Genomic DNA, 72,089 nt, shown 5'->3' on the forward strand with positions numbered 1-72,089 from the left:
GTACTCACTGTCAGAGTCATACAGGTAAACTTCAATAAGTGTATGGTTAGGACTATGCAAATACATATATTTTGGCTTGTCTGCATTATTAATATCTCTACAGTGAATCCGAATCAATTCTATAATTTAAAAAATAAAAATTTCCTCTTAGTCATCAAAAATAAGAAGAGGAATAAATGAAACTAAATGACACTAAGATTCTCCTTAAGGTTGTTGTGTGAATAATACAAGCCCCAAATCACAGTGAAGTGGGTATACAGAGATTACCAGTTAGAATTTCATTCAAGAAATTTCATGCATTTATAAGAAAACTGAATCACTAAGTGCAATGAGTCATTAATATTCATTAAGCTGCAGCACAGAACCAGTTTACTGACATTTAGGAAGCCTGATATTAAAACTATGCAATCATTGTTATTCTTTCTTGGTACTCAGTTGATATGAGGAGAATCTCACACGATTTTATGCCCATAGCAGCAGCAAAAGAGTTTTGCCCTGATAATAAATTGTATATTTAGTTTGCCATGGAGAAGAAACAAAACTACCCTGAATTATTAGATGACCTGTATTCATCTTTGTGTTTTGGGCAGTTTGGCCCTGTTTGTTTTGTTTTAATTAAAATGTAAGGATGATTCTGTTTAAGATGATAGACCTAAAACATGATACATTTAACTTTTAAAAGGGCCTCCACAAGGGCCAGGCTAGCTGTTAGGATTTTAACGTTTGCTTAGAATGCTGAAACTACAGGTTTCTGTAGCTGCCTCAGGCGTGAAGCACAGGTGAGTAAACCTGGAAGTAGAAACAGAAGGATAAACTGTATGTTCAGCAAACACTACAGCATCATTTCCAGCAATTCCTCCCCTCAACAATACTGTAAGCAGAGAATGGAATTGCTCTTTTAGCAATAAGTTTTATTTTGTCAGTGTTAGGCAGAGGTAGACAGAAGAGAATTACAGGATGTTGGACCTGGAGAAACCACACAGGATCTGTGAAACAAAGAAAAGCTGACCACTATACTAGTGTTGGAATAGGTATTTAGCCTGACATGAGCAGGAAGCAGGAGGGGGACTCAGAAGACCGGCTGTTTGCATTCTAAACATTCCTCATCGGCTGCTCTCCTTGGATGTGGGGAGTGAGGGTATAGATAACAAATCGGCCACAACTGGCTGGTTCCAGCATGGAGGAGAAGTTGATCCGAACTTCACCCCCAAATACATTATACACTCTTTAACATAGTAAAAATCATGCCCTTCCACCAGTAACAGTAAAAATCACACCTCTGCGCCATGACTGTTCTGATGAGAACCAAATATAGCCAGAACTCCCCTGCCTGACAAGAGAGTAGAGTGAGCCCAAACTTTGAGGAGAAGACCCTGCCTTGTTCCCTTTGAAACCTATCCCCACCTAGTTCATACTCATCTCCCTTTACATAAAAAAGGCTCCCTATTGTTTCCTCAGTGCAACTCCCTCTGGGTCTGCCCTAGCCCAACTCTCAGGCATGTACTTTCCTTTTTCTCTACTCTCTACTCTTTTATTTTTCAAATAAACTGCTAAAGCTCAACCACTTTTGCATTCACTCTTGAATTCTTTCTGGAGCTGAGACCAAGGACCTGTCTCCAGAAACACTAGGGGCCACCAAAAGATTTCTAAGCCTAAGTACTGAAGGTTTCATTAACTATGACAGTCTCAAAATGTCTACCCTTGAAAAATGAAAAAACCTATCTGTTCATTAAATTAAAGGCTAAAAACTAGCATCTGAGTTCCTGTTTAGGATAATTAAAATGTTAACCTTTCCTCTTAATTGCTTTCACAGGCCTGTCATTTTGTGTATTAGTCCTGAACTTTTTTCTTTGCATGCATGTCTTACATAAATGAAATGAACTCCTTTGCCTGTCTCCCTAAGGATATAAAACCTTTGTATGACTTGGAAAATTTGGAACATATCTCCTACCCTATCCATAGGAGTTATATCTTCTTGGGTCTAGATCCAAACATTTTGGCTCAAATAAAACTGTCTTTATTTTCAAGGTGATTTTAGTGAATTTTCATTGACAAATCTTACCTAACTGCTTCATTTATGACTTAGGAGGCTGACATCTAGAGAAGTCATATCATGCCTCAGTGACAGTGAGGCAGTGAGGAGAGAGTTGTGTTCCTCTTAGCCCCCAAGATAATCTGGTTGTAGTTCTAGGAACATGATTCACTGGCTTTTCTTAAACCCAGGCAAATTTCAAGTTTAGAATCTGCTTTAGCTTCCATTGCTATGTAACAACCACAAATTTAGTGGCTTAAAACAGCTCCCTTTATTAGCTCAGAGCTCTGCAGGTCAGAAGTCCAGGCACACATGACAGGGAGCTCAGCTGAAATCAAGGTCTCAGCCAGCTGTGCTTTCATCTGGAGTGCATATTTGTTATGACAGAATTCAGTTCCTTGAGGTTGTAGCACTGAAGTTTCTTTGCTGATTGTCAGCTGACAGAAAGACTCTTCTTTCTGGAAACTGCCTGTATTCCTTGCCAGATAGTCCCCAGATGGTCAAAGCCAACAATGAAGAGCCTTTCTCAGGTTCAATCCCTCTCATAGTTCAACTTTCCCAGACTGAATCCCGTGCTCCAGGAAAAGCCCCATTCCTTTTAAGGGTTCACCTGATTAAGTCAGGTCACCCAGAATAATCTCCCTTTTTTAAAAGCCAACTGAGCCAGATAACATAACTTAATCATAAGAGTGATAATCCACTGTATTTACAGGTCCCTCCCACATTCAAGGGTTGGAGATCATCTTTGAATTCTGCCTACCACTGAATCCTTGTAATTCAGCAGGCTGTCCTACCACTGGCCCTGCTGGGAGCTCCACTGAGCTGAAGAGAAGGTCCATCAAGATTCAGTGTATTTCTGAGGCAATGCTACTGGGGTTGTGGGAATGGAGATCAATGAGCTACAAAAGTTCTTGCTCACTTACCAAACTTTAAACAAAAATTTTAGAGGCTAGCAGACTGTTGTAAAGAGAGGTACCCAATCTAAACAACATAACATTATTGAGGGAAACAGGAACACTTTAAATGTCTGGTTTGAGAGTATATAGATCAACTATTCAAAATTATATTCTTCCTGTAAAAGAGCTGTGTTCTGATTCTCCTCTTCATCATGACAAGAAATGTAATCACAAGTGATGGCTTTGCATATTGTAAAAACAATGCTCCATCTATGATGATCTGAAGCTTCTTTTTTGAGCTAAGTCAGTAAAAGATGCATTCATTATACACACCAAAATATATTGCATGCTGCTGGCAGTTATCCCATCTGTCCATTTCCATGGCTACAGCTCTATTTCAGATTTCTATGACTTTCCTCTAGACCCTGCATTAGCCCCTCACCAGTCCTCAGGGTCCATTTGGCATGCCTTGTAATTTTTTGTTGATAACAAGACATGAAGTGCTGGGTAAAAGGAACTGCTGGAAATAGGCCTTTAGAGATGTGGTGGGAGGTATGGAGATGGGGACATACTCCATAGTCCTGTGATTGGCTCTCAGTCTTGTACTGAGCCCTTGCCTCTAGACTGTGAACTTCACAAGATTTCCTCAGTAGTTTTGTAGCCCCAGTCTTAGATGGGACAGGACGGCTAGAGTGGGCTGGATGGGTATTTCCCTTCCCTCAGGTCAGTCAGCATCTGGTAATACACCACTAAGTCAGACTGTGGTTAACTACTTTCCCCCAAGGGCAAGCCTCGCTAAAAAGAACTGTGTGCTTTAGCATTTCAAAATGGTTCATATTCCCATCCACCTGCTGTAAGCACAAAGGGATTTTTTCTCCAATATTTACTGTGAGAAATGATGAACTCCTAGAGGTAAATCTCACAATATCGTTGCCTACCCTCCAGCCACCCATGACTGGGTCCCCCTGGAGTTTTTAACTTTCAGACTTGCCCACACTGAACTTCCTATAATTCGCCACTTAACATTTCCCAGTTTCCCCTCCGGTGCTGGTTCCCAGTGTGGTCTCCATTCCTGAGTCTCTGCTCAGATAAGCCGTGACTCCCTGTATTTTCCTGTCTCTCCAGTCCTGGAGGCTGTAGTTTGCCCATCCTCACTTCTCTGAGATATCCAAGAAGAACTGCTGATTTTCCAGTCTGTTCAACTTTTTATTTGATAGGATGGAGCAGCAATTTCCAAGCTCCTATTGTGCAAACCTTCATAGTCAAGGTGTTTTTACTCATGTACTTTTCCAAATCCTATAATTTGGATGTCATTATACATTGGAAAATGTATCATGTACATTTTCCAAATCCTATAAAAAGGAATGTCATTACTGCCTAACTTTAATTTCCCTCTGCAGAAAATTTAGTACTATTTCCTTTTTATTCCTATGGTTAAATCATTCCTCACATGATACTGAGAAATTTCTCTCAAAACCTACAGTAAGTAACCAAGAAAAATATCTGTTTACATGTAGTTAAACTGCCCTTGATCCAACAAATGGTTTTTTGTCTGGAATATACATTCTAGGACTGGCTTTCCATACACCTGACAAAGTTTAGGTTGTTTTTTTGTCTGCTATAAAAAGTTCAAGTTTTTGTTATTGTTTTTTCAATTTCTCTACATTTAACTTGTTCCTTAACCAGTTAAGGAACGTTCTTATACCAACTATGCCCATTATACAACTGACACCAAACCATTTGTCATTCCTCATATACCAACTGTATCACATAATAGTAAATGATTATATTTAATATATGGTACACTAAAGTGATGAAAATTATATAATACCATTTCCTATATTTATATGAACTAATATAAAATTAGTAGAGCCAACACCAAGTCAGGCCCCAGCAGAGATTCCAGAGAGAAACAGTAATTGTCTGTTGATAACTACGTCTGTCCCATGGCACAGGCATGCAGGACGAAACTTGTGCTCTGCCTAAGGGCATCTATTAAACCCCTCCTTGGTATCCAGCATGATTCTCAGGCTTGGAGTACGGTAAGGAATTCACTAGCAAAAAGGGAGTAGGACATAGCCGATGTCAGGAACAAAGTTACCTTTCCTAACACTTTAGTCATGACATATTACACACACACACACACACACACACACACACACACACACACACACACACACTAAAATTTTTACTTCTGACATTGGCATTTTAGAAGTAGCTGCCATCTGAATTTCACAAAGATTTTATATCCTATATACTGAATTTTATACCTGATATACAACTGTATTTTCAGTTTGGATTTCTCATGCTTCATAATCTTTCCTATTCTTCCTTCCCTTTTCCTGGAGGCAATTCTTACCATATTGTGGGCAGCCCCACTCCAGGATTGGGTCCCCCTGGAGTTTTAAAAATCTGTTCTAATTAAAAATTGGTAATCAGTAATTGAAATCTTAGTTTGATTTTAAATCAATGTGCTATATTGTCCCAGTGCAACTTCACTTTAGTCCTTAAATCCAAAAGTAAAATGAATGGATTGCCCACTGTCAATCAACCAACAGATGGAGGGAGGTTTTAGAAAGCATGAGAACAATCCAGATAGACCCAAAACCATAAAACATAGGGAACATATGAGACCAGTTCTTCATAAACTTGGGATTTAAACTCAAACTTGATCTTAAAACACAGAAAAAATTCATGCTTTTTTTTTTTTGGTTAAAATTTCCAGTAGCTCAAGTTTTCAGATTTGTTTTATTTACAGGTTGTCACTTCCTCTTTGATTCTGAAGTGCATGACTTCCCCAATACCTTAATTTTCCATAAAAAATCAGAAACATTGCCTAATATAATTATACTATATTATGCTTAACTGCTCTCTCTAAGGTTGGTTCTTATTATCACCTGTTTACATTTTTCTTTCCAAAGGAATGTGTTACTAAAACATGAGAGGTATGTTATTATGGTGTTTGTTCCATACTACACAAACATCTAACAACTTCTAGCAAAAAAATAAAAGGATATTTACTTAAGATGGCAGCCTTTATTTTAAATAAGTTATAAAGCACTTCTTTTAAATTATACTCTGTAGGTGGGATGCTATAAAAAGAATGTTTGTCTTTTAGTACAATGTACATTGCACAAAGTACAATGTTGCATTATTTTGAATTTTTTAAAAAGGCTTTTTAAAGAAAGAAACAATCTGAACACTATTTGTCATTTTCCCCACATGCTATTAAATTTATCATTAGTTCACAAGTGAGAATCTCAGAGTCTGCGGCTGTTTTATTTACAAGAAATATAAGCCACCCCCTTAAAAAATCAGGGTGAATTTGGTTCTGTGTGAGTGGTTACATCTGAATAGTACTAAACATCTGGTTCAATCCTGGTGCTGGAACCATGTTAGACAAAATGGTTAATAAATACTTAAAATGGTATAGCCATACAAAATGCAAGATAGATATCTGTTAATTTCCGTGTGGGATATAAATGCAAGTTCTCCATCCCTTACAGAGCTAATAATTGAGTTGAACAGAGCAAAGACATATGAAAGAAGACAAAAGGGGGGCAGTTCATGGCTAATGCCAAATAAATAGGAAATAAAACAGTACCATGGATGCTCACAGGAAAAGATCTCATAGCAAGGGTTTACTGAGCAAGCTTTCTCTCTTCTATGTGTATTAAATGTTTTATTTTTAACATACATATGTATGTTGATGTATTCAGACAGCATTTGTAAAAGTGGCCCCTATCATCTTCACCTTTCATGTGCTTAGATTTTAGAATGTACTAATAGCAAATCTACTACACAGATACCACCTCTTGACCTACAGCACTCATAGAACTCCTTCCCCAAAAGCCCTGCCAGCTGCAGCCACCACCAACTGACCAGCACTATCAAGTCCAGGGAAATCTGCTTGCCAGGCTGTAATAGGCTGTGGGCCCCCTGCCATCACCAAAACTTAGCAAGCAGCTTGGCATACAACAGGTCTTCAATAAAAATGAACTTAGGTAATTAATTAACTTATTTTTACATAATTTATAATTACATAATTCTGTTCTTGCCTAGGTATGAACCATTTCTTTGCTCACAGAATACTGAATTTTATTGCTTTCAAAGACCAGAGAGGGACACTACTGGGATAGGTTCACCATTTGGTGGCACGACAGCAAAGTACTAAGGAGTCAAGGAGAGAGTGGAATACAGAAAACTGATAAGCCATAAAGCACCAGCCTGCAGAATAGAAAGTGAAGGTCTAAAATAAAAGAGCGAATGAATGGCATTCCAGATCAAGTTAAGCGGACCTAAAATATGAGGGATATTATTGTCCTATCTATGGATGCCTTTTGTTAAAATTATAAAATATAACTTACATACAAGTGTGCATGGAAAACGTTTGTAGTTTAAAGAGCAAAAATAAAATACTCATATGCCCGCTAGCCAAGCCAAGATAAAGAACATTACCATCCCCAGAAGCCATTGTGTGCCCTCTCTGATTGAGTCCCCCTCTACCTCTCTCAGTAGTCATAACTACCATGGAATTGTATCATTCTCTAGTTTTTCTTTCAATCTTTGCAACCTATGTGTCCCTATGTTTGAACATTTGCAATGGAATAATACTGTGTCTCTGCTATAACTTGCTTCTTTCGTTCAAGTTCACGCCTTTGAATCATCCAGGTTGATGTATGTAATGGAGTTAATTCATTTTCACTTCAATGTAGTTTTTTACTACATAATTATTCCATACTTATGTATCCATCTTACTGTTTATGATTTTTCCAGCTTTTTTCCTATACAAACAATGTTGCTGTAAACATTCAGGTAACTGTTTCCTAGTACACAGGTGCCAAAGTTTCCCAAGGCTTTGTACTTGATAGCAGAACAGCTGAGTCATACAGTATGGTCATGTTCAACTTTTCTAGGTAATACAAACTATTTTCCAAAAGCAGTTGCATGAATTTGCATTTTTACCAGCAGAAGATGAGAGTTGCTAGAACTCTACACCTTTGGCTACACTTGGCATCATCAGTCTTTCTAGCTTCTTCCAAGTTGACGGATTCTCTCTGTAGTATTAAATTGCATTTCCATTCTTTCTTCTGCCCATTTCCTCTATTGGACTGGCTGCCTTTTTCTTATTTATTCATGGGAGTTCTTTATGTAATCTGGATACTAATCCCTTGTTAATTAACTATGGTTCTGAAAATATTTTTTCCCAGTTAGTGGTTTGTTTTGTCCCTTTCTAGATGGCATCTTTTGATATCTCTTAGTGAGAGATAATCCTGGTTGGTTAGGGTGGGGAGGGGGTGCTTCACTGAGGAATACCATAAAAAGAAATCAAGAGAGACCAGAACAAGAAGTCATTGTAGAGAATACAATTTCTGACATAAGAAGAATAAGATGGCCTAACCAGCATTTAAATATAAGTGAAAAAGGAACAAAATTACACCTAAGTGTTTTCTTCTAAATGCCTGATCCACATTATTTTCCTTGAAATGCAATCCTTACTAACATTTTTCAAGTTATGTATTTTAGGGGTATTTTTTTAAAGGAAGAAAAGCATGTTTGCCTAACCTCACACACTTTCTGGAAGGTACTTTCAAAAATTTACAGCAACATCTTCAAATTGCAAATTTATTTCTGTGGGAGAAGGCAAACCCCACAAATGCAAAATCCTCATGTCTAAACATAAAATGTGATAGAGGCAAATATACTGTGATTTAAGTTTTGAGTTTTATCTTTTCATTTTTATTCCATTTTCTCACAGCAAAAGAGCACTAGTTCTGTATTTTGCATTTCTTCATTTTCTCCCATCTCCTTTTAAAATTCTTATTACATTGCATCATTAGTGTCACACATTAATTCACAAATGCTTTGAACATCGAGCTAATATCAACTTCTCTGCTACTTATAACAAAACAATAAACAAAATAAATAAAATTTGTATGTATTTAAATAAAACCAGGACCTCTTTTCAGGAAGCTTATACCCTTGGAGAGCAGCAGACAATTATAATACAATAAGATCAATCTCCTCTTCTGAGTAAGAATAAGGTGCTATGAAAGCAAACAACAGGGACATCTAACTCAACCTAGTTCCGTATCATTGCTTCTTTCTCAAAGGTCCAATAGCACCTTTTTTTTTTTTTTTAAACTCATCCATCCCTCAGACCTCTGGCAACCACTAATCTTTTTGGTGTCTCCATAGTTTGCCTTTTCCAGAATGTCATATAGTTAGAATCATACAGTACATAGCCTTCTCTGATTGGCTTCTTTCACCAAGCAATATGCAATTAAGTTACTTCCATGTCTTTTTTGTGGCTTGATAGCCTATTTCTTTTTATTGCTGAATAACATCCCTTGTCTGAGCTGTGCCATTTTGTATTCCCATTAGCAGCGAGCAAAAGTTCCTGGTGTTCTTCATCCTCACCGGCACTGACGTTGTAGATATTTTGGGTTTTAACCATTCTCACAGATGTTTGTGGAGTGGTAGCTCATTGTTGTCTTAAACCCAATAATGTTTTGGATTTAGAAGGAGTAATTGTATTTTTGGACTACAAGGTTTGCCAAACTTTTCACCATATGATTTTTGAAAGAATTTTTTTAACCCACCTATTAAATCTATACAGAAAAGTAAAAGGTAAATAATAATAATCAAGATAATTTTATGAGGTAAGAACAAACTTTTGGAGGACGATACCTATGTATTATTTGGTACCTTCCTATGTTTAAATGCTGTTCAACCTAGCTTAATCTAGTCATGTTAAAAATATTCCCAGTATCAATGTTTATTAAGAATACACTGTAATATTGGCATTGGGCTAGATAATTATACAAAGAACACAGAATTCAGATGCTAGGAATAAAGCATTTCTACTTATATATATAAACAGGGTGTCTTTGTAGGTTAGTAAGAAAAGGATGGACTCTTAAAAATTGTGTTGGTCCGTATAATTGGTCATCCATATAAAAAATGGTAATTGGTACTTCACAAGATATATAGCAATACATTCTAAATGTATGTGGACCAACTGTAACATTTGAAAATCAAAACTTTAAAATTCAAAAGATAATTCAAAAGCATATCTTTATGAATATATCTTGAGAAGGATGTTATTACATGAAGTAAAAAAAGAGCACAATTCAAAATGAAAATGAAAGATATTTAAATTCAACTACATTTCAAATGTCTGTTTATTGACAGACATCATAAAAGACAAACCACTGATTGCTACGCATATAACTGAAAAGGGTTAGTGTCTAGAATAAATAAATAACTCCTATAAGTTAATAAGAACCATTACTCACCACCCACAGCCCTCAGCAATTATCTAGAAAAGTTTTAGATGCACAAATTCCATGGTCTAGAATTTCCATTCTTAGGCATCTACCCTAGAAAAGTTCATACATATCTCTCAGCAGGAGGTTGTATAAAGAACTGTGGAATAGTTAAAATGGCTAAATCTCAAACACACAAAGGAGAAAAATGTTAAGAAAATGATGAAAATGAAAAAAAGAGTTGAAATAGTACATACCCTTTTATTAAAAAGTCAAAAGATGCAAAACAATACTATATATTGTGCATAAATAGCTGCAGTTGTCATAGAAATAGAACACTAGTGGCAATGATAAACACAAAATTGATGGTGCTTACCTCTGGAGATGGGCCTCCACAGTATGTGTATTGTGTCATTTCTTAAGCTGAGCAATGCCTACATAGGTGATCATTATCCTCTTAACCCCTTTTGTATGCTTGAAAGATTTCATAATTAATTTATGGTTAAGAGTCTTTGCTTTTTAAAGAGAATACCTAAAATAGAATGCTGGGAGTCAGGCAGGACTTCTGATGACAAGATTCTTCTTTAAAGACCTTAGATAAGGCCCCTACCCTCCTCTCAGTGTACCCTTAACACCAGGTATGGATCCCTTCAGATGTGACCATACCTTCCTTGAGTGTAGACTCCCTTGATCTGGAGCCCTGCAGCTCCCTCCTTGAATTTTCTGGATAACACACCACTCCCAGTGCGCCATGCCCCTGCCCTACCCAGCCACTCCCACCCCACCGCATCCTCTCACCCAACTTGGCTTCTCCCAAAAGAGGCCCCAGACAACCTGCTCTAGCTATTCTCACTTTTCTCTGATGCATCTCAACTCCACAGAGTGCTGCAGGAACCATTTTTAAAAGGCATTTCTGAAACAACCAGTGACATGGCATTAATAAAACCTGCCCCAACAATGCTTCCCAGCACAGGCATTTACTGAATGTTCTCATTGCTGAACCTCAGATGGTCTGCAGAGTGACTAGTTTTCTTGAATAATCCTTGTTCATATGCACAGCTGGCTTTCTCATTGGATATTCTACTTAAATAGTTAAACACAAAAATGCTCCAAGTTTTACTGCCACCATTGGAACTATTTTCTATGCTGTCTATGTACAATACCCAAAACTGAACTAGTATTTGGTGAATTAATGCCACAATTTATCATCTTTAAGAAGTTTTTTTTTGCTGCAAAACACTCTTTTATTACCATCAAGAGATGTGTTTGTTTTTGAAATATTATGAAAGTCCCTGAAAATTGGCAACAACATCTTACAGGGAAATTTTTGGTTCTAGCTACTTAAATTGATGTGTCATACCCAATGTGAAAAAGAGAAAGAGAGGGTAACTCAAAACTACACAGAAGAATTTAAAATACTTTTTAAAATGGTAGTGGAGAAAAACAATTTAAATTAAATCTCAGCAACTGAAAAGAACCTAATCAAAGGATCAGGACCCTCAGAGGTTAAGGTAACTAGCAAGTCAGGCTTGGCTTGTCCCTCCCACTCTAACCACACACTCACCTCCCTTTTCTGCTTCTCTTCTCCTTTTCAGTAACTCTCCACCCTGTTATGTCCCTGTGTCCTTCCTGTCTCCTGCTGAAATGAATTACCACAGCTGTGTCCACTGAAGGTTAAAACCCACTAATACCCAGCATCTGTGCTGCTCTTCCACACCACCATCAAAACTCACCTGCTCCATGTCTCAACCACAAGGGCTTATTCAGTTTTTACAGTAAAAACTTGTCCTCTCTTAAGGTACTAATGGGAGATGATGGCCCAGAACTGTGTATATCCGTAGACATTTACATGAACTCTAAACCAAATAAATGAATCTTTAATGGTGAAATATTACATTCCATAAAAGGCAGGTAGAAGAACATTTGGTGGGCTAATGCTTTTTCAGTTTCCCAAAATCATAACTCCTGAGGAACTGATAACTTCATCTGCCCCTGAGACCATGTAGTGGGTTGACCTTGCAGGAGTGGACAGAGCTCTGTTTCTTTGTTATTTTTTGTGGTTGCCACCCCAGGAAAACCTGGACTGTGTCATACACAGAACAAGGTCAGACAAGCAGGTGTAGTTGTTCTCAGCACTTTGCCTTTAATGCAGCCAGGTCCAGCCTTCTAGAACAGCCAGCTCCCAGGCCGGCCACAGGCAGTCAGGTGTCCTGCACTGTGAGTGCTCAGCTGGGGCCACACTGCATACATCCCACTCCTGGACCAGGCCCTACAGTCACCCAGCTTTGGACTCTTTGCTTGGCTTTGTTTCAGATTTTAGCACTGTGGGTCTGGTCATCTCAAACCTGGTCCAGCCTATCTAACTACACTATAACTAACTGCTCTTGGTATCTCTCCTACCTGATTCAAGCCTGACCCTGAGACCACCCCAGTGTCAGCCCATCTGGCTGGGGCTTCCCACTGTCCTTCCTGAGCCTTAATCCCAAGCCCTGAAGGTAGATCTCAGCTCCAACTTCAGTTCTTCTGCCTCTGATTTAGTGGTCAGGATGAGCAAGGGCAGACTTAGGTGTGAGGGCAGGAAAAGGTTACCTGCATAGTCATTTATGTGTGTGGTATGACTTGAGGGGCCATTTTACAGAAAAGTTCTTAGGATCCCAAACCCTGGAGTTGGATCACTTGTGTTTATTTACCCACATTCATATCCTCTTAACTGTTGAACACTGTTCAAACTTCCTTAATCTCTCAAAGCTTTGCTTTGTGGAAATGACCATGGCACTTAGTGCCTGTGGGGAAGTTGGGGTTCTTATGGCCGGGATCCTCACTGAACTTAAACCACCAGATGATGTAACTGGCCTGTTGCTAGGCTACCACTTCCACACCTTTGGGCAACAAGCTATTATTGCACTATATAGAGAGCTCGGCCCAGTGCTCTGTGCGGAGGCAGAGATGCTAGAGCTGAACCTACTGCCAGGAGAACAAGCCTGGTAATAAACCCTTTCACCCCAAAGAACATTTTGCTATCAATTTCTTTGGTCACATAGAATCCATAGTGAACTTACCTGGGGCTGAAACCCATTGGCAAGACAATTGGTGAAAGTCGGCAGGGTTCATTGATGACCAAAGAAAAAGACAGGCTGCCCTATAGGAGGGGTGCTTCAGCGGGCTGCCCCTGTGAATGGGGAGACAGTGAATTGTCCCCCAATGGGTATGTGGTCTGAGGTGGCTTGCCTCCTAGAGGACTGGGCCTCACCCCAGGACTGGAGGCAAGTGGAGGTGACACCTGAGGCTGTAGGAGTGGCCCTTGGTATAGTTAGTAGGTCTTTTGACAAACAGAGTGCCTATGAGGCAGCGGGGACTGTGGGTTGGTTGCTTCTCACAGTATTAAAAAATTCTACAGAGGAGACCCAAGAAATGTCAGCATGAGAATGGGAGCTGCAAACTTCTGTAGATTCTCTGAAGAGGGAAATGGCATTGATGCAAGAGGAGGCAGCATGAGAACGCTGGCAGCAAGGTGCCATTGAAGAGGTAAAAAATTCCTTACAGAATGAGATGGCACCACTGCCATGTGTTCTGAAGGAGGAAGAGGCCATCAAGGAAAAAGATGAACTCCTGAGGGAATCACAGGCGGAGGTGACACAAGAACATCAGCTGTGAAGCATTGAGGTGAAGGTAAGAGAGCTTCTGAAGACTGAGGTAGCATTGCTGCAAGGCACAGTAGAAAAGGTAAAGATTGTAGCAGAGGAGGCACTCACAGGAGGGGAGAGAAAGGTGCCATCAGGCCTGGGAATGGAGGAGCTGGGGAAGGATGAAGGGGTGGTGCCGGAGGCACTGGCCCCTCCTTTATTGAAAGCACACCCAGTGGATGTAAAGAAAATAAAAACCCAGCAGCTGAAAGTTCTGCAAGGAGAGGAACAGCCCCCTCCCCAGGTCATGGAGCACTCTATGGTCCACCCTTATACTCAGGCTGAGCTGGTGGATTTGGGCTCCCAGTTTAGACAGAAGCTCTCGGAGTCAGTATCAGCTTGGCTCCTGCATCTGTGGGACTTAGGGGTGGATGGAATTGTTCTGTCAGGATCAGAGATGAGAAAGCTGTCTTCCCTGTCAGTGCAGCCCACCTTGAGGCAGTGACTACAAAATGCACATCAGACCCCAGGGAGTCACTCCCTCCTCAATTGGCTTATGGCTACACTTTGTGCTGTGTGGCCCAATCTGGGTGATCTACCATCCTCTCCTGTTGGATGACAGATGTATGCTGAGCTCCAACACGTGTTACAAGAGCTAGGCATAAGAAATGCCATGTATAGTCCAGAGAATTATGACCCAGATGAAGAGATTTTCACTACTGGGATGAGAAATATTGTGCTTCAAATGGCTCCCACATTCCTCTTTGGGTCTCTAGTGGCCATTCTTTCCACTCACTTAGGGCATCCCATAAGCAAAGTGACACGTACAGTAGCAGACTTAGGAGAGGCTGAAGCAATGAGAATCTGGAAAGAAATAAGATCTGTCACTCACAAGAAGAATTCACAGGGCCCCATGAGGTACAGATGCTAGTGCTCAACCTACAGTCAGGAGAACAAGCCAGGTAATAAACTCTTTCATCCCAAAGACCATTTTGCCGTCAATTTCTTTGGTCACATTGAATCCATAGCGAACTTGCTTGGGGCTGAAACCCATTGGCAACACAGCGCCTAAGGTGATAGATAAAACTAAATGAAATATACAAATTCTGTGCTTCAAACAATAATCAGCATGTAGTAAGAGGTCAGTGCATTAGCTAACACTGTTATTATTACCAAACCAGATGTTATAGGGCTTGTATTCCACTATTAGAGATCCAGTCCTTTATCAGCCCCTCCTCAGACCCATTACACTAACTCACAGTAGACTTTTGGTGATAGTAGAGAACTTTATTCTTGACAGGAGGTATGTGACCACAAGGAACCCTGAAGTAAGTTAGTGGGAAAAGTTGAAGAAAGCAAAGAGACAGAGAAGGAAGCACTAAAGATGAACTTTGCTGAATTCACAGTTGCACCTGGGCTGCCCCTCTGACTGGTTGGGTCAGGTGTCTATTACTAGGGATGAAAAGGGAGATTGTATACTGGATAGGTACTATCATGGTACTTCTGTGATGAAGAACTGAAGAGGCACCATTATCAGGAGAGATGTGCTGGCATGCCATTAAATAAACACCAAGTGAAGAGTGGCCTCTGCAGTTGTGTGACAGGGTGGCCTGGACTGGCCATGCTACACTCCTCAACATCTATTCCATACCACATCACTCCCCTTCTCATTACATAAAACCCTGCTCCATGGGCAGAATGGTTGACTTAAACCAGTGGTTCTCACCCAGGGAGCAATTTGATACCCACAGGACATGTGGTTGTCACAACTGGGCAGGGCAGGGTGTTACTCCCAGCATGTCATGGGTAGAAGCCAGGGATGTTGCTAAATATCTGACAGTGTACAGGACAACCCCCATGGCAAAGAATTTAAATCTCCTTAATTATATTGGGTTAATAAATACATATTTTAATTTTGCTTGAACACCCTAAGCAATAAAGAAGTTAAATAATCAAAAATAGGTGAGTAAATGTTGAATTTAAAGTAAGTTTAATATAGGGAATCATGTTAGAAATAAGTAGAGAAAATGATCCCAAGTTAAAGTAATGACTTGATGCCCTCTGTGCATCAGATCTGAGTGAAATTTCTAAATTTCAGTTTCTTTGTAAAAATAGGGATTTGTTCCTTATTTCCCTCTTTTCTAAGAGGTAGGCATTGTTCTGATAGAAGCAGAGGACACACATAGTATAATTAAGGGTCTGACTCTGTTTCTTTTGATGTTTTCTAACCAGTTGTAAGCCTCTTCCCATTTGTCCCACATCTGGGCAGGCTGACGAGAAACCCTGGGTGCTCCTTTCCTTGTCTGTACTCAAAAATTAAACTACACAAGCTCCTGCCTACATGTGGGACCCCTCACCCCATCCCCACCTCCTGATGACTATAAAAACCCCAAGCCCATCACCTTTCTTTGCTCTTTCTAGCCCTGCTGTCCCCAGAAAGCTTCATTATATAAGTAATAATTCTTTCATATACTATGTGTATGGCATCATCAATCTTGACATCAAAACTAAATTTTATGTGGGGGTCCATCCTGCTTCTGTGGAGTATCAAGAACACAGAGTATGTTGGAATAAAGGAAACTTATTCTCAAGAAATAGGCCCCTTCTGCATAAGTAGGGCAAAGGAAAGTCATCATAAGTCCAGAAATTCTCCCCAAGTGTTCTAGTAAAACGATAGAAGATGTAACTTGTTCAAAATTTATCTGTGCTCTCTGCCATGCACTGTCACTATGAAATTAACACATTTTTGCTCTCGATGCTGATGACCATACCCTAAGTCTGGCCGGTTTGCTTAGAAGAAAATAAAAAAGAAGCAATGCTACTCATTGCTACTACACAAAACAGGAGAAAGCCAGCCAAAAGTGCATAGTTGGAACACATATGCCATAGTCAGGGATCATTTTGTCAAAGCATGAAACTCCTTTCATGTGGTGTATAGTCTGAGGTTATTTCTCCCAAAAATTAATGCAAAATTATTCATCTCACAGTAGAAGTAGAACATTGCTTGCCTGCAATACTTCCATACCATTGGCAGGTTTAGTAAGAGTGTTAGGCAGAGAAATAGATATGAGCAGGGTGAAGAGAGAATAAGGCCAGTAAAGCCCACTAGAAGGAACTCAGAGTTAACCAGGTAAAACTTGAGAGTCAGAAAAACTCACAGAGTTAATGAGTTAATCAGCTGAAGCTCAAAAGGCCAGTAGCAACGTGGCTTGGAATGTCGGGCTATTCCCAAGATGAGGAAAGTATCTGAGTGCAGCCCATGTCTTCACTGTGTCAATTAGATCATGCCATTGTATGATTTACTTTAGCCTGCTAAAAGGCCTAGCTTATTCTTTAACTTAACCTGTATGCTGTTTTTTCCTCCTCTAGCCCCTAATCAAGTAATTTGCAATCTGGGCAGGAGACAAGCATTACGATTAATTGTCCAAAAAAGCCCAGATATAGACACTATAGTAAGAATATGAAAGTCCAACTTAATTGTATTTTAAAAACCAGGAAATTAGGATGTAAGATGCTTAACATATCCTTTAGCAAACAGACTATTCTTTAGCAAATAGACAATAACTCAACTCACCTTGGAGGCAGGGCAGGTGGTCTTGATTGATGTGTTCCCAGAGGGAAGCTGATATCCTGGGGCAGAACCAGATCAGTAAATTTCTTATGTTAAGTTAATTTTGTAGAATTACCCGTAGGACTGATAATAGAAGAAAAGAGACTTAATATCTCTTACCAGAGATGAACATCTTGAGACCGCTCGACAAGTCTACACCCCCTAGCCCTTCCTCACATTCCTAAAAAATTCTTAACAGCCTATAAAACCCCAGACCCTAAATCTTTAGGGGCAGCTCTTCTTTGAGGTTGCCCACACTCCCCTTTCTCTGAGTGTGTACCTTTTTGCCTTAATAAACTTCTCACTGCTCAACTTACATTTTGGCTCTGTGCTTTTCTAGTGGTGTCTTTGCTATTTTCATTCTAATCCTCCAGACTTTAACTTAAATCTTCACTCTTTCTGTCCTATTTCAGATAAGTAGGGAGCAGCTGCTGAGAGCTGAGACCTGGGCTTGCAAGTTATGGTCATCTGCGTGACCTGAACGGAACTGCAGCTATACGGTCATGCTCCTTAGTAACCTGCCTGAAAGTCTCCTTTCTTTGCCTCTGGGAGGTTTGCAGAACACAATCTCACTCCATCCAGTGCTCTGTGGCTCCCCCAAATTCTGGGGTGGTAGGGACTCAGTTCCCAAGCCATGCAGATCCAAGTGGACACTGGATGCCAGGTGACATTGGCTTAAGGAGTTAGCAGGGGGTGTACCCCCTGCTGAGCAGTGAACTTCCTTTATCATTCTGTTCTTCCTTACTCTCTGCTGTCTGCAAGGCAGCTGTCATTCCCTGATACCCTTGCTTTAATTAATTCCTTCCTCACTTCATACTCTGACTACCCTGCCTCTCTGAACTGAATTCCTCCCCAAAAAGAGGAACACTACAGGCCCTGAAATTAGGCTTATCTGATTAAAATCCAATTTGCCAACTGAGAGAGAAGTGTTCATCAATTTGGTGAATATGTGGAATATAAAAATCAGTTTGTCATCCTGAAATATATAGGACACTACATTTGATAAACAGGAAAAAAAGGTTGCCAATATCCTTCTCTGATTTAAAGAAAAAAATTTGGATTTTCACTCTGAAATGCTTTTGGAAGCAGTGCATTATATAGTGTACTAAGAACACAGGAGAAATGTTTTCCCTCCTCATTTCTTTATTATGTTTTATTATTCTTATTTCTTCTGCACCTTAGAAGCCAAGAATGAAACATCTCTGAAAGATGGAACTTTAGGGATTATTCCTGTCTGTGCTTTGTGATTTCACAAGCTATTCTGTATTTGGTATTCATTTCCTGCTAGTGACTAAATGGATGTCTTTAATGTCTCTTTACAGATGAGACCCCAGGAGATAGTTAGGCAAAAACTTTATCATTGATACCATCAGTCGGTGATTACAGAGCATCATCTGTGGTCATGACAAGAGATAGACAACAGGAAATGGGTGAATTAATCCAGAGAATATTACATTCCCTGCAAAACTGCACTTTGCAGCTTCTGGGACAGAAATGTTTATAACAGAGGAGATAGGAAGAGTTGAGTAATTATTTAAAACTTACATTAATCACCAGTAGCTACTGTGTCTTATTCACCCCAGCAGAAATATACCACTTAGCACATAGTAGGCATATATTAAATGTGAGAGAAAATGAATGACTGCATTATAACCATTAGGTATTTCTGCTGTCAATTTTTTAAATTAACATACACTGATGAATTAAATACTGAGACAGCTAAATCATCCCAATTTAAAACTTAGTGTGACTGCATGATCTTAATTTGTGCTACACAGAATATGCTCATTGAAAAAGACTAGAGAATATTTCATTAATCTCCCTAGATCCCTAGGTAAGAGCTTCTCGAGGATACACTCTCAGCATTAGTCAGAGGGTTTCTTGTCCTAAACTTTAGTAGATATTGCTGTTCAGTCTCCAAAATGGCTGTGCCAGTTCCAGCTTCCTCGAGGCTTTTCATCAGTCCACATCTCTGCCAACACTTGGTCACAGGACATTCTTCCTTTTTTAATTTTAACAGTGTCATGTGGTTTTTATCTGCATATTTCTTGTTTTGTAGTGAGATGGAACATATTTTAATATTTATTGGTTACTCAGGTTTATTCTTCTGCTCCTGTGTAAAATGTCTTAGAACTTTGTCCCATTTTTCAATTGAGATTTTTATCCTTTCCCTATTGATTTGTAGGATTTCTTATGCCTTCTGAGTACTAACCCTCTGCTGGTTATATGCACTGAAAATATATTCAATGGATTGTCTTTTCCACTCCCTTAAGATGTTTTTAAGCAGTATTTATTTTAATATAATTTAATCCATCAATACTTTCTTTCATAATCACAACAGCATTATTTGTAATAATGGGAAAAAGTAGAAACATCCTAATAATGCACTGCCAGGAAAATAGAAAAATTAACAAATAAATTTTTCAATATTCAAACAATGAAATGCTATGCAATAGTGAAGGAATTGGAGCTACACATATCAGCATAGCTACATCTCACAGATAAAATACTGAATGAGAAACACAAGTTGACGACAATAAGCAATATAGACATACATTTTTAAAACATTTAAAATGACAACATAAAAAATAAAGAAATATATGAGAAGATAAATCCCTAAGTCAGGTTTATCATATAGTTCTTTGTATGTTTTCATGTTTTTATGCTTTGAAATAATAGGTTTATTGAATGCAGTTGCTGCTGTGGCTTCTACGTCTTTCTCTAATGAGCCAGATCAATCTTCTCTAGAATCCAGGTTGAAGAAATGCAGTTGGCTCTGATCCTACACCATAGATTCCTAAGGAAGTGTCATCTAGGGCAAGAAGGTTGAGATCATTGCCAATGTTCAGGGACACAGGCTATCAAAGTTATGTCACTTTTACAGACATAAAATGATCAATTATAGATACCACAAATGATCAAGTTACAATTAATCCCACAACATGATTTTTGGTGCCAAATTTACAGTTGAACATACACTTAACTACTCAACAACCCAGTGAACCAAGTAAGCCAAAAATCTTAGTGAACTTGTATTTAAAATTTGGTTTGAAGGAAATGATCACACTGGGGTTTACTTTGTCAGGCTGGCACATCACCACAGTAGAGCTTTAATGACTTCCATTGCCAGGGCACAAACACTTCTAGAAACATTACAGGTCTTAGTATTGTCAATGAACCAGCTACCACCACCAGTGCCACAGCTTGGACAGGATAGTTGCTGTGAAATGAAATGTGTTTATCTCTAACAGAGGAGGTGGCATTTTGATGTATGAATCCTCTCTTTTGAAGAAGGAGTCCTTGATGTCGAGTTTTTAACAAGGGTGTAGGGATATCTGCCTGGGTAGAGAAATGTTCTTAACCAAAGGTCAACCATTTCAATCAAAGGTCAAAATCAAGGGAAGCATAAGAAGAACAATAGTGAGAGTGAGAAGGCAATCTGATGCTTCTCTGAGGCTTGTGTACATTTTAGACACATATTCTTCCAGCATCCTGGCCAAGATTTAGATTTATTTCATCTATATCTACATTTCCACCATACCCATGTCTATTTTGATAACTGAATTAGTGGTATGCTGAATGCTGGCATTTTGTGTAGCATGCTTGACCATGTGGTAAAAGCTCTTCATGAAGTCAGTGACAAATAACAGGTCCATGACCACTCTGGCCAGTGGCTTTGCCGATATCACCAAGATTCAGAAGCTCTTTCATGACTTCCTCAGTGGTAAGAATTTAAAATGGATCATAAACACTGATGAGGCCACTGCTTATGGTACAGATGTCCAGGCAAACATTTTGGAGAAAAATAAGACTATGTCTAGGATGTGGTGCTCATCATCGTTCTTGCTGTTCCTGGTATTACAACTACTGATACCATAATTCTGCAAAAATAGGCACAAACTATCATTACCTACTTTAATAGCCAGCCTGGTGTACTCATTCAGGTCTATGAAGTTGAATGTGTAGTAACCAAGAATAATAACATGTTAGGCAAGTTTTGAGCTCACAGATATTTCTCAGATTGAAGAAACATTTGATATAGTTGTCTCCAGCATCCTCAATATGTCTTCTGTACACAAGAATACATATAAAGAGGGCAAGATTATGACAAAGGCTATTTGAGAAAGGAAGATATTTAGCAAATAGTCTAGCAAGTAGAAAAATACTAAACTGAAGATATGCAAAGAGACAAGTTGTTCCCTTAAGAACTTCTTCAAACCTTTGGATTCACCATGAAAAACAACATGGAAGCTGAAGAACATCAAGGCAAGATCAATAATGAAGAAGACAATTCTTGACTAGCATAATGAAAACATCAATTAGATAGTCCAGAATCAGAATTTTGAGGAAGAAGAATGTGTGCATTAAAAAATAGAGATGGAAAAATTGGAACAATACAGAGAAGATTAGCATGGCCCCTGCGCAAGGATGACACGCAAATTCGTGAAGCCTTCCATACTTTTTAGGAAAAAAAAAAAAATAGAGATGGAGAGAGCTTGAAACTCCATTATTCTCAACTGTACCTGAATGTAGACAGCTTACCAGAAGGAATGTCTGGAAGTATCCTCAGGGTAGAGCTCCTCATCTGTATGATTATTATAGATTCTGGTTTGTCCCAGACACTCTTGGTTTACACCTGATATCCTGAGCTAAATATAATGCCACCTTCACTTCAAATGAGTCCCAGTTGAGAGGATAATTTACATGGTCCCTGCTCATCTTGATCCACCATTGAAGAGGCTACCAGGCCAGACAGCAGGGAGCACATTCTACATAACCACCAAATTTGCAGAACTCAAATTGTAATGAGAAATTTCATGGCAGTTTAAAAAAATTATCTATGTACTTGGGTACAAGTACATTAGTGGTATTCTGAATACTTGTAGGAGCACAGAAAAAGTAAATACATTTCACTTGATGGTTCTGAAAACAAGTGGAAAATGCAATTCATGTGCTGAAGAATAATGCTGTTTTTAAAATAGGGAGCACATATAAAATAAAAATATTTTGTAACATATTTTATAAAGAACAGAAAAACAACTAAATGGAATACAAAACAATGCTAATAGCAGTTGTCCTTGGAGTAGATAAGAAGTGTAGGAATTTTTCTTCTTTATACTTTCTGTGGTTCCAAATTGTTTTATAGCAAGCACATGCTCAATCTGAAATGAGAAAAAGACTTTAACATTCAGAGTGACTCACAAAAAGAACCCAAAATATAACTGCAGAGTACAAGACATAAAATGATTCTGGAAGTCTGCAAATAAAGGGATGAGTAAAGGTGTACTAGGAAAATGAAAACTATAACAAGAGATGTAGATATATGACAATGTCAAATTCAGGTCAAAAAGCCTTACACAAGACAAAGGACGGGTTTCAATGCTAAAAGCCACAATTTACAAAAAGCCAGAATATATCTATGTACCCAAATAATATTATAGCAACCTTGAAAACGCAAAAACTACGAGAAGCAAGAATAAGCAAAATTTATGATACCATGTTGTTTTTCAAGTGAACATGGAACACCTGTAAAACTGACCATATGTTAACTCACTAAGTAAATCTTAATGTCTCATTAAATAAGGACAAACAAAAATATTATCTAAGCATAATGCAATAAACCAAAAGTTCATAATAAAGTTTTTAAAGATCCTTCTACACAGAAATTTAAAAATTCAATATTACACAATTCCTGGGTCAAAGTAGAAGTACAAACCAAAATACCAGAATTTCTAAGAAATATTGATGAAAACACTACATTTCAGAATCCATAGGGTACAATTAAAGCAGCGACCAAAGGGAAGTTGATAACATTAAATTTCAATAAAGTGAAATCGTGGAAATTAATTAAACATCCAACACTAAAACTTAGCAAAAGAATGTGAAAGTATTCCCCACAAAAGGTCAGAAGGAATAAATTAGTAAATCATAAGATGTCAGTAAAAGAACAGTTTTAAATGCAAAAATAAGGTTATTTGATAAGATAAAATAACAGACCAACCACTAGCTAACTTCATCAAGAAAAAGGGGACTTTAAGCTCATATACCCGAAATAAGAAATTATAAGGAGGAAATAACCACCTACATGGGGAATTAAAAATGTTAACAGATTGCTTCATTAAGTGTATACCAAAGAATGAAAAAACACATTGAAAGCCTCAATGAAACAGATAATTTTCTAGGAAAACTTAATTTACCAAAATTAACCCCAGCAAGGATTTTTATAAAATATGTTTAAACATACTACTTTTTTAGAAGAAATAGCAAAAATAAAGAACTATCCATCCCCCCATGAAAACACTAGATCTACAAGCCACCACAAATGAAATCTACAAGCCTTCAAGGATGGGTAATATCAATCTATTTTAAATGCTCTAACATACAGATGATAATGAAAAAGAAAACTCAATTATTTTATTGTAGTACACTATCTCTACCAAAACCTGATGAAGATTATACACACACACACATACACACCAGAAAACCATGGACCACTCCCACTTACAGCAATAACAAAAACCTTAAATAAGATACTAGCTAACAAAATTCAACAGCAACTTTAAAAAAAATACATTGTACCTGAGTTTATTCAAGAAATTAAAGGAAATAATATTGGAAAATGCATTAACATTAACATAAAATTCATTGTATAAAGAAATTGAGGGAGAAAAGTCCCCTAATCTTTTCCATAGATGCTAAAATTTACTGTACATAAATCTAAAATCCTTTTCTAATAAAACTTAATGAACTATACAGTACACATACTTCCTTAACATGAATTCATATAAATTAATGTTAAGAAAGTACATACACACACATACATGCATATACATACACATACACCCCAAATGAAGTACTATAACCGTGGTTGGATATATTTCGAAAAAAGAGGAGCTCTGAAATCATTCTACAAATAATGGAGAAATTTGAAAATGGATGAGATACTGGATGATGTTGAGAAATTGTTAATTATCTTAGTTCTGATAATAGCATTGTGATCCAGGAGAATGCCTTTATTCTTAGTTGATACATCCTGAGATGTTCAGGGAGTGGAATATCAAGGGATGTTTGAAACTTAGTTCAAATTATTCTATAGAAAAAAGTATACAGTATATGGAAAATACCAACAATTGTTGAATTGGGGTAGTAGATATAGAGATGTTCATTGCACTATTCTTTCACCTTTTCTGTTTGAATATTTTCTGATAAAATGTTGAAGATTGGATGAAATTTATAAAAATAATAAAGATGGTACCTTTCCAATATACTCTCACTCTCTAACTCTTCTAGTTGGACTTTTTTTGGTTCCAAGGATAAGAGACCCACCCTCTCAAGGTACCTCCAGAAAATATATTTGAGGATACAGGTGGACTGAGTAAAAAGTTGGAATCCAACACTCATGAGTCCTCAAGTTGCTCTGAGAACTGCTGGCTGGCTGGCTCTCTGAAGGGCCGCCTAATAGCTCTCTCTGAGTCTCCACTTTCCTTAGTGCTTCTACCCAGCCACTCAGCTCTCTGCCAACAAACCTCCTTTACTACCTTCAGTTTCAGCTTACCACATCTAGGAAAGTTACATATGTATTTTCCCTTTGATTCATCAACCTCATTCCTAGAAATTTATCTCAAAGGCATGTTGGCAAAAATACAGAATGGTATCTATACAAGGCAATTCACTGTAGCACCATTTACACTAGCTTCTTGCAAAAGGGGACTGATTAAATAGATGACTGTACATCCATATGATGAAGGACTGTGTAGCTATATAAAGAAATGAGAACAAACTATATTCTGTTAGGGAATGATCACCAAGTTACATTGTAAAGTGAAAAGAGCTATGTATACTATATTAATTATGGTGTGGTTAAAATATATATATATATAAATTATACATACTTATTTTTATCTTCAAAAAAAACAGTGGAAGAAAAGACCAAAACTTAATTTATAAAAAAATACTTCTCTAGAGTGGAAAAGAGAAAAGGATGGAGGAGTCAGAGAGAAGCTAGCTTCCATGAATGTACCTTATTTTATAGGTTTGCCAGGTTTACTAGAGTCTGGGCCTATAACTGGCACAGTGGCATTCTACTGGCCAGGGAGGACACAGGAGTGAACCCAGATCTGAGAGAGAGAAAACAGCTCCTCTGAGGGGAAGTGTGATAAAGAACACATTTCTAAGAGTTTGACAACCTGCCAGTATGTGCTTCATAATGTGATGCAATAAAAAAAATATGCAAAAGAAGAAATAAAGTAATCTAGCCCTAAAAATGAAACCTGAATATCTAGGCAAACCTCTAGCTCTCAGTTTCTGATCATATAATGGAGAGAAGAAGAAGTTAAATCACACCTTACGGAAACAATCAGCCAAATCCAGAATTTGGGACATTTTATAGGACAAATAACAAGAGTAGGGGCTGTTAACGGAATAACTAAATTTAATACAAAGGTTTTGTTTAGGTTCTAACTCACACTTAACTAGAAAAAGACATCTTTGAGACAATTGGAGAAACTTCAATATGAATTAGTTGATGCTATTCTAGCAGAGAAAACAGCAATCTAATTTTATCTGGAAGCTAATGAATCATACCCAGTGTCAATATCTGCAAACAGCGATGATCCAAGTAAATTGTAGGTTATTTCCCAAGAGAAATAGCTCTAAAGGTACACCTAGCTCTCTAATTTTGTAAACACATATATGTTGTTGCAATTTGACCGTCATTTAAAAGTTAACCCCTTGAAATTGGGAATGAACCGCTAACCTAGTAACTTTCAATCTTGGCTGCACATGGAAATTACATGAAGATCTTTGGAAAAACATACTGATACCTATCCACCTCTTCCCCATTCTAATATAATTGGTCTGGAGTGTGGTCTGAGAGGCAAGAGCTTTAGATGCTCCTCGAGTGATTCTAATGGGCAGACAAGATTGAGAATGTCTGCTGTTTTCCTAATGATTCTTTGACAGCTCAGATTTCTTTTCACTTTTTAAACAATTTCTTAAAATTATAAAAACCTTATTAGAATATACCATGGTGTAAGGAGAAAAACCGCCAGAAGAACAAAAACAAAAACACAATGCAAGGACAAAAATAAGTCATTTTTCTAGGAAGTAGAAAATCACTTTAGGGAGAAAACTGTTATTTGAGTAATTAAAGTCTTTTCTAGGTGGACAAAGCCAGTACCAAAGACTACTTTGTATGGGAAATGTTGAGTCTAAAGGGGGTTAGTATTGTTTATTCAGCATAATTAGGTAAAAAGATATTTTCCAATAGCAGAGAAGCTACTTCCTATTGGTTTTGTTGTTTGATTGGTTGGCCAATAAACCAATTGGTTTATTGGTTACCTTAAAGTGAGCATTTGCTGTTTCTTCTCACAGCTGAGAAACAGTTGTTTTTTTTTTGTTTGTTTGACTGGTTGGCTGGTTTAATGGAGGGATTAGGAGAGAGAGAGAAGATATTGGGGGATGGCCTCAGAAATGGCCTCCATATAATGTCAGTAGGCCTGATCCTAAAATCTGGGAAATACCAGTTAAGAGGTTTCTACCGCAGTGTTTGGTTAGAGCTTTGAAACAGCCAAGATAAGTATCTTTCTTTCCCGTGTCGGAATCCCACCTTGATTGTCCATTCAGATCTTCAATAATGCTTTGATAATGATCACTACTGCCCCTTGACTATCTTACTTTGGTGTGGAATTTAAGAATGAGGAAAAGGAGCCATATTCATATTTATAGTGAAGTGGGACAACCTGTAGTAGCAGAAATGAAATATCAAAAGCTAGGGGAAAGAAAAGCTACTGGATCATAGGTGACAAACAGAAATCGTGTAAGGACTTCACTACAATTTTCTGCAGTTACATAGGAAGATATCTTGAGATGTTTCATTCAGAGATGAAAGGAATAGATAACTTCAGAAAGTTTAAGAAATTGAGGAATATATGCCTCCATATAAGGCAGCCTCATTCCATATAATTCTAAATATACTACAGTAGAGAATGCTACTGCTTCCAAACATCTTTTTTCTCCTCTTCCTGAGAACAGCCCTAAGCAACATTTTCCTGCCCTCCATACTGAAGGAGGGCCATGAGATTGGGCTCCAGCTAGTGGAAATGAGCAGATGTCATCTAAAGCACTTCCAGGCTTGACTTCTAGACCTTCTATTATCTTCCATATTGCTTCTCTCTACTCTTTAGGCAGCTGAATGCAGAGGTTCATTTTAGGGTAGAAATTTGAGAATACCCTAGAGGATGACAGAGCCACTAAATCAAAAAGCCTGGGTACCGGAATCATCACAGGAAAAATGGCCCACTAAATACTCTTTGGACTATGAAAAAGATAAAAATATTTATTATGTGAAACCACTGAGATTTGGGGATTGTTTGTGCAGCTGGTAGCTGTAAAACAGCTAGTTCCTAGTTTTACTTAACTTGACAATATGCTAAATGACTATTCAAATCCAAAGGGTCCCATTCTGTACAGTCATTCACCAAAGCAAACAAACAAAAACCCTCAATTAATTTAAAAGAATTGAAATCACACAAAATAAGTTCTGACCACAATGGAATTAAATTAAGAAATCAACAACAGAAAAAAATCTGGAGAATACCCAAATATCTGAAAACTGTTATGTTAGGAAGGAAAATAGATATGAGCGGGGTGGAAACAGAATAAGGTCAGTAAAGCCCACTAGAAAGGACTCAGAGTTAATCAGTTAAAGCTCAGAAGGTCAGGAGTGACTTGGCCTTGAATGTTTGAATGTTCCCCAGAAAAGAAAAGTATGGAGCACAGCCCAAATCTTCATTGTGTCAATTAGATCATGACATTGTAAGATTTACTCTAGCCTGCTACAAGGCCCACCTATACACAGCATAATAAAGAAGGAAGATTCCATCTTAAAGCTAAAATCTTACTTTAAAAAGGCCCAAGAATTTAAGAATAAGATTCTTAACTTAATCTTTAGCAAAGAGACAATAACTCAGCCCACCTTGGAGTCTGGGCAGACAGTCTTAATTGATAAGCTCCCAAACCAGGAAGCTGCTCTCCTGGAAGGGGACCAGAGCAGTAAATTTCCTGTGTTAAGTCAATTTTAAATATTCAGAGACCATTTAACAAGTCTGCACCCCCAGCCCTTTGTCATATCTGAAAAAAAGTCCTTAAAAGGGGGAATCCCCAACCTTTCAGCACACTCCTCTCTCTGAGGTCGCCTGCCCTTTCTAAGTGCTTAGCCTTAAAAATTTATCTCAACCTGTCAGCACACCTCTTCTGTAAGGTAGCTCACACTCTCCTTTCTCCAAGTGTGCACTTGCTCTCTTTAAATAAAGCTTAAACCTTTCAGCATGCCTCTCCTCCCTGAGGTCATCTGCACTTTTTCTCTCTTGGAGTAACTTTAAATAAAACTTTTACTCTGCCCTTGAATTCTTTGTTGTGGCGAGGACAAGAACTGAGGAAAATAAACAATGCTCTCCCTCAACAGACACATATCTAAGAAATCTGTGGGTTAAAAAAGAAGTCAGAAGGGAAATCAGAAAGCATTTAGAACAGAATGAAAATGAAAACACCATTTCAAAATTTACAGGATGATCTTAAAGTAATACTTAGGGGAATTTACAGCACATTGTATTTTAGTTATTTCTTTAGTAAATCTATATCCATCTCTTCAATTTTGGGCCTCTCTCCCTCATTATTTTCTTTCTGTCTATGTGAGGATGGTAACTGATTTGATCTTTGTCTTACTACTATTACAATTTACCCACTAAATAAATATGTATTGAGAGACTACTACTGTTGGTCTATAATGCTGTTTTAGAGTAGGAACTTGATAAATGTCTACTCAATCAATAAAGAGGAAATTTTGACTTGGATCAAGGGAAACAGAAGAAATGAAGAAAGTTAGCAGCTCCATTGACCTGATATCTATGCTAAATTAAAACATTTCATAAACACAGACAAAAGGCTGATGGTTGCTGTAGAAGAAGGGGGTGGGGACAGTGAAATAGGTAAAGGACATAAAAAAATTTCATATCAAAGTTCATGTCATTCATAATCCAGACTCTCATTTTCCTCTCTTTTAAAAGAGCAAGTCATAGAATTACAAATCTATTCTAGCCACATTTAACACACAAATCTCTGGCTTCCACAACAGATTGCCCAGCCTCCTCTGGATACCTACAGCAGGGCTATCCAGTATGTCTATGAATTTTCTAGATTCATAGTAGCGCAATGCTTTGGGTTTACCTTTCTAACTGCTGTGTAATCCTGATGAAAAGAGGAATGTGAGCCTTGGCATTGACTTTGACTTGAAGTCCATCCAGCTCAAGTGGTCTGTCTCCATAACCAAAATTTGTACAAAGACAGAGCTATCTTCTCTCAGGTACTACAGCCTCAGAAGAGCCAGGATGTATACCCAAAACTTTCATTTTCTTCCCTTTGTAACTTGTTAGAAAACAACATATTCATGTGCAGTACCTTGAACTTGTTTGTATTTCTATCTTCACAATCTTGATATTCAGATTCCAGGAATGTACACAGCCGAAAGCAATACTTCTCTTTATTTGCCCTATATTAACTCTTTTCAAAGGTTAAGCAGTGCTGGATGACCATGAAAAAATGATTCTGTTCACACTCCCACTCCCTTATCTTTTTGATGAAAACCTACCTTTAAAGTTGACTGATTCCCTTTTAGTGGACTCCCCAGAATTCTGCAGCTCTGTTATATCCTCCTCATAACTTTACAATTGTACAGATTAATCCAAGAGCTTATATAAGAGGAAGATGGTACTTATATTGGTATTTGTAGTTTGATTTCCATTGCCTTTCTGATGATTTTTTTCTATTTGGACCGCATGGTTGTCTGCATTCCAGAATGTATCTTGCCAATATCTTTGAGGAATAATCAACAGTTACTGCTACATCATGTTCTGAAACTAAAATTTAAAGCACAAAATTTATCATTATTTAAATATATATTGGGATCTAATTTTGTAAGAAACATTACTTGAATTTGGCCACAACAATAAAATCTTGCTCTTAAAATCTTTTTCCACTAATGATGTTTTGCATAATCAGGTGGAGATGTTAATTTAATAAGCCTTTTGTAGGCCATTTCTAGTTACTTTATATTTTAACTGACATCATGGTAAGCATGTAAATCCAGGCTTCTCCTTCAAATGCAGTATGTGAACCTTATTAATTTTTATTAGAACACAATAAACCTTGCTATGAATATAGCACTTCAGAACTCTTGGGTAAAACCAACACCTTGCATTTAGAATGACAAGTTAATAATCACTGCCATCTGCAGGCAACAAAAGAAACCTCTGGTTTACAACAACTTGTTTGATCAAAGGTAATTTCAAATGAACAGAATAATTTTATTTCCAAGGAACATTTTACTTACAGATAAGACAGGCTTGGTTATTTCCTGGCCTCCACATTTGCATTGGAACAAATAGCAGACAGTGCAAAGAGAGGAATAATATTGAACAAAACAGGTGCATTGGCAACCCTGAGATCAGTCTTTACTGGAGAATATAAAATGGAAAGCACAATGGGGAATAGATGTGTTCCCCAGTAGAATTCTTATGGATCATCATTACTCTCAGTTGACAAATTCAATTCCTTTCTTTCTGCTCCCTCTGCAACTCTTCCTGGCAAATCACTAATGTAACTGATTTGATAAGCTAAATTGATAACCAATCCACATGCTGAGTATCTGCCTGGTGCCCATATTCATCAAAAGCCTATGTTGCACATTACTAAAGCAAGGGATTGATGTGTTCCAATTTATTAAGTTTGCATATGTAAATACAGTGTGGAGAAAACGCTACCACATATGAACTGGAAACATATTTTGGCATAATGTTTCCAAGAAATGGTATTTTTTTAAAGATGTCCTTGGATGATAGCTCAGTGTTTCTCAATGGGAGCTGCTATTGGCATTCAGGAGGAACAATTTATTATTCTCTGCATTCAGGATGTTTAACATTCCTGGACCCCACCCACTAAATGTCAGTACATTCTCCCAGTTATATGATGGTCAAAAAGGCTCCCATATATTTCAAAATGGTCCCTGGGCAACAGCCCTTCATCTCTAGAGGATAATCATATAGAATCCAGAGAATAATTATACAGAAACATAAAAATATTCATCTCTGCTTCTACTTCTTGTTAAAAGATGCCTAATAGAGGTCTAAAAGAAAGTTCTTAAATTCTATATCACCTAAAAAATAATAACAAAAGACAAGTGACAAATTAGAAACATATTTTCAGGGATTAATAACTTTGATGTATACAAAAATCCCTAGAGATCATTAAAAAAAACACTAATGCCCAAAAGAAAACTGGACAGAAGAAATCAGCAAGTGATTTGAAAATAAGACAAATTATTAATAAAAAAAGAAAACATATTCAACTTCATTAATAACCCAATGAGCAGAAACCATATAAATTAAAACAACACAGTAATATTTTTATGTAAATTATTGAAAACTTTACTTGAATGAAAATACTTGGTACTGGTGAGTATTCAAAGACAGGAGCAAATAGGGACAAAAAATTGATGTAGCCCTTATGGTAGAAATTTAGCCACAGCTATCAAAGCCTTAAAATTTTACAATTCATTTAATCTATCAATCAACCCTGTCTTTGTGAATTTAGGCTAGGAATATAATAGTGGCTATGAGCAAACACTTGTTCATATGAGCTACAATGTTGTTCATTGAATCGTTATTTTTTTTTTCAGTAAAAAAGTAGATACAACTTACTTTTCAAGAATAGGAAAATTAGTTTAAAAACCATTGTATGTGTAGAAAATAAAGTATTATGAACTAAAAATAATGCCTTTGAAAGATATTTAATGACATGAAAAGTATTCTAAGAGTATCATTAAGGGAAAAAAGCAGCATACAAAAACAGTATGTATAATATATTACCGTTTTTATAATACATGAGTGTGTGCATCCATATACATATATATGTATAAGATTATTATCTCATTACTATATTATATATATATATATTATAATGAGAGAGACAAAGAGAGAGAGAGAGGTACTATGTTTGTCTTGTAGAGACAGATTATCCTGGCTTTCTTTGCAAACTCAGAGCCTAGCATGGTGCCTGGAACACAAAGTTTGTATTGTGTACCAAGTCAATCACATATATAAATGAATGATTAACAAAGGACTATGTAAAAATTCACTGAAATGTTTATTGGTTATTGAAGCTGAGATTAATGATTTTTTCTTTTTTCCTCTATCTTTATTTTCTAGGTTTTATTCAGTGAATATGTATTACTGGAGAGCCTTGATATAGTTAGAAAGAAAATTTTAGATCCTAAAGGGAAAGAGTTTTCACATGGCTGCTGCAGTTTTGCCTCTGTATGTCATGATCATCTGTTTCTTGACCATAATTTGAACTAATTTAAATGCCTACTCACCTGCGGGGATGGGGGTTACTTTCCCACCCCCACCTCTCCACCCCATAGACTTCAGAAGGAAGACAGTAGGCTTCTGAATCATCCAATCTTAGGTGGGAAGGAGGGACAGGGTAACTGGGGAGAGGAGCCACTGGGAAGACAAGAGAACAAAATTCTGGTGCAGTTGTATTGTAATTCTGAAAAGGTGAAAACATTATAGACAACGATGTTAAGCTCTTTGATTTTTGGTTGCTTTGTTTCTTGTTTGAAGCATCTGCCAAGGCCAGTTTTATAGTTATGAGAGACAGTTTAGTTGATCTTAAAAAGTTAACATTTCCAACTCTGTTATAGTCAGTTCCCCTGTCTAGAAAAGGCAATGAACTTATTACCACAAACAGCCAAGAATGCTATGTAGTGGCAGCTTCCTTAATGTGCACATGGTTCTGGGTCACTGGAAGGAGTTTGAGGAAGTTGAGAGGTCACCTTGTAGATTGGCTCTGACCCAACATGCCTTTCCAGCTTCAGTGTACTGAGTCACAAAGTCTTCCTACCTAGGATAGTAGATTCCATAAATGTGACGGCTCTGGTCAGCCTTTCTGGGAAAGATAATCATCTTGAATTGCTATTATTGCTACGTATATTATCAAACACAGGGCTTTCCTGGAGATTGACCACTGATCTCTCATAGCATCATTTATAAAACCCAAATCATCTGGGTTAGGGGGCTATCGTCTTTTCCTCATCATTTATTCAATTAGTTCATGGATATTTATGGAGCACCTCTAATCTCCAGGAGCTCCACTAAGCACTGAGAACACAAAGATGAATGAGATACATTCTCCAGGCAGGGAGAAGCTCAGAATCTATCATGCCATGCCATGCCATGCTGGGCGATCTGTTGTCATCACCACCATCCCCTTTAAGGTCTCCTCTCAGAATCCCCTTCCTTGAGATATAGAACTGCCCATGTGAAGAAGTTGCTTGAGATTTGGAAGGCAGAAGAGAAGAGAAGCTGTAATCTCTAGAGGACCTTCATCCACGCTTGTGAGCAGGTGGGAGATTCACAGCAGCTCCATTGCAAGCCCTTGGGGACCACCTGTGTCACTGCACCCTGAGACCATGAGTGTGCTTCTCAGAGATCCTTAAGAATCTTATCTTTGTCTCTAGTGATAAGAATCTTTCTTTCTCCCTGCTAAAGGGAGGGCATCTTTCACATGGGAGTTTTATCTCCTGTATTCAGGGAGAAAAAGAAAGTCAAAGTGTCCTTGCACCTGTTGTGTTTAGTTCAAAATAATCCTTATGCCACCTGGCATATTTTAGGGTGGGTGGCATATATTGCCATCCTTCATTCCCTCCCTTTGGAGCTTCCCCAAAAAGTTTCAAGGCCAAAAGCTGAGTTGGTAGCTTGCTCCATATTCCACTGAATCAGTCTCTTAGTCCTGAGAATAGGCTTGTTTACTTAAACAATTGTGTCTTATTTTAGGAGGTGGTAGTATAGGTAGAAGTAGGTGAGGGCTATCTAAATTAGGCCTTTATATGGTGTGATTAGTCAGGCATTTAATGAGAGGGCATTTCTATGGAAACAAAAGAAAAGCAAAGGTTAATGATTAGAAGAAACTATAAACTCATTTTTGAATTCAGGGGTTAGTCAGTCAAGATTTTTAAGTGATGGGCTTGAAACCTCTTCAAATGGTAAGGTGAGGACAGGCAGTGGCAATCTGATGAATTTTCTGGGTTTGCAGTTTAAATGTTTCTGATGATGGCATCAGGTGTTCTGTGAACTTGCTGAGTGGCTACACAGCAGCACATATGAAGACTGTCCACACACGATTTTTGGGGGATTTCTCTGAAGTTTAAATCAGGTCATCCAGCTTCAGCTTGCAGAACTTCAAAAAGAAGACAGTTTTGGTTTTCAGTGATGTCAAGTCAGGAGAGTGAGAGAAAAATTGGAAATGTTAACTACTGACAAAATACACAAAATGGCAGGAGCCAGTTTACAAAGAGGAAGAGAAACTCAGAAAAGTCAGTGAATGTGGCACTCTTCACAACCCACAGGGTATGCTATATTTTTATTGGACCATTGGATTTCGCCTACTATCAGCCCCGTTTTTATCAAAGATCATATAAATAAGACTAATTTGTTTACAAAATAAGTCTAGTCTCATTAAAGTTGACCTGATTATTTACATTATGCAGCAAGAATAATGATTTATCATATAGGCTCTTTTAAAGTCTGCTGTTTTGGAACTTTTAATAAGGAAACTCAGATTGAATTTTTAAAAGCTTCCCAATGCTAAGAAGCTATACACCACCAAGCCTTGCCTTCAATACCTAAATTTGGGCAAATTCCTTTCTTCTTGAGGTTTGCACAGTATCTTGAGATTCGTAGACCTCCCAAGAAGTGACCTCCTTTATAAACCCAGAAGGCTGGGGACTCTTTTAGCCAGGTACCAGGACAGTATTCCAAGGTTTTGTAAGCATTGGCTCCATAAAGTCTATTAGTTTCTTAAATCTGTCTGGTCATATCTAATACTGTGTACATCATTCTCAAATATGACATTCCAGTCAAACCCTTGGTAATACCACTAATGTCTCCAATTCAGTTCTATCATAAGAACAGATTTTTATTGAACTTATTTCCATGAAATCACTATATTTCCATGAAAGTAAGAATATTCAGTAAGAGTTTCTGAATCCTAGAGAGATCATCTAGGAAGAAAAACAAATGTTTGGTTTTATTTTTCAAAGGTATAATTGATTAAAATGTTGTAAATTATAGATAGCTTAAGAAAAAAAGAGAAAAAAGGTTTCCTTAAATCTGGAAGAGTAAAAAATTTTTTAAAACATTTCAAACAAAAATATCATTAAAAATTATAATAATCCTTATTAGTTTACTTAGTCCCATGTAATTAACACTTGTTCTGCTTGATATTGGGTTAGCAGTTTTATGAATCCATCAGTTTCTTTATTAGAGTTCTGGAAATTCTTAACCAATTCAGTGGTATGATTTTAAAGTTATCAGAAATCTTACTGTACAGTACTTACCAGTGTCCCTTCCATAAGCCTATTTGAAGATTGAACACCTTTGCCCATTGCTGACTGCAAAAGCTTTCAGAAAAGCATCAGAGTAAAACAATAACTGGGAATGACAGAAGACTCAAAAATAGCCATAAAGATCTGGTAAGAGTTAATTATAATGCAGTGGACAAGGAAGGCTGCTTATTTCTTTGGCATACAACTCTCAAGGATAGCTAGAATTATGACTGATTACACAGAGAGCAAGGACACTGAAAAATTTCTAGGGATTTTTGTAAAATTCCATTTGTATACAATTTCTGAAACATTTATATTAGTAATATATACCCATACAAATATCAAGATTTAACATCACTTCTTATTTGACAATGTTTGTCATGTATTTAACATATTAAATAAACCTAATTAGTTTAACATCTCTTTTTTACAAGATCAGAATGATGCTGGGGTTCTTGTTTCTAGAATCGAAGAATGAACTTAGCAAACACCCAAGGTAGGAGAGCCAGGGAGAAGCTATTATTGAGAGACACAGTGAGAGGACAGAGCTCCTGGCTCACACCAGGAGGGGACAAGAGAGCCTGGGGTGGTGCATTGTCTAGGGGATTTATAGGCAGTTGAGGATTTTTGGGAACTGATAAAGGGCTTAGGGCTGTGAACTTGTTAAAAGTGGTTTTAGGATGTTTGTCCTTGATGAGAGATTAAGTCCCTTTTAGCATGCTAAAGTGAATCTTACACATGATTACAAACAATTAGTATAATAAAAATATGGGTAACTTTCCTTTATCTGGGGAATATCAACTGATCTCTAGAGCTTAATGTTTAACACAGAGTTTTGGTAGGGGGTTTCCTTGCATGTAGTTACATTTGCTCTGACTGTAAATATCCTGCCTTGCTTTTTCCAGAGGCCCCCACCCTACTCTGACTACACCCATGGTCCCTGTCTCAAGAACATGAATTCTTTTGAGATTCTTCCAGAGACATGCTGGGAAATCTGAAAGTCAGCTGAAGGTAAAAAAAAAGTTTATTAAAAATTTTATTTGAGAAGTTTGTCAAAAATGTCAAAAGTTTTGAACACTTGATCAAATAAGATTACAGATCACTGTGAAATGCTTAACTATCCATTTAACCAAAGTGACAATAAAAGATTTCAAAGATAAATACCAAAAATTATTTGATTTTAAAACTGTAGCTCTTTTAATATTGAGAAGACTCAGTTTTCTTAAGTAATCAAGAACCTCATAAAGCAGAGGAAATTATTTTGATAAATCACAGAATCTTTGTTTTCTAGTCAGATTATTCAACAGGTAAATAAACATCTTTTACAATAATTCAAGAAAACTTTGTCCTTTTAACTGAGAAAGGAAATTAATTTCTGGTGTTGAATAAAATTCTTTCAATTTTAGCCAGCTTTAGACCACACAAGACATGATTCTCTCTGACTCTATATTCATTTAGGTTTCTGTCCTTTATTCTCCTTTCAAATTTTTAAACAACCTTTAAATATCATGAACTAGGACAAAATTATTTTCCTTCTCCTTAACAAAACACATTCTTCATACCTCGTACCTTCCTTTACCACTAACTCAACTTACTTTTCTTAAAACTGTATATAGCTTTTTTCTTTGTCCTTATTATTCTTAGTAGTTTCATTTACATGTACTGATTAGACTTCTTAGCCTTTAGTAATACTAATTTCCAGTGAAAAGTGGGAAGTAAATAATTGTGAACTGTTTGTCACCTAACAACATTCTGTAGATTACCAAATTTATGAATCAGCCATTCATAATTTATAGAGGCATATGCTTCCTCACAGTATAACTTTTCAAAGTGGCAAAGACATGCTTATTGACAAAACGAAAATATCTTTAGTTGGTCTATAATAAGAAGCCAAAGGTAGATAAATTTGTGGTTAGCAGTTAGTATTTAATCTTACTTGGAAATTATCTAGATATATAATGAATATCTATCATTTAATTTAACAATATAACTTTAAGGTTTCAAGTTACTGAAAATATTCTGGAAACTATTTTTAAGTAGACACATTATAAATTTAAAAACATTAATAAAACTTCATTTATGATTGGATTAAAGATGGCAGCAGGTGAGACAGAGACTGCCTCCTAAAACCACATATAATATGAAAATATAATTAATACAAATAATCCTGAAAGAGCAACAGGAAAGTAGGCTGCGCCAGACTGAATACATCTGGAGAAAAGAGCAGACCTCACAGAACAGGATAACATACCAAAGCTGTGACCTGGTGGGACCCAGCTCTTCCCCCACCCCAGTTCACAGGTGAGAGGAAGAGAAACAGAGCAGGGAAGGAGTGGGGGCCTGGGACTGCTGAACACCTAGCCCTGGAGATCTGCTCTGGAAGCATGAACCTACATTGCATGGTGCTCTGGTGATTAGTGGGGTTGGAAACCAAAGACACGTGGAAGAGATGGAGATTCCAGCTGCTTGTGGAAAACAGGAATTCATACCTGGCTGAGCTCGGCAAGCAGTCTGAGTGACTTCCTAACAACAAGAGGACTGCTAAAGGAGCAAGTATTGGAGATAGCTTACCGCTTAGGAGAAAGGACAGGTAGACAAAATTGTGTGGGTGCACTCTGCCCAGCAGGTTGGGAACTTAAACGATCTTCAGGCGCTCCATCACCCTGGCTGGCTATGCAGCTCCAATGCCCCCCACCGTGATACACAGCCTCCTGTGTCTTTCTCCTGGCTAGCCTGCACCTGGCTCACAAACTGGCAGACCCTACCCTGGCATCAGGCCAACAAGAGGGAAGCCCCGCCTATGGCAGCTACAAACACAAAGAATAGAGGGTTACACCTGTGTGTCCGGCCCACTGGTTCTAGCAGTGGAAACAGGCATAACAGCCAGGAAACAGAAAACAGTGCTTTTCTGCCCCAAGGCAACAGCACCACCCCCCTGTAAACCCCCAACATCACTCCAGGGGCTGAGCAGATCCAGAGAGTAGAGCTTCTGGGCACTAGAGGGCGCCACATACAAATATGAAATGTCAAAGGAACCTGGTTCAAAGCAAAATCTCAACACCAGAGAAAGGACCAAGTGAGACTGAATTAATCTTCTTGAAAGAGATTTCAAAATAAAAATCCTAAACATTCTCATGGAGGTACAGAAAAAAATTCAAGAACTCAAGAACGAATTTAGCATGGAGATGCAAGTGTTGAAGAGCACAATGGAGGGTATTAAAAGCAGATTAGATACAGTGGAGGAGATGATAAATGAAATAAAACTAGGGAAGAGGAATACAAAGAAGCTGAGGCACAGAAAGAAAAAGGATCTCTAGGAATGAAAGAATATTAAGAGAACTGTGTGACCAATACAAACAGAACAATATTTGCATTATACTGTTACCAGAGAAGAAGAAGAGAGAAAAAGGGACAGAAAGTAACTTTGAGGAGGTAATTGCTGAAAACTTCCCCAGTCTGGGGAATGAGATAGTCTTTCAGGCCATGGAGACGCACAGTTCTCCAAATACAAAGGACCCAAGGAGGACAACACCAAGACATACAATACTTAAAATGGCAAAGATCAAGGATAAGGACAGACTATTAAAAGCAGCCAGAAAGAGAAATAAGATCACATACAAAAGAAAACACATCAGGCTATCATCGGACTTCTCAGCAGAAACCTTACAGGCCAGAAGGGAGTGGCATGATGTATTTAATGCAATGAAACAGAAGGGCCTTGAACCAAGAATACTTTACTTGGCAAGATTATAATTTAAATTTGAAGAATGGATTAAACAATTTCCAGATAAGCAAAAGCTGAGAGAAATTAGCTCCCCAAAACCACCTCTACAGTGTATTCTGGAGGGACTGCTGTAGACGGATGTGTTCCTAAGATTAAATAGCTGTCACCACAGGTAATAAAAAGGGACAAAGAGTAGAGAATATGATACCTATATAGAAAGAATAGAGGATTAAAAAAAGGAGGGGGAAAAATAAAGAACCTTTAGACTGTGTTTGTAATAGCATTCTAAATGAGTTAAGTTAGACTCTTACATAGTAAGGAAGTTACCCTTGAACCTTTGGTAACCACAAATCTAAAGCCTGCAATGGCAGTAAGTACATACCTATTGACAATCATGCTAAATGTACATGGTCTGAATGCACCAATCAAAAGACATATAGAGTCACTGAATGGATAAAAAAAAAAGACCCGACTACATTTAAATTTGAAGGAGGGATTAAACAATTTCCAGATAAGCAAAAGCTGAGAGAATTTAGCTCCCACAAACCATCTCTACAGTGTATTCTGGAGGGATACAAGAGACACACTTCAAACCCGAAGACATACACAGACTAAAAGTGAAGGGATGGAAAAAGGTACTTCATGCCATTCATAGGGAGAAAAAAGCAGGTTTTGCAGTACTTGTATCAGACAAAATAGACTTTAAAACAAAGAAAGTCACAAGAGACAAAGACAGACATGATGTAATGATAAAGGGGTCAATCCAACAAGAGGATATAACCATTATAAATATCTATGCACCCAACACAGGAGCACCTACATATGTGAAACAAATACTAACAGAATTAAAAGGGGAAATAAAATGCAATGCATTCATTCCAGGAGACTTCAACACTCCACTCACTTCAAAGGACAGATAAACCTGAGAGAAAATAAGAGTAAGGAGACAGAGGCACTGAACAACATATTAGAACAGATGGACCTATCAGACAATCAGACATCCACAGAACTTTACACTCAAAAGCAGCAGGATACACATTCGTCTCAAGTGCACATGGAACATTTTCAAGAATACATTATATACTAGGCCACAAAAAGAGCCTCAGTAAATTCAAAAATATTGAAATTGTACCAACCAGCCTCTCAGACCACAAGGGTATGAAACTAGAAATAAATTACACAAAGAAAATGAAAAAGCCTACAAACACATGGAGACTTAACAGCATGTTCCTAAATAACCAATGGATCAATGACCAAATAAAAACAGAGATCAAGCAATATATGGAGACAAATGACAACAATAATACTACAATGCAAAATCTGTGGAACGCAGCGAAGGCAATGCTAAGAGGAAAGTATATTGCAATACAGGCCTACCTCAGGAAAGAAGAACAATCCCATGTGAACACTCTAAACTCACAATTAATGAAACTAGAAAAAGAAGAACAAATGAGGCCCAAAGTCAGTGGAAGAAGGGACATAATAAAGACTAGACCATAAATAAATAAAATTGAGAAGAATAAAACAATAGAAAGAATCAATGAAAGCAGGAGCTTGTTCTTTGAGAAAATAAGCAAAATAGATAAACCTCTAGCCAGACTTATCAAGAAAAAAGAGAGTCTACACACATAAACAGAATCAAAAATGAGAAAAGAAAAATTGCTACAGATACCACAGAAATACAAAGAATTATTAGAGAATACTATGAAAAATTATATGCTAACAAACTGGATAACCTAGAAGAAATGGAAAACTTTCCAGAAAAATACAACCTTCCAAGGCTGACCCAGAAAGAAACAGAAAATCTGAACAGACCAATTACTAGCAAAGAAATTCAAATGGTAACCAAAAAACTACCTAAGAACAAAACTCCTGGACCAGATGGCTTCACTGCTGAATTTTATCAAACATTTAGTGAAGACTTAATACCCATCCTCCTTAAAGTTTCCCAAAGAGTAGAAGAGGAAGGAATACTTCCAAATTCATTGTATGAGGCCTGCATTACCCTAATAACAAAACCAGGCAAAGACACCACAAAAAAAGAAAATTAAAGACTAATATCCCCAATGAACATGGATGCAAAAATACTCAATAAAATATTAGCAAACTGAATTCAAAAATATATCAAAAGGATCATCCATCATGATCAAGTAGGATTTATTCCAGAGATGCAAGGATGGTACAACATTAGAAAATCCATCAACATCATCCACTACATCAACAAAAAGGACAAAAACCACATGATCATCTCCATAGATGCTGAAAAAGTGTTCAACAAAATTCAACGTCCATTCATGATAAAAATTCTCAACAAAATGGGTATAGAGGGCAAGTACCTCAACATAACAAAGGCAACATATGACAAAACCACAGCCAATATTATACTTAATAGTGATAAGTTGAAAGCCTTTCCTTTAAGACTGGGAACAAGACAAGGATGTTCACTCTCCCCACTTTTATTCAACATAGCTCTGGAGGTCCTTGCCAAAGCAATCAGACAACACAAAGAAATAAAATGCATCCATATTGGTAAAGAAGAAGTTAAACAGTCACTGTTTGCAGATGACATATTGTACATAAAAAACCCTAAAGAATCCACTCCAAAACTACTAGATCTAATATCTGAATTTAGCAAAGTTGCAGGATACATACAAAATTAATACACAGAAATTCGTTGCACTCTTATACACTAATGATGAACTAGCAGAGAGAGAAATCAGAAAACAATTCCATTCACAATTGCATCAAAAAGAATAAAATACCTAGGAATAAACCTAATGAAGGAAGTGAAAGACCTATACACTGAAAACAACAAGACACTCATGAGAGAAATTAAAGAAGATACCAATAAATGGAAACACATCCCATGCTCATGAATAGAAAGAATTAATATTGCCAAAATGGCCATCCTGCCTAAAGCAATCTGCAGATTCAATGAAATCCCTATCAAATTACCAACAGCATTCTTCAACAAGCTAGCGAAAATAATTCTAAAATTCATATGGAACCACAAAAGACCCCGAATAGCCAAAGCAATCCTGAGAAGGAAGAATAAAACTGGGAGAATTACACTCCCTGACTTCAAGCTCTACTACAAAGCCACAGTAATCAAGACAATTTGGTACTGGCACAAGAACAGACCCATAGACCAATGGAACAGACTAGAGAGCCCAGATATAAACTCAAGCATATATGGTCAATTAATATACGACAAAGGAACCATGGACATACAATCGGGAAATAACAGCCTCTTCATCAACTTGTGTTGGCAAAACTGGACAGCTACATGCAAGAGAATGAAACTGGATTATTGTCTATCCATATACACAAAAGCAAACTCAAAATGCATCAAAGACCTGAATGTAAGTCATGAAACCATAAAACTATTTAAAGATAACATAGGCAAAAATCTCCTGAATATAAACATGAGCAACTTCTTTCTGAATGCATCTCCTCAAGAAAGGGAAACAAAAGCAAAAATGAACACATGGGACTACATCAAACTTAAAAGCTTCTGTACGGCAAAGGACACCATCAACAGAACAAAAGGCATACTACAGTATGGGAGAATATATTTGCTAGTGACATATCCAACAAGGGGTTAACATCTAAAATATATGAAGAACTCACATGCCTCAACACCCAAAAAGCAAATAACCTGATTAAAAAATGGGCACAGGATATGAAGAGACAATTCTCCAAAGAAGAAATTCAGATGGCCAACAAACACATGAAAAGATGCTCCACATCAATGATCATCGGGGAAATGCAAATAAAAACCACAATGAGATATCACCTCATTCCAGTTAGGATGGCCAGTATCGAAAAGACTAAGATCAACAAATGCTGGCGAGGATGTGGAGAAAGGAGAACCCTCATACACTGCCAGTTGGAATGTAAGCTAATTCTACCATTGTGGAAAACAATATAGAGGTTCCTCAAAAAACTAAAAATAGAAATACCATTTGACCCGGGAATTCCACTCCTAAGAATTTACCCAAAGAATATATTTCTCAGATTCAAAAAGACATATGCGAACTGAGGCAGAACCAAGATGGCAGTGTGAGTAGAGCAGCAGAAATCTCCTCCTAAAACCACATATATTTTTGAAAATATAACAAATACAACTCTCCCTAAAAGAGAGACCAGAAGACACAGGACAATAGCCAGACAACATCCACACACTTCCCCAAACTGGGGGAGAAAATAGTTGCTCAGACTACGGAAGTACACAGAACTCCCAACAGAAGGGACCCAAAGAGGATAACACCAAGACACATAATAATTAAAATGGCAAAGATCAAGGACAAGGACAGAGTATTGAAGGCAGCTAGAGAGAGGGAAAAAAGGTCACCTACAAAGGAAAACCCATCAGGCTATCATTAGACTTCTCAACAGAAACCTTACAGGCCAGAAGAGAATGGCATGATATATTTAATTCAATGAAACAGAAGGGCCTTGAACCAAGGATACTGTATCCAGCAAAATTATCATTTAAATATGAAGGAGGGATTAAACAATTCCCAGACAAGCAAAAGTTGAGGGAATCTGCCTCCCACAAAGCACCTCTACAGGGTATTTTAGAGGGACTGCTCTAGATGGGACTACTCCTAAAAAGAGCACAGAACAAAACACCCAACATATTAAGAATGGAGGAGGAGGAATAAAAAGGGAGAGAAATAATCATCAGGCTGCATTTATACTAGCTCAATAAGTGAAGTTAAGTTAGACAGTAAGGTAGTAAAGAAGCTAACCTTGAACCTATGATAACCATGAACCTAAAGGCTGCAATGACAATAAGTACATATCTTTCAATAATCACCATAAATGTAAATGGACTGAATGCACCAATCAAAAGACACAGAGTAACAGAATGGATAAAAAAGCAAGACCCATCGACATGCTGCTTACAAGAGACTCACCTCAAACCCAAAGACATGCACAGATTAAAAGTCAAGGGATGGAAAAAGATATTTCATGCAAACAATAGGGAGAAAAAAGCAGGCATTGCAACACTAGTTTCAGACAAAATAGACTTTAAAACAAAGAAAGTAACAAGAGATAAAGAAGGACACTACATAATGATAAAGGGCTCAGTCCAACAAGAGGATATAACCATTATAAACATGTATGCACCCTATACAGGAGCACCAAAATATGTGAAATAAATACTAAAAGAATTAAAGGAGGAAATATAATGCAATGCATTCATTTTGGGAGACTTTAACACACCACTCACTACAATGGACAAATCCACCAGACAGAAAATAAGTAAGGACACAGAGGCACGGAACAACACACTAGAACAGATGGACCTAATAGACATCTATAGAACTCTACATCCAAAAGCAACAGGATACACATTCTTCTCAAGTGCACATGGAACATTCTCCAGAACAGACCACATAGTAGGCCACAAAAAGAACCTCAGTAAATTCAAAAACATTGAAATCCTACCAACCAACTTTTCAGACCACAAAGGTATAAAACTAGAAATAAATTGTACAAAGAAAGCAAAAAGGCCCACAAACACATGGAGGCTTAACAACGTCCTCCTAAATAATCAATGGATCAATGACCAAATTAAAATGGAGATCCAGCAATATATGGAAACAAATGACAACAACAACACAAAGCCCCAACTTCTGTGGGACGCAGCAAAAGCAGTCTTGAGAGGAAAGTATATAGCAATCCAGGCATATTTAAAGAAGGAAGAACAATCCCAAATGAATAGTCTAATGTCACAATTATCAAAATTGGAAAAAGAAGAACAAATGAGGCCTAAGGTCAGCAGACGGAGGCACAAAATAAAGATCAGAGAAGAAATAAATAAAATTGAGAAGAATAAAACAATAGCAAAAATCAATGAAGCCAAGAGCTGGTTCTTCGAGAAAATAAACAAAATAGATAAGCCTCTAGCCAGACTTATTAAGAGAAAAAGAGAGGCAAAACACATCAACACAATCAGAAACGAGAAAGGAAAAATCACGACGGACCCCACAGAAATACAAAGAATTATTAGAGAATACGATGAAAACCTATATGCTAACAAGCTGGAAAACCTAGAAGAAATGGACAACTTCCTAGAAAAATACAACCTTCCAAGACTGACCCAGAAAGAAACAGAAAAATCTAAACAGACCAATTACCAGCAACGAAATTGAATCGGTAATCAAAAAACTACCCAAGAACAAAACCCCCGGGCCAGATGGATTTACCTTGGAATTTTATCAGACATACAGAGAAGACATAACACTCATTCTCATTAAAGTTTTCCAAAAAATAGAAGAGGAGGTAATACTCCCAAACTCATTCTATGAAGCCAACATCACCCTAATATACCAAAACCAAGCAAAGACCCCACCAAAAAAGAAAACTACTGACCATTATCCCTGATGAACATAGATGCAAAAATACTCAACAAAATATTAGCAAACCGAATTCAAAAATACATCAAGAGGATCATACGCCATGACCAACTGGGATTCATCCCAGGGATGCAAGGATGGTACAACACTTGAAAATCCATCAACATCATCCACCACATCAACAAAAAGAAGGACAAAAACCACATGATCATCTCCATCGATGCTGAAAAAGCATTCGACAAAATTCAACATCCATTCATGATAAAAACTCTCAACAAAATGGGCATAGAGGGCAAGTACCTCAACATAATAAAGGCCATATATGAGAAATCCACAGCTAACATCATACTGAACAGCGAGAGTCTGAAACCTTTTCCTCTGAGATCTGGAACAAGACAGGGATGCCCACTCTCCCCACTGTTATTCAGCGCGGTACTGGAGGTCCTAGCCATGGCAATCAGACAAAACAAAGAAATACAAGGAATCCAGACTGGTAAAGAAGAAGTCAAATTGTCACTATTTGCAGATGACATGATATTTTACATAAAAAAACCCTAAAGACTCCACTGCAAAACTACTAGAACTAATATTGGAATTCAGCAAAGTTGCAGGATACAAAATTAACACACAGAAATCTGTGGCTTTCCTATACACTAACAATGAACTAATAGAAAGAGAAATCAGGAAAACAATTCCATTCACATTGCATCAAAAAGAATAAAATACCTAGGAATAAACCTAACCAAAGAAGTGAAAGACCTATACCCTGAAAACTACAAGACACTCTTAAGAGAAACTAAAGAGGTCACTAACAAATGGAAACTCATCCCATGCTCGTGGCTAGGAAGAATTAATATCATCAGAATGGCCATCCTGCCCAAAGCAATATACAGATTTGATGCAACCCCTATCAAATTACCAACAGCATTCTTCAATGAACTGGAACAAATAGTTCAAAAATTCATATGGAACTGTCAAAGACCCCAAATAGCCAAAGCAATCTTGAGAAGGAAGAATAAAGTGGGGGGAATCTTGCTCCCCAACTTTAAGCTCTACTACAAAGCCATAGTAATCAAGACTATTTGGTACTGGCACAAGAACAGAGCCACAGACCAGTGGAACAGAATAGAGACTCCAAACATTAACCCAAACATATATGGCCAATTAACATATGATAAAGGAGCCATGGAAATACAATGGGGAAATGACAGTCTCTTCAACAGATGGTGCTGGTAAAACTGGACAGCTACATGTAAGAGAATGAAACTGGATCACTGTCTAACCCCATACACAAAAGTAAACTCCAAATGGATCAAAGACCTGAATGTAAGTCATGAAACCATAAAACTCTTAGAAAAAAACATAGGCAAAAATCTCATGGACATAAACATGAGCGACTTTTTCATGAACGTATCTCCCCAGGCAAGGGAAACAAAGGCAAAAATGAACAAGTGGGACTATATCAATCTAAAAACCTCTGTACAGCAAAGGACACCATCAATAGAACAAAAAGGTATCCTACAGTATGGGAGAACATATTCATAAATGACAGATCCGATAAAGGATTGACATCCAAAATATATAAAGAGCTCACACGCCTCAAAAAACAAAAAGCAAATAATCCAATTAAAAAATGGGCAGAGGAGCTGAATAGACAGTTCTCTAAAGAAGAAATCCAGATGGCCAACAGGCACATGAAAAGATGCTCCACATCACTAATCATCAGAGAAATGCAAATTAAAACCACAATGAGATATCACCTCACACCAGTAAGGATCGCCATCATCGAAAAGACAAACAACAACAAATGTTGGCAAGGTTGTGGAGAAAGGGGAACCCTCCGACACTGCTGGTGGGAATGTAAATTAGTTCAACCATTGTGGAAAGCAGTATGTATGGAAGTTCCTCAGAATGCTCAAAATAGAAATACCATTTGACTCAGGAATTTCACTTCTAGGAATTTACCCTAAGAATACAGCACTCCAGTTTGAAAAAGACAGATGCACCCCTATGTTTATCGCTGCACTATTTACAATAGCCAAGATATGGAAGCAACCTAAATGTCCATCAGTAGATGAATGGATAAAGAAGATGTGGTACATATACACAATGGAATATTACTCAGCCATAAGAAAAAAACAGATCCTACCATTTGCAACAACATGGATGGAGCTAGAGGGTATTATGCTCAGTGACATAAGCCAGGCGGAGAAAGAGAAGTACCAAACGATTTCACTCATATGTAGAGTATAAGAACAAAGGAAAACTGAAGTAACAAAACAGCAGCAGAATCACAGAACCCAAGAATGGACTAATAGTTACCAAAGGGAAAGGGACTGGGGAGGATGGGTGGGAAGGAGGGACAAGGGCAGGGAAAAAGAAAGGGGGCATTACGATTAGCATGTATATAGTGTGTGTGGGGCACAGGAGGGCTGTGCAACACAGACAAGACAAGTAGTGATTTTACAGCATCTTACTACGCTGATGAACAGTGACTGTGAAGGGGTATGTGAGGGGGACTTGGCGAAGGGGGGAGCCTAGTTAACATAATGTTCTTCATGTAATTCTAGATTAATGATACCAACAAAGAAAAAAAGACATATGCACCCCTATGTTTACTGCAGCACTAAATGTCCTTCAGTAGATGAATGGATAAAGAAGATGTGGTACATATACACAATGGAATACTACTCAGCCATAAGAAGGAAACAAATTCTACAATTTGCAACAAAATGGATGGAGCTGGAGGATATTATGCTCAGTGAAATAAGCCAGGCAGAGAAAGACAAGTACCAAATGATTTCCCTCATTTGTGGAGCATAAGAGTGAAGCAAAACTGAAGGAACAAAATAGCAACAGACTCACAAACTCCAAGAAGGGACTAGTGGTTACCAAAGGGGAGGGGTGGGGTAAGGTGGGTGCGGAGCGAGGGAGAAAGGGATTCAGGGGTATTATGATTGGCACACATGGCGTAGGGGGGGATCAGGGGGAAGACAGTGTAGCACAGAGAAGGCAAATTGTGACACTGTGGTATCTTACTACACTGATGGGCAGTGACTGCAATGGGGTATGGGGGGGATACCATAACATGGGTGAATGTAGTAACCACATTGTTTTCTCATGTGAAACTTTCATAACAGTGTATATCAGTAATACCTTAATAAAATTTTAAAAAACTTCATTCATAAAATTTATTCTACTTATGTTTATTTCATTTACTTCTTTTTAGCCATTTTTGCTTGAATTACCCATGAAAATTTTATAAGACACTAAACAAAGCTAGTCTTCATCTTACATTATTTTTCTTGTTGAAAAATCAAGCAAATATAAAAAAAATTATAGAAGCAAAGAACCTAAAAGAAAACATACAGCGCTCCCCAAGTTTTTAACTATTGTGTTTGATGTAGGTCAAAGCAATTAATTTTTATTATACATTTTATTCTTAGGTTGAATTCGTACTTTTATAAATTAAACATTTAATAGAGATACCATAAGCTCCTTTGAATAGTGAACCCAGGTAGTAAAATTTATATGTCTGTATTATATTTAGTGTTGACAACTTTAAAGACATACTTGTTCTTATTAAAACAACAAACTTAAACTAGTTTTTATTTACTGAAGATTATCCCAGGTCACATGAACCCATGCTTGTGACTGATCAGGGGTATATCACAACCCCTCCCTGGGTGATTAATTTGCTAGAGCAACTTACAGAACTCAGGAGACCAGTTTGCTTACTAGATTATCAGTTTATTATAAAGGATATGAATCAAGAGCCAGATGAAGAGGTACATAGAGCAAAGAACTAAACATGAGAGTGTTTGTCCCCGTGAAGTTTGGGGCCCATCACGTGGATCTGTTCTGGTTCACCAACCTAGAAGTTCTCCAAACCCCATCCTTTTGGGTTTTTTGGAGGCTTCATTACCTAGGCATGAGTGATTAAGTGATTGTCATTGGCAATTGATTTAACCTCCAGCCATTCTCCCCTGGAGGTCAAGGTTGGGACTGAAAGTTCCAACTGTCTAATCACATGATTAGTTCTCCTGACAACCAGCCCCCAGCCTTAGGTGCTTTCTAAAAGTCACCTCATTAACGAACTCAGATGTGGTTGAAAGGGGTTTGTTATAAATAGCAAGACACTTTTATTGCTCTTATAATTTAAGAAATTCCAAGGGTTTTAGAGATCTATACCAGAAACAGGGATGAAGACCAAACATATATTTATTGTAAATCACAGTATCACAGACATAAAATAAGACAAAATGGAGAATCTCATCTTATGATTTTCCTCCTTATGACAAATGACACAAAAGACAGAGACAAAAGAAGGCAGTGATTATTTCTGGGAGGCTAAGAATCAATAAATAAACAATGGTAGGTATCCAAAACTAAGTTTACAAGAGTCACAATCTAAAGAACTAATTCTCAGAAATGTTTTTTCCTGCCAATTTGAATTTGGAAAGGAAGGGACAGGATAAATTTTTGCCTTTCCTCTCTTGACAGGCAGAGATACAGGATATTGACAGGCTAAGAATTCTTACCTTTTGCAAGCTTAGTTAGGTCCCAGAATCTCCCAGCTGTAACCCCCAGTCAGCAGAGTGTTCCTGCCAATGCTATCTCAACCTTGACCTCAGAAACTGTAGTGGGTAAAATACTCTTTCTACCCTTCCATGTTTCTAAGAATTAAACTGACCTAAGATGAACAGGAAGAAAACATACAACTGTTATCTTACGTGTACATTTGAGTCTCCTCAAGGAAATGAAGATCCAAAAAGCAGAAAGGCCCAAATGTTTACATGCTAGGTTGAACAAAGAGTAGTAATTGTGAAATAGTAACAAAGATATAATGGGGAGATCAACAGAAGATAAGAGTTACTTTAACAAAGACTGTACAGATTTCTCTTGGCCTCCACTCTCTCTGGTAATAAGAATGTTTTTGCTTTTTTTTCTCCTGATACAAAGAGGGTAGCTTTTACCTGGGAGTATTATCTCCTACTTTGAGGACAAAAAAGGGGAGGTGAGAGTGTCCTTCTTGCACCTGCTGTTTTTTAAATATCATTAATGTAAAATAATAAATGCCAAAGTCACGTATTTTGAGGTTGCATGTTCTGCCACCACTCAGAAGCACAATTCCAGGCACAGAAAGTCCTCTAAAACAGATTGTGAAAGGAATGATAGAATGAGTAAAATAAAACTTGAAAAAAATTTCTTCTTATAGTTAACAATGTGCTGGCCTTTATATTAAAAATGGAGTTGGAGGGCCACTGATCTGTTTAGCTATTTTGTATAGATTAAAAATTTATACAGATTAATATTAGCCCATTGGACATGTTTTGTTTGTCCTGAAATTATTAAACACTTACCTAATACTTAAAAATCAAAAGATTTCCTCCCCAGTTTTACTGAGATATAACTGACATTTAACATTGTATTAGTTTACAATGTACAATATGACTTGATGTATGTGTGTGTGTGTGTGTGTGTGTGTGTGTGTGTGTGTGTGTGTGTGTGTGAAATGTTTACTACAATAACTAGGCAACATCCATCACTTCATATCATTACAAAAGCTTTTATTGTTACTGTGATGAGAATTTTTAAGATCTCTCCTAGCAATTTTCAACTAAAAATATACTATTATTAATTATAGTCACCATGCTATACATTACACCCCTGAAACTTAATCATCTTACAAATAGAAGTTTGTACTTTTGATCTCCATCACCCATTTTCCCCATCCCCCATCTTCTGCCTCTGACAACTACCAGTCTGTTTTCTGTTTCTAAAAGTTCTGTTTTGTTTTTTTTTAAATTAGGGTCGACATGTAAGTGATATCATACAGCATTATTGTTTTTCTGTCTGACTTGTTTGAATTAACATAATGCTTTCAAGATCTATCCATGTTCTCACAAATGAAAATATTTTTCTCTTTCTTATGGATGTAATATTCCATTGTGTGTATGATATCTATATCACATTTTCTTTATCCATTCATCTATCAAAGGACATTGGGTTGTTACCATGCTTGGTTATTGTAAAAACTGCTACAGTGAATATGGGAATGCAGATACCTCTTCCAGACAGTGATTTGATTTCCAATGGATAGATAATCAGAAGTGGAATTGCTGGATCATATAGTTCTATTTTTAATTTTTTGGTAATCCTACATACTGTTTTCCATAGTGGCTATAACAACTTGCATTCCCACCAACAGTGCACAGGAGTTCCTTTTTCTCCCCTTCCTTGTCAAAACTTTCTATCTCTTGTTTTGGTAACAACCATTCTGACAGGTGTGAGGGGGAGCTCATCACAAGTTTAATATGTAGTCCCTGACAGTCGGTGATGCTGAGCACTTTTCATGCACCTGTGTCCATTCATATATCTACCTTCTTCAGAAAAATGTCCAGGTCTTTTACCCATTTTTTAAAGATCATTGGTTGTTGTTTGTTTGTTATTGAGTTATATATATGCTATTGAGTTTTTTATATATTTTGGATATCAACTCCCTGTGAGATATATGATTTTCAAATACTTTCTCCCATTACATAGGTTGCCTTTTCATTTTGTTGATAGTTTCCTTTGCAGTGCAGAGGCTTTTTAGTTTGATGTAGTCACACTGGATTCTGCTTTTATTTGCCTGTGCCTGTACTTTTGGTGTCATATCCAAGAAATTATTGCCAAGACCAATGTCAAGGATCTTTCTCCCCTTGTTTCCTTTTAGGAGTTTTATGGTTTCAGGTCTTACACTTAAGTCTTCGATCCATTTTGAGATAGTTTTTTGCATGTGGTATAAGATAGTGGTCCAGTTTCATTCTTTTGAATGTGGATGTTCAGTTTTACCAGTACCATTTATGAAAAGACTTATCTTTTACTCATTTTGTGTTTTGGTGCCATTGTCAAATATTAATTGACCATATCTATGAGTGTTTATATCTGAACTTCCATTCTGTTCCACTGGTCTATAGGCCTGTTTTTATGTCAGTACCATACCATTTTGATGACTTTACCTTTGTAATATAGTTTGAAATCAGGAACTGTCATACTAGGAGCTTTGTACTTTTTCAAGACTGCATTGGCTCTTCAGGGTCTTTTGTGAGTCTAAACCAATTTTAGGATAGTTCTTTCTATTTTTATGAAAAATGCCATTGGAATTTTGATTGGGATTTCATTGAATCCGTAAATCACTTTGAGTAGTGTGAACACTTTTACAGTATTAATTTTCCAATCCAAGAACATAGGGTATCTTTTCACTTATTTGTGTCTTCTACAATCTCTTTCATCAATGTCTTATACTTTTCCATGTACAGATTTTTCACCTCCTTGTTTAAATTTATTCCTCAGTACTTTATTTTTTTCAATGTTATGGTAATTGGGATTGCTTTCTTAATTATTCTTTCAGATTGCTATTGTTAGTGAATGGAAATGCAACTTATTTCTGTATGTTGATTTTGTATACTACAACTTTACTGAACTAATTTATAAGTTCTGAAAGCTTTTTTAGTGAAGTCCTTAGTGTTTTGTATATATATGGTCATGTCATCTGCAGAGACAATTTATTCTTTCTTTCCAGTATGGATGCTTTTATTTCTTTTTCTTGCTTAATTTGCTATGGCTAGGACTTCCAGTTCTATATTGAATAGAAATGGTAAGAGTGGGCATCACTGTCTAGTTCTTAATCTTAGAGGAAAGAATTTGAACTTTTCACCACTGAACATTATGTTAGCTGTGTGCTTGTTGTATATGGCCTTTGTTATGCTGGAGAATATTCCATCTTTTTGTTGAGTGTTTTTTTTTCTTGAATTTCTTGAGTATTTTTATCATGAATGGATAGTATTTTGTCAAATACTTTTCTTTATCTGTTGAGATGCTCATGTGGCTTTTATCCTTCATTTTGTTAGTGTGGTATATGACACTGATTGATTTGAGGATACTGAACTGCATCCTGGGGTAAATCCCATTTAATCATGGTGAATAATATTTTTAATGTGTCATTGAATGAAGTTTGCTAATATTTTGTTGTGGTTTTTTTCATCTATGTTCATCACAGATATTGGCCTGTAATTTTCTGGTAGTGTCCTTATCTGACTTTGGTATCAAGTGGCCTTATAAAATGAGTTTGGGAGTGTTTCCTTTTCCTCAGTATTTTTGAAGAGTTTGAGAAGTTTTAGTGTGAATTCTTTAAATGCTTGGCAGAATTCACCTGTGAAACCATCCAGTCCTGGCATTTTCTTTATTGCAAGGTCTTTTTATTCCTGATTCAATCTCCTTACTAGCAATTGGTCTCTTCAGATTTTCTATTTCTTCATGATTCAGTCTTGGTAGGTTGTACATTTCTAGGAAGTTACTCATTTCTTACAGGGTCTTTGGTTTGATGGTATATAATTTTTCATAGTAGTCTCTCATAGTCCTTTGTATTTCTGAGGTATCAGATGTAGTATCTCCTCTTTCAATTCTGATTTTATGTATTTGAGTCTTTTTTTTAATCAACTAAAGTTTTGTCAATTTTCTTGATTTTTCAAAAAACCAGATCTTATTGTCATTGTCACGTTGTGGTCTCTATTTCATTTATTTCTGCTCTGATAAACAGGACTTCCTTCCTTCTGGTAACATTGGGCTTAGTTTGTATTCACTGTATTTTTCAGTTCCAGAATTTGTTTGGTTCCTTTTTTATGATTTCCATCCCTTTGTTGAAAGTCTCATTTTGCTCACATATTGTTTTTCCAAGTTCTCTAAATTATCTATGCTCCTATGAATCTTACTGAGCTTTCTTAACATGATTATTTTGAATTATTCTTTGGAAAATTCAGATCTCCATATTTTTGAGGTGAGGTCAGCAACTGAAAAATTATTGTGCTCCTTTGGTGGTGTTATGTTTTCTTGGTTTTTTTTATGTTCTTGATGGCTTTGCATTAATACCTACATTTGATGGTACAGTCACCCCTTCCAGCCTTTTCAGACTGTCTTTGTTTTTTTACCTGGAGGTAGCTTCCCACAGGAAGAGCAACCCAGTCCCAGAAATGATGGGTCAGAGCTACAGCCTGGGAAGTGGGTTCAGGGTAGCAGCAGCTCATTCTCAGAAATAAGAGTTCAGAGCCACAACCTGGAACTGGGGACTGGGCTCAGGGAAGAAAGCAGGGTACAGCAGTAACTGTAGCCCCAGAAGGTAGGTCTCACTGCAGGGACAGCTCTAGCCTCAGGGAGTAAAGGTAGTAGTTGGAGAGGCTTATACTAAGGGCAGCTCTGTCAGGTGGAATCAGCATTGGTGAAGACTGTGAGAGAGCTTTGTAGCAAAGGCTGCAAAGAGTTCACAGTGATGAGGCTTGTTAGGGTTTGCCTGCTCTCCTTTTCTCCACAGGGTAACATTCCTCTGATAGAATGTCTCCTGGTGCCAAGTTGCTCTTAACTGAGGGATGATGCAACACAGATAATATGCTTCCTGTACTTTCTATGTAGCCATACTCAATTTTTGAGACTTGCAGGGTTTTTGCTGTTTCTGATTTATAGTCCAGGGCTTTCCCTGAGCTGTTTTCTTTGGTTTGTGTATCATTTTTGTTGTTGGTTATTTTTGTGGGAGGGAGACAATCATTGGAACCTTTTAACCAACAATTTGCTGACATAACCTCCTCGTCTTTACTGACAATTTAATTCTAATTTGTCTCAGTGTGGGTCTTTTTTGATTCATGTTATCTGAAATTCTCTGAGCTTTCTGGATCTGGATGTGTTTCTTTCCCCAGATTAGGGAAGTTTACAGCCACTATTTCTTCCAATAGGCTTTCATCCTTTTCTCTCTCTCTTCTCTTTGTAGAAACCCTTTAACGTCAATACAGGGCCACTTGATGGTGACCTTAAAGTCCTCTAAGCTACTGCTACTTTTTCCTTTTATCCTTTTTGTTCCTCTGAATAAATTTACTGCCCTGTTTTCGAGTTTGCTGTTCCTTTCTTCTGCTTCTTCTAGTTTGATGCTGGATGCCTGTTAAAATTTCCAGTACAGTTATTGTATCCTTTAGCTTCGTTTGGTACTGCTTGGTACTTTCTTATATATTTTTTATCTCTGTTGAGATAGAAAATTCTTGGTTCAGGCATTGTTCTTTTTGACATTGATGAGTATTTTTATGACCAGTATTTTGAACACTTTATTGGTGAATTACTTATCTCCATTTCATCAAGTTCTGTTTGTGGAGTCTTATCTTATTCTTTTATTTGGAATATATTTCTCTGTTTCTTCATTTCTGTTAACTACTCTGTGTTGGTATCTATGCATTAGATAAAATAGCCACCTCTCCCAGTCTTGGTAAAGTGCTCTAACTCAGGAGATGAACTTTATCAATCAGCCCAGCCTGAACTCTGTGGTCTCTCAAACCTTTGTGATTGTCCAAGCAGTCTTCTTTGTCTGTAGTGGCTCCCAGCAGTTGAAGGTGTGCCAAGACCTGTCAGTGTCCCAAGGAGGAAGATCTCAGTCACCACCTAGATGCCGGCAGACTGGAAGTCAGACCCCCAGGCAACAGCTTTTAAAGTATGCAATTCTCCTTCAGAAGATTGGGAGATGAACATATTTGCTGCCTCTGCACTGAGCTCTGGGGGAATAGCTGGGTTAACAAGTGTTTGCTACAGTCCCACTGAACACATGAATGCAAGCTGCACTGGCCACCAGATATATGCCTAAATTCTTTTCAAGGAGACACCGACTACATTTAGTGCAACTTAGGGAGAACAGAGAGATGGCTGCCCCATTGTAGGTTCCTGGATGTATACTAGATTAGGAGCCTAGCCCTCAGGCTGCAGCCTTTTTAAGCTATGTATATATACCTCTTTTAGGGAAACACTGGGATATGAATGTTGTATCTGTTCTTCCTGTGCTGAGCCCTGTAGAAAAGCCTTGATGGGACCTCTAAGAACTGCTTCTTCATTTGCTATAGACTTGTGGGTCTTGTGGATGCCAAGCCCTGTTGGTTTCAGGTGATTTGGAAGCCTCTCTCTCAGGTGGAAGTCTTAAAAATCGGGGTTCTAGATGATGGGCTCTGTGGGTAAAATTGTAGTATTTTCAGATGTTCTCACCTGGCTTTAGTACATCTGCATATCAACAGGTGCTCAAGGGTGGAGAGAAGTATGGCTTTAGTGCATTTGCATCATTACTCACGGGTGGAGAGTTCATCTCCATATCAATGGGTAATTACCTGGGCAAGGAGGGCTTATCCGTACCTGAAAGGTGAGGCGGATTGTCAGTTTTGCTTGTGCTGGAGCAGGGAAGAAAGAAGGCTCCTGACTGCAGTTTGTAAGCAATAAATGGATTTTAAACTTTCTTAAACTTTGACTGATTTTGGTTTTTAGAGGTATTTTGTCCCGGGATTTCCCTTCCCCAGACTTACAGGCTCCAAACCTTCACTCGTCAGGAAGAAGTTGAGAGTTGTGAGTTCCTTCCCAATTGTATGTCACTGTGGGGAGTGGGGTTTACGGCAAGACTATGTCTCAGCTTTTCCAACCCACTTTGATGTGAGTTTTCTCTTTGTTCACCTGTGTAGGAGTCATTCAGCTAGTTTACGGATTTCTTTAAGAAGTAATAGTTCCTTGTGTAGTTATAGATTCGGTGGGAGGAGACTTCTATGTCACTATGTTGGACAGGAATTGCCAAAATCAAGAGATTCTTAATATTTAAGAACCTAGATTTCTGCTTTCTCTTACCAAAGAGAATACCAATGCTGCCCATGGCATTGGATGGCTGGATTTGAGCAGCAGCTGTGCTCTGTACACGGACCTGGTCTTCCTTTGCCATTGGGTGAAAGGGCAAGCTCCTGGATACTACCTCAGCCAATCGGGACCCGAATCCTATTTTTAAGATCCAAAGAGAGGGGGGAATGAAAGGGCAGGCTCCTGGATACTACCTCAGCCAATTGGGACCAGGATCCTATTTCAGCCAATCAGGACCCGGATCCTATTTTCAGCCAATCGGAGATTGGTCTCTCTTCCCTCCAGTTAGCAAGAAGTATACCCACCTCCCCTAGACCCTGCCAATTGACCAGAGCCACGACCTATCACCCCATCAACTACCCCTAAGCCCAGCCAATCAGCCAGAGCCATGACCCTCACCCCACAAACCCCCTCAAAACCCATAAAACCTTTGGTTTCCTGAAACTCTCTCTCTCTCTGGCACCTGGCCACTGTGTTGGCGTGGGTGTGAGATTGAGCTCCAGCTGGCTCGTAAAGGCTCTTTGCTTTTGCATCCGCGTTGGCTCCCTGGTGGTCTCCTTGGATTTGCGACTTTGGGCATAATTTTGGGCACAGCAATCTACTCCCTGCCCAGGCTGGCTTTATCATTTACACCTGCCTGGCCCCAGTTAACTTTTTTTTTCAGTTGCATTGATATAATTGACACACAAAATTATGTAAGTTTAAGGTGTACAACATAATGACTTAACATACATATATTATGAAATGATTGCCACAATAATTTTAGTTAACATCCATCATTTTATATAGTTACAAAGAAAATTTTTCTCTGTGGTGAAAACTTTAAGTTCACACTCTCTTTGCAACTTTCCCTCTCAGCTATTGAGTGCGTAATTTCTGGTTGGGTGAGGGTGTATGACATATTTCACATAATGTAGTATGACACAAATGTTTACAAGGTTATCTATCATCTGCAGTTATAGTTTTAATTGATGATTACAAGTGCTAGAATACAAATGCACACACACACAATTCAGATGACAAAACTGAAAAATTCCTCCCCAAAATATTGTGGAACTTATTTGCCTGAATATCATCTTGCCCCACCTTGTGGGTATTTGAGAGACACACAACCCAGACCACCCTCATGTCAAATACAATAGAATGTGGCTTGGTCTGGTGATAATGTAGTAACATTGATATGTTGTGTTCAGCACTTTTTAGCAAAGATCCCAAGCCAGTAGTTCATATATCTGATCTAAGGCATCACCCTCAGAAACCCTGCCACTTTACCTGATAATCAATCATTCAACTGTATTTCCTTCTTACTCCTTGAAACAGACCAACACATATCTAGAGCTCTTCCCTAACCCTCCACTTTCAAACCTCCTGCTCAAGAACTAACATTCCCACTAAAACTTCTGGTGAGTCAACCCTGTAAAGTGTAAAGTTAATGGATAGAAATTACCACTTTGTTAGTAGGATTACCACTTTGTTAGTAAGAACTAAAGGCACTTCTTGCACAGCATGGTGATCATTGTAATTAGAGCTCACCATTTCTATGGGTTATCTCTCTGCAAATAAACATTTTGTTAATATAATTCTTTTCTGTGGTATCCATTATCATATGTAGACAATTCCATTGGCCACAGGAAATTGTGGTCATCTTCTCTTTCATGTTCTAGGCTGCTTGTACATTCTGCTTCTTCATCCATCAAATGGAGACGACAACAATAGTGGTTTCCCCTCAGGATTGTTACAGAGACCTTGTATGGTCTTAGATCAGGATTGGGCTCATAGTAAGTCATAAGAATATGTTAGCTGGCATTATGTGTATACAAAGTGTTCATACAAGGTTTTGTCTTTTAGCTGGATTGGAATAAACTGAGAAGAGTCAAGGCTAGCTAGAGGGTAATTATGAAAATGACAGTTCATATGTAGATTGGATTACATTCAAAAGGCAAATAAAAACAGATTTGGGTTTGTCCACATTCCTTCCTACCTTTCAGAGTTTAAGATATCTTACCTTTCAAGGACACACTTTGTACAAATATGTTTAGGAGAGTGCATCAAAGAGGAGGGAAATAAAAGATTCAGAAGAAACATACATACGTAAGCTCATAGTGCCCTGTACAATAGTCATATGCTGTTAGTAAGTTAAAGCTGCTTGTTAATAACCTACAGCAAATGTTGGAGCTTCATGCTGGGATTTATTCTATGAATAAATATTCTATATCATCATAGAATATTCTATACCATCTCTAATTTGTCATAATTTACCCAGATCAAGATGGTCTGAGAAATGCATAAAATTGCCTGAACAGAAAATCATGTGTGATGGCTGCCACCTTGTGGTTTTATGCATATTACCCATAGAAATAATTTTATACTGCAACAACCAATTTCTAAAACACACTGACAATTCAAGTATAGCTTTTTGCTAGCATTATTAAAAATTCTCCATGTTGCAAAGAGGACTATGAACTAATTTCCTGGCATTCATTTACTGGCTGGCTGTGGCCTGAAATCAGGTAAGAATTCACATAACATCTAAGTCACATAATTTCTAAATTGCCTAAGATTTAAATTGCACAAATGACATTTGCTCCTGTGTTCATTACAGATTTTTTAAAGTGGAAAAAATTTACCTCATTCTTAAATTAGTAAATGTGCTAAATACCTTATGAACTACCTATAAAATGGAATATATACTATTTAAAATACAGAATTGGAGAAAAATTATGAGATTATATTTTTTCCATGCTCATAGTCATATTCTATCCACTAATCCTTTGATGGGTAAAGCAGGGTAAGGGTTAAGTATAAAGTTTCTAAAACCCTGGACCCTGGGATCAAAGATCCCACTCTGATTATTAGCTATGCAAGCTTGAGCATGCAGCCAAATACCTGTGAGACACTTTACTCATCCATAAAATGTGGATGAGCTCAAAAGTACATACCTCACAGGGCTCTTGTGAAGACTTGATTATAGCCTTTAGAGTAGTCTTTGGCTAACTCAGGAATGGTGATCAATATTCTGGGTAAGCAAAATTATGATAGCATGTGTCAAATGAGCTTTATGGCTAGAAATCAGCCTCCCCCCTTCAAAGTGCTCCCTGTTTTTCACCTATGCTCAGGCTCTCTGACTCCTGTCTCCTTCTGCCAGCACACTGTCCTGACTGCTAGAGGGCAATTTTCTGATGGAGACGCAGGGTGAGGGCTTCAAAATAACTTGTGAGCAGGGTGTCAGAATTACTACCAACTAGAGTTTGCTGTTTGTCTCGTTCTATCCTTTTCAGGTAAGAGTATGGAGTATGTGTTTTGTTGCCATTTTTCTATCCTGCCCTCCTATTAAATATTAACAGGTGGGGAGCAGATAACTTCTCTTCTCAGTTCTTGAAGAGGTATGACCTGAAGCACAGACTCCCGAGTCAGTACCTCCCCCAGAAATCCTAAACTCTGGGCTTATGACCATGACAAAATGGAATTCTTGGGTTGTTATTCTTGAAAAGGAGAGGAATATATTTTGTGTAAGAGAGAGTAAACTGATATTTGGTGACTGAAGGATGGATTTGGGGAGTCATTGGTGCTGTTATCCAAATATTTCATTTTTCTCTTTGTACATGCACTCTTGAGTTAGTCATGGCCATGTGTCTAATTCGGCCCATAAACTATGTGAAAAAGTGATGTGTCACTTCAGGGTAGAAGCTCTAAGTTTCAGCACATGATCCACTTCTTTTGCCATCCCCTGCCTTGCTGGTAATGGAAGTACGTGTCGGTATTGTGCCTCTATCAGCCTGGGTCCCAGGGTGATTATAAACCCCTCAACAATGAGCACAGCCCCCATAGACTTAGATGAATATCCAGTCTGAGCAAAAAATCTTGTTATGGTAATGCACTGAAAATTTGGGATTTTCTCATCATCATCTAACCTGTCCCATTATAAAAAATGGTTAGTTGCACCACTCTGATCCCCCGGGAAGTAACCCCCTTTCCCTGTGCCTGCTTCCCACTCAGGCTGAGAGGAACCCCTTTCCCTCACTCACCTGGTTCACAGCAGGGACCTGGGCAGAGGTCTCATGCTGACAAGGCAGGATAGTCAGGAAAGAACATGAAGGCTCTGGAGTCAATCTATCTGGCTAACTCACCGCTCCACGACTTACTACTATGAGCTGAATGAATGACTGAGCAAGTGAGTTAATCTGTGCAAACAGGGGTCATGGTGCTTACCTGTTCCTGTTACAAGGCCTGTGTAAGACACCACTCCAAAATGTAATGGTAACAAGACCATTTACTTTGTTTATGGACTTATGAGTCAGGAATTTGGACACAGCACAGCAGGGATGGCTTATCTCTTCTTCTTATGACTGGGGTCTCAGCTGAAGACTCAAGCTAGGAGCTAGAATCATCTGGAGGTTCACTCACTCACACCTGGTGATTGACATTGGCTAGTGACTGAGACCTTGGCTGGGGCTGTCAGCCCTAACTCTTACACGTGGCCTCCCTGTGCAGCTCGCTTACACTGTGCTGTGAGAGAAAGCAGAGGCCAGATCACCTGCTGTGACCTAGCTGCCAAAGTCACACACTGCTACTTCTACTGGATTCTACTAGTTGAGGCATCATAAAATCCTGCCCAGGGTCAAGAACAGGGGAAACAGACTGCCTCTTCAGAGGAATAGCAAGGCTCTGGAAGAGTTGGTGGGGCCAGATACACTGCTTTGGCCACTTTTAGAAAATACAGTGTGGCACAATTCCTCAGAGTGATGGCTCACTGAATGAGTTAATGAAATAAAGTACAGTTGGTAGGGATGCACGTGGTTAGTTATTTATCCACTGCACAGGTTTTGAACCACACGGAACTGCCTTCCTGTGACCAGCTTTCCCATACCAGGAGGACCTGGCTTTAAGGATCTGTATCTCAGACTCTTGACCAAACTAAGACAAGCCCAGGCCAGGAGGAATCAAGGCATGCCCTGATTCTGTGGCCTCAGCAAGATGTTCACACAATGGTCTGACACCTCAGGCTCAAGGTTAGTTCCTTTTAGTATATTCCCTGAGGAAGGCTCAAGAAGCTTTGAGGGCTAACTTAACCAAGATCATATACTTGCATCTATATCTTTATAAGAGATCTGCAAGAAAATGCTGAAACTATTTAAAGTGGTAGGATTTAGGTGGTTTTCCATTTTGTTAGTAGAAGTATATCATCCTGTCAAAAACGCAATGAAGTATTTTTTAGTATAGGCATCAAGGCAAGGTAAAATAAACCTCCAAAGGGGCACATCATCCACAAGGGGGCTTGGATTAGGCTGAAAAGGCCTAAAAATCAGCTAATAATCTTTTAATTTATGCTGAAGGGGCTGGGCTATCTGTTGTAGCAGAGCTGGGTGGACTGAACCACATGCCCTGCTAGTGCTGAGTCACCAATATCAGAAAGGTCCAGAAGACAGGCGTGGCCAGGACATGGCTGTTAAGTCATATGTACATGCCCCTGTGGCTACCGTTCCTTCAAACCTTCAATTTTAGTCACAGAAGAAAGACTAACTTCATACCATGTGCCGAGAACCTTATGGAGCTCTCTCACAAGTGTGAAATCCAGCGAGCTGCAGTTAGGGCTGATCTGCAAGACTGACTTGGCTGCTCTGAAACTGGCTGAACTGAGTTTCTCTACTGTCAAGATTTTGGATGGTATCTAAATATGCCAGATCTCATAAAATCTGGGGCCAAACCTACCGTCAAAAACTGGCAGTTTGTGGTTTATGGCATACCTTAACCTTGCAGTGTATGGTGTAATCACTATCAGCTAAGTTTCCCAGGCATCCCTTGTGTCACTGAGCTTGGTGGGTGAGGCTGTCCCCATGAGCAGATATGCCTGGAACCACATCCTGTTAGGTTTAAGCAATTCAAGCACCTACAAATACAAGAACAGTGAGTCATCCAACATTAATTAATGACGTTTCCTCAGCTTTTTAGAGACATTTTAAAATTATAAGTAAGGCCTATAACTAGCCTCAAACAACCCTCATCTTCCAATTTACCAGCTGAATTCCTGGACTACTCACTCTTCTTATCAAGCATTCTTGTATTTACATGTATACCAGTGGTTTCCTCCTCCAAAGTTCCTAATAACCAAAGTCATCTTTGTAACATATTCTGAAATGCTGTCCCTAGGCAACCAATGGCATTCAAATGAAAATCTTCCACCTGTTCATTGATGGTTTCTTTGTTATAGTTTCTTTCTCCCCAACAGAGGTTCAGAATGCTTTTTGCTTTTATCAGAAATGCTTGGCGCGAGCTGTTCCTCTAGAATAGGGCTTGGCTAACTATGGCCCATGGACCACATGCAGCTCACTTCCAGTTTTTATAGTTTTCATAGAACACAGCTCTGCCCATCTGTTTGCACACTGTCTATGGCTACTTTTGCACTACAACAGCAGAGTCAAAGAGTTTCAACAGAGGTCTGTAAGACCTAAAACATTTACTGTCTGGCCCTTCACACACAAAGTTTGCTGACCCCTGACCTAGAACAATAGTTCCAGAAATAATGTTGGCTCCATAGAAAAAAAAATGTAAATTATTACCTTATAAAACAGAGCTGTCATGAACTCTTACAAAGGCCTCACCTCTCCAGAGCCTGCCTAGCCAGCTATTAGGAATGCAGCAAGAGCTAAGAAAGGGAAATCATGAGAACACACTATGGTGAGGCAAGGACTGTCATCAGGCCACTGAGGCACAAGGCCCACAAGTTTTCTAAACGCAGCCCTGCCAGCCAAGTGCTTTGAGGTCTTGTAAACATCAGACTGTTTCCCCTTTTCCTAGCTCACACTCCACCTGACTGTGATACAGTAAAGGCTGCTCAGTTTCTCACTACCTCTAATGAAGGGAGATGTGAATCTAAATGACTACAGCTGTACTTCAGATTTGACTTTATTTTTTTATGCTCAAGCAAGCCTGGGTAGTTAACGCTTATTGTTCCCCTTTCTGGCCCCAAGTCCCTACCCTTCACAGCAAGAAGAAACATTTACTTTCACTCTATAGCTTGGACAGTGCCTAAGCTTTGGCAGCTGACTTGTAATGGGTCAGAGTACGGGCAGAAGGGTCAGTGGCATTGATCCACCTGGGCATCCAATAATGGGTCAGCCAGTCAGCCCGGCCTGGGTAGTGGCGTTCAAAGATTTGACGGTAGTAATAGCCTTCTTTAGTTTTAGGAGTATTGAAGGGAAATTTTTGGGCTGCAGCTGCCATCATTGCATCATCAACCTATAAGAATAAGAGTATAAAAGCAAAGTAGTGTTTTAAATAGCATAGAAATACTTGTATTTAACCTGACTTCAAAAGCCACCCCCCACAGAAAAAAGGTATAAAAAATTGTAACTCTAAACTATATGGGACACCCTTTGAATTACCCATCACTTAGGGAATGCCAAAATATCACAATATACATAGCTGTACTGACTTTTAAGGAACTCATATGCATATTTCTAACACCTGCTATCTCTGAATGTTCTATTCATTTATGCTTAATAATGTCTGGCACCCAGCAGGTACCCAAAAATGTGTTAAAGGAAGTTCAGTGATGATTGGTAAGTCTCCCTTCTTTCAATTCTAGATGTATAATCCTAGACTCTATAATTCTTCATACTATTTAATTCTTACAAAATTCTTATAAAAATATTGTTATAGGAAATCTTTCCTACAGACACCAAACTTTTATTTAAACTAAATGCAAAATGAAAAATAATCATTACACTCTGCATCCCAACTGTCCAATTCTAGAAAATACTCTTAAAAACATTATACCTGATGTTCAATGTATTCCTGTAAAATCCTGAACCAGGAATTCTTAACTGAGGTTATCCCATCACTGAAGGCTTCTTTGGGTCGCCAGAGAATCTCTTTAGGTATCAAATTGGTGTCCTCAAATGCCTCTCTCAGGAGATGTTTTTCTATTCCATTCTGACATGAAAATAAAAGGGGCCTAAGTAAAAGTTCCAAATATAACCAATATCAATGGGCAGTTTTTATCTTGAATTGATTCACCTACCTTGGGAATTCTCATATCTGGTGGCAGAGATAAGTAATAGGAAGAAAATCGATGATCCAGAAAGGGAACTCTCAGTTCAAGTCTTAGAAGGGAAAAGAAGAAACTCTAAATCAGAACAGGTATTTAGTGCCTGTCAGTTAAGATTCTGATTTGAAGTTTCCTGGCAACTCAACTAGCCTCTAAGTAACATTAAGATTATAAAGTTGTTTTCATAATCCTCTTGAGAGACCCACACTAATGCATGAATACAAAAATCTTCATTCAAAATACTAGTATTATCTCATCTAAGGAATGAAATAAACTGAGAATAATTATTTTTATTTTCCCTTTGATAACAATTAAATGTGTATCTTAAAAAGCAGAAATATTAGAATCATGAGTGACCAGATCATTACAAATGTACTTTGCCTAGACCTTTCTGGCTCAAAATTTTTCCTAGGTGAGATCATTTCTCATCCTATTAAAAATTATAGTGATAATTCAAATTTTTTTCCTACCAGCTGATTAATAATTTACATACAATATTCAATATAAACCAGTGTTCCACAGTGTCTCATCAAAGGCCACATTATCTGTTTCCTGAATCCTGGTGACTAGTTAGGACAAGTGAGTAACATAATAACCAAAGATTAAGTTTATTGAGATTCAGTATTCTTAATCCTGTATTTTATTATTTTCTAATCTAAGTGTGATTTGGTAGAAGCAATTAAAACATCTGATGTTGGTTATCATGTACAGTAAGAATCTTCAGTTCTACAACATGACCAGCAAAAAAGTGAAAACTTTAGCCAACCAGAAATGATACCAAAGAAACCTGGTTTTTCAATAATCTAATCAAGCCTCCCCTTCCCACACAGGGTCACCACATCATCAAATAGGGCTCAGCAGGCACTCAACACTTAGGACATGGAGGTGTGCAATCTTTACTTCTCTTAAAGTAAAGAGAACTGCCTTCCCGTTCCGTTATTCAGATTTCAATGGAATATGGTTTTAGAGATGGAAACTCGGTCTGAAACAGCCCACAGGCCAGTCCTCTCATCATTACCACAATAGTACTTTGAATGAGAAGCTTCATTTTCACCATAAAAGTCATACTTTGAAATATATAGCCAACTAAAAGAAAATTAGCTAGTGAGCTGTTTGGTGTTTTGAGGTTACTTTTACAATTGCTTCTTAAAATACTGAGTTACCCATGGGCAGCAGTAGTTCGATCTGCACGGAGAACATCAAACAAATAGAGTTCCTTCAGAAGCCTCTCACTCTCCTCCTCGGCCTTTTCAGGAGAAGGAGCCTGTTTCACAGACAAGTAGCTGAAGTTACAAAAACGTCAACAGCTTTGCTTTTGGCACACCGAACAGTTTTTATTTCTTACTCTTTCACATACTGTAACTCTAAAGATAGGTAAGACAAAAAAGCTAAACAAAGTTTAGGGAAGGGAGTAAATGCTTGGTAAAGCATGCCTTCCCTCACACCAACACTGTTAGTGTTAGAACAAATAAAATAGACACACAGTGCAGTGACCATAATACCATGGGGGAGTAAGAAATATCAGAAATATCATTCTCATGCTTACCAGTTCTGAAGAATGGAGATTATCTGACACTATTAAGACTTCTTTCTCCTCCCCCAAAATACAAAGTAGACACTATCAGATTTCTTTATATACTTTATGATACTCAAAAGTGTTACTGCTATAGTGAAAAGACAAACGATAGAAAATAGTCAAATAATTCATACTTTTCTTAACCTAGCACCAATATCACTCCATTTCAGAATGCTTACCTTGTGAAAATATATGTAACCCTGAGTAAGTTCATCTGAACCTTCTCCAGAGAAGATCACCACGCTATCTGTGTTCTTCCGAATGTACTTGGAAACTAAGTACATACCTTAAAATAAGAGACAATTTATTGTTAATATCAACATAATTCTCTACCATAAATGCCTTTTATTTGGCTTTTGGAAATGACTGCAAGTTTAGCCATTAGATTGGACTCTGTATTAATACAAAGCGGTTTGCAAAATAACAAACTTTTATCTACAAGCCATTTATATGTACCTACAAGCTATTTATATGTACCATTTCATTGTACTGTTGCAATGAAATAGCCCCAAACCACTCCACAATGCGATCTATAGGATTTAAAGTTTTAATGCTTTTAGACCAAATGTGTCTACCTTAAAATTTTGATAAACTGAAAAACAACTCAAATATCTGAAAAGATTCACACTTTTCATATCAGCATCACTATACAAAAAATGAGAGTTGGAGTTCTGGTAGTTAAGTTGTTTTTTTTTAACTTGGCTTTGTTTTCTTACTAACACTCCCCATCCACCAAATTTCACATACAGCTAAGAATACTATGTAAGTTATTAAAAGATGCCCAGTGGTTCCTGCCCATCCCTGTAAACCAGTATTTGTTCTTAACTGTTTTTTCATGATTGCTTCCCTAGGGAGACTTTTTAGACATTGTTTCCTAATTGCCCCCCTCAATGAAGCATTGTAGGTAAAACTAGTATTTCCAGAATATCTCGACTGGCTTTGGTACATCTGCATATTAACAGGTGTTCAGAGGTGGAAAGAAGTATGGCTTTAGTGCATTTGCATCTTTCCTAAGGGGTAGAGAAATTCATCAATGGGTAATTACCTGGGCGACGGGAGGACGTATCTGTACCTGAGAAGTGAGGGGTTTTGCTGCTCCTTGAGCAGGAAAGAGAGAAGGGCTTGGACTGCAGTTTTGTAAGCAATAAATGGATTTTAAACTTTATTTCTCCCTTTGACTGATTTTGGTTTGTAGAGGTATTTTGTCCTGGGATTTCCTCTCCCCATACTTACAAGTATGAATCCTAGATATACTGCATATGTGGTTCCATATATGGGGCCATAAACAACTATAATCCCTAAGATGTTTTTGCCCTCCAAGAACCAAATCTTGCTCCTGAAGGGGTGATACCACCCATGTTACTAGAGCATGATTTCTCATGCTCTGAACTTTGCAATGGAGTCCTATTCAATTCAGAAGCTCTTAAAAGAGAGGCATATCAAAGCAAGCAGCACATTAAAGGCTCAACAACATTAGATTAGTCTGATTTGGAGTACACTTCTAATCTTGGTATGTATCCACAGGGTAAAGCTAGTATTGCTTGCTGGGCATTAAGTTACTGATTGATAGGTCATAGGATGGAATATTTACCAATGTATCTAAAACAAGTATTCTTTACAGAAAATTACTTATAATGTAGACCTTTTTCCCTATGTAGTCCAAGAAACTACACAGAGACATCAGGGGGAGGAGAGTACAGAAAATATGTATCTACTATTTGGAAAAATAAAAATGGTAATACCATAAATATGGAAGTTCATGCATTTATTGTTTTTCTCCCTCCGAAAGAGATTTCAGGAATTCTTAAATGGTCTTGTCTTAAATAACTGCTGACAGAAATTTTAGTTGCACTCATTCTTGAGTATTGTTTTCCAGACTGTTGCTTGGAATAATAGTTTTTAAACCTTATACTTTTTCAGTATGAAAAATCTTTTGGATATCTTAAAATAATTTACCTACTGAAGCACGAACTGTTGTAATGTCATAAGTTTCTAGAGAAAATATGACTTCATCCAGGACCTGAATGCCTTCCTCGGAGTTAAAGAGAACTTCATGGTGTTCACTCCCAATGTGATTTGCCACCTGATTATATACAGAAATATCCATATACTTGTTATTTACCTTGATAATGAAAAATGTCAGTTGTTCACAACACATAATTAACAGTAGTGGAAAAACAACCTAGGCAAAATAAGGGGAAATGACCGTCCAATCTACCACATACGACCACCCTGCCCCGTCCCAGTGAGGCTCCCTTGCCTCCGTCAGTCTCTGCCCTACACTTGACTACCAACACACAGATCTCCCATCCACTATTCCCACTACAAGACTTCAACCTAACTGAACAAAGGCTTCCTTCCAACCCCACATGCACCTATTTTACATGACCTGCCTCATCTGTCTCGGGTCCAACGCGGTCCCGCTGTAACCTTGGTCTCCTTTTGGCCCTCTTGCCATGCCTACTGTTACAGCCACAAGTGATTCCCAAATGAAATGGCCCCTCCCTTCATTCTGTTCTCTTTGGCTCTTTTGGGTTCACTCAGCACCGATGAACTGGCTTTGGGACCACGCTCTAGCTCTTCCTCATGCATTCTGTGTAAGTTCTTTCAGAGCAGTGACAAGGGCTCCTGCACACTGAGTATGTACAAGGTCCCACCTGACCACAGTCCTAGACACAGCGCTTTATAAAAAACAACAGCTAACATTCACTGAGTACTCACTACCTGCTAGGTCCTATTCCTATGCACTTTATTTGAATCATATCATTTTCACCTCAAACCTATGCCATAGTAGATGCTGCTACTCCCATCACATAAGTGAGGAATTGTTTGGTGGAGCCAGGTTTGAAATTGGCAGTCAGGCTCCAAAGCCTGCCCTCTTAATAGAATTATTATTATAGAGTTTTTGTGAGGACTGCATAGGCCTCTGTAGATACAAGTACCCCGAGTGCTTCTATCTGTACCCCGAGTGTACAGGACAGTTGAAATTCAACAGGCATTTCATTTCATTTTAAAATATTTAAAACAATTAACAGAGTCAATACAGGAGCAAAAGATAAGATAAAATAAAATCAGTAATTGATGATTCTAAAAACAAGTCTGCCTTAATTACACAAAGGGTAGAGACAGTGTCTTACCTTTCTAGCAGCCAGTAAATCAGGACTGTCTTCCATGCCAATTGCAAATGTCTGCAGAGGGTATTGTACATGGGCCTCTTTCAGGTGCTTCAACAGGGTGGCAGCCACCAAACTGGAATCTAAGCCCCCTATAAGCAAGCAGGAAGTGTGCTGGTTATTTGCCTTGAATAAGATAGTACAGGAATATAAACCATATCTGTTCACGCACCAAGATTCAAGTTTTACCATATAAAATTCCCAAGTTGTGTGAACTGAAAATCAACTCTAATAAGAAAAAAATCTAACATACTATCTGTGATAATGGTATTGGTATTTGAATTCATTAAAAATCACTATACACACAATTCTAAAGAATGTTTACTAGCTCACTTACACCAACAATATAATTATAGTGTAACTTTAAGTTGTTGTACTACTGTGACTACTGATTGCAACTTACAGAAAACTTTTTGATCCTATAATGGAGGAAAGATGAAATCAATGCTTTATAGTCAGAACCTCAGGGATACCTACAAGTCATTTAGCTTAAACAAATATGCCCTAAATGTAATTAGGTTTTTTAACAGACTTCACCTGATAAAAGGCAGCCAATCCGTCTGTCCGTCATCAAACGTTTCTTAATGGCATTGTCAAAAAGGACCCGGAGGTTGCTCTTAACAGTTTCCATCTCAAAACCTATTAACACATAAAGTAAATGAAATAGCTCCTGAAATGCTTGGACTGAATTATTTATTGAAATGATGTGCATAATCATCTACATGATGGCATTTGCTCAAATGTGGAGTTTGCCAAATCCCGGTGTGTCACCTCCAAATTAAATAGGAAACAGGTCTTCAAACTTAAATCATTCCAACGATGTGACAGTATCACTTTTTTTACTTTGGGAGAGAAAGGTGGAAAATAGGTGGGTGTTTGCTTTATTACCTGGAAACAATTTCTCCACACTGTCATAGAGGACATGCAGAGGCTCATCTCTACAGTGATGATATTTAACCATTTCCACCGATGCAACTTTGCCATTGGGCTTTAAATCCAAAACTTCATAGTGTCCTGGAAGAAAAGGCTCCACTTTCAAAACAGGTGTTGTGGAGTGCTTCAAGTTAACAAGACCTACAAATTTAAAAAGATATATTTATTCAAGATATATCTCATAGAACTTTCACAATTAGTTAATATTCTCTAAAGGCCTGCTTATTTTCCCTTTTTAATACAAATATATGTATAAATATATTTATATTTTATTTTATATGCATAAAAATAAGACAAAAAAATTTAATCAGCCCAAACCCTACCATCTATTCACTAGAGATAGTAATGTACTACAGAGATGTACAGCAAAATTACACTGATTTCTAGTAATTCAAAGCAGAAAGAAAATCTCCAGTGTTCTATTTCTTCTTCCTAGCTGGAATTTCTGATCAAAACAATCTATTTATATATAAAAAAAGATACTTTTATTTAGCAAAGAGATGGACTTGAAACATCCTGGCAGTCATTTCTTTGTCATCACTGATGTATTTTAAGAAAATAGCCATAGTTCCCAGTACTTTGACAAACAAAAGTATCCACTATGAGGTACTTTAAAATCAGATATGAAGAAGTCTATCTACCCCTTAACTAGTTATTATATACTGTACAAGTTAAACAGTATAATCTAAATTTCTTTAGTAAGTTCTTATAAAGACAT

General features: G+C 37.8%; 1 protein-coding gene and 1 non-coding gene across 5 annotated transcripts in view; one reads left to right on the top strand and one right to left on the bottom strand.

Moving 5' to 3' along the window:
* The first annotated feature begins 21,790 nt into the window (after positions 1 to 21,790).
* LOC118917108 (U6 spliceosomal RNA) lies at positions 21,791 to 21,892 on the top strand. Its single transcript, XR_005026676.1, has one exon. It is a non-coding gene; the product is annotated as a U6 spliceosomal RNA (small nuclear RNA).
* A 42,637-nt stretch (positions 21,893 to 64,529) lies between these two features.
* ASNS (asparagine synthetase (glutamine-hydrolyzing)) overlaps positions 64,530 to 72,089 on the bottom strand; it is a 14,640-nt gene continuing 7,080 nt past the window's right edge. For all 4 annotated transcript variants that reach the window (XM_036894485.2, XM_036894487.2, XM_036894486.2 and 1 more), the window contains exons 5-13: positions 71,327 to 71,512; positions 70,976 to 71,077; positions 70,403 to 70,530; positions 69,222 to 69,348; positions 67,445 to 67,551; positions 66,853 to 66,953; positions 65,663 to 65,744; positions 65,419 to 65,574; positions 64,530 to 64,878 (exon numbers count right to left, since the gene is read on the bottom strand). In XM_036894485.2, coding sequence (XP_036750380.2) covers positions 64,669 to 64,878; positions 65,419 to 65,574; positions 65,663 to 65,744; positions 66,853 to 66,953; positions 67,445 to 67,551; positions 69,222 to 69,348; positions 70,403 to 70,530; positions 70,976 to 71,077; positions 71,327 to 71,512 — 1,199 coding nt within the window. In that variant the 3' untranslated portion in view covers positions 64,530 to 64,668. The remainder of the gene's footprint in view (positions 64,879 to 65,418; positions 65,575 to 65,662; positions 65,745 to 66,852; positions 66,954 to 67,444; positions 67,552 to 69,221; positions 69,349 to 70,402; positions 70,531 to 70,975; positions 71,078 to 71,326; positions 71,513 to 72,089) is intronic.

The sequence above is a fragment of the Manis pentadactyla genome, chromosome 7 (genome assembly GCF_030020395.1).
Source record: "Manis pentadactyla isolate mManPen7 chromosome 7, mManPen7.hap1, whole genome shotgun sequence".
In the NCBI taxonomy this organism is placed as follows: domain Eukaryota; kingdom Metazoa; phylum Chordata; class Mammalia; order Pholidota; family Manidae; genus Manis; species Manis pentadactyla.